General features: G+C 31.0%; 2 protein-coding genes, 1 long non-coding RNA gene and 1 other non-coding gene across 4 annotated transcripts; 3 read left to right on the top strand and 1 right to left on the bottom strand.

Moving 5' to 3' along the window:
- The first annotated feature begins 14,115 nt into the window (after nt 1-14,115).
- On the top strand, nt 14,116-14,903 carry LOC130823763 (uncharacterized). The gene is made up of 2 exons (XM_057688517.1): nt 14,116-14,737; nt 14,827-14,903. The coding sequence occupies exons 1-2, from the start codon at nt 14,122-14,124 to the stop codon at nt 14,841-14,843; spliced, it is 633 nt and encodes a 210-aa protein (XP_057544500.1). The 5' UTR covers nt 14,116-14,121; the 3' UTR covers nt 14,844-14,903.
- Nucleotides 14,904-32,886: 17,983 nt separating this feature from the next.
- LOC130826600 (uncharacterized) lies at nt 32,887-36,176 on the bottom strand. Its single transcript, XR_009047102.1, has 3 exons — nt 35,633-36,176; nt 34,632-34,704; nt 32,887-34,212 (listed from the first exon to the last, which is right to left on the bottom strand). It is a non-coding gene; the product is annotated as an uncharacterized LOC130826600 (long non-coding RNA).
- Nucleotides 36,177-40,991: 4,815 nt separating this feature from the next.
- LOC130801503 (small nucleolar RNA R71) lies at nt 40,992-41,097 on the top strand. Its single transcript, XR_009039630.1, has one exon. It is a non-coding gene; the product is annotated as a small nucleolar RNA R71 (small nucleolar RNA).
- A 6,947-nt stretch (nt 41,098-48,044) lies between these two features.
- Nucleotides 48,045-57,176, top strand: LOC130820390 (4-coumarate--CoA ligase 2). Its single transcript, XM_057685744.1, has 6 exons — nt 48,045-49,268; nt 54,316-54,514; nt 54,964-55,109; nt 56,582-56,649; nt 56,742-56,847; nt 56,951-57,176. The coding sequence occupies exons 1-6, from the start codon at nt 48,210-48,212 to the stop codon at nt 57,077-57,079; spliced, it is 1,707 nt and encodes a 568-aa protein (XP_057541727.1). The 5' UTR covers nt 48,045-48,209; the 3' UTR covers nt 57,080-57,176.
- Nucleotides 57,177-72,089: the final 14,913 nt, after the last annotated feature.

Here is a 72,089-nt window from a genome sequence, read left to right as displayed (position 1 = left end):
CATGCACAATTCTCTTACACCCTCTTCACAACATACATTTTTAGGTCCTCAACTAACTCAACGCCAGTGTGAGTACGTGGGGCATGTCCCTCCTCCTAAACACCAGGTATGAAATTAACTCTACTCTCCTAAACAGATGATGGTCAGGCAACAACATTCGATGACAATCAAACCAACACATTTATCTACTCTTTTTCAAATAAAATGACTTAGAATCTGTACTCCAATAAGGACATGAATTTTGCCTTTAGGGCTTCAAATCCCTTGAAGTATATACAAGAGTAGTGTATCTTTTATTTACATTATGGAAATCATGACAAGGCCATGGGAGTTATTGGGCATCTGGCAACCATGACAAAATATGAGCTCATACGCCCTCCAGGTGATCCTCTCAGATCCTTCCTTTGGGAAATTAACACACTAGGGTACAAATCCAGTGAAGAGGCCACCATGTTGGGGTTTGCAATGACCTCATGGTAGCACCTCGGTCAAGGGGCGGTATCGGCCATCCGGCACCTAATGGTGAAAGTATGCTCATACCCCTCATACAGTGATCCCGTCAGATTTCACCTAGGAGACTACTAAATAACTGCACAAAAATCCATTTGAGTCACGCTAACTAATCATAATCAAGGCTTAGCAAGAGGGGAATCATTTCGACCCCACACACAAACAAAATTCATTCTCTACTACTCGGGAATGTGTTCTCATATTCTACTAATACTTTCATTTCACTTGCCTCTACCACTATCAGAAACTTTCGATGGTGTGTTTTACTTTTTGCACTCTATAATTCTAATAAAATTCATATAATCATAAAATGTTGATAATACTTGAAACAATGCACATAATAGTTAATTACTGCGTGCACGTACCTATAAGCGTCATTGCACGACAAAAATCACAATAATCACCCAACTAAAGTTATACCTTCCTCTTATGAATAGGAAACCTATACAATTTTTAAGTAGAACTAATAAGCCTATTTGTCTCCATTTAAAAGCATCTAGATGCTAAAACAAGCTATCATTCACCCATTCAAAGTAACTTTCAATTATTCTAACGCACACTAAACTAATTCACATTACTCAATATATATTTGTTCATAGGTTATGACATTAACTTAACAATCAAATAAGCTTTGTCATTCACTAAACTAGCAGTCAAGTAGGCTTTCACAACAACAAAGTGTACTTTATGACCATTTCTTTAAACGAATGACACTCAAGTTATAAAACCACATCAACAAGTAATGTCAGAAACTATTAACACCTGTACAACAACATTAATATTAGAAACTTATAATGATGTTGATGTTAGCCATAACCTCAAGTTGTAATATAATTTACTACAATACAAGATTACTCATAATGACACAGTTAGCAAGAAAAGAAATATTTCCTCCAATAATTTGCAATAATAATAGCAACAATTTTCTTTTTACTTCAACAATGACAATGAAAATTAAAATGCCTTACAACACTTCCATATTCAACACAATTAAAAGTTGTCATGTAGTAAAACACCACCTAAAAATAGCGCACAACCTTCACTTTCATTCATACTTCAACCTTGATTCATAATATAATCAATTCATTCATATAATATATATATATATATATATATATATATATATATATATATATATATATATATATATATATATATATATATATATATATATATATATATATATATATATATATATATATATATTTGAGCTGATTTTCCGATTTCAATATGAATGAGAGGAAGAAAAGAGGTGATGTTTGGGTTTTAGTTTCTTTATTCATCTTATTGATTGATTTGTTGCTAAAGACATGTCATTGAATCCTCCTCAATTTATAGTTTTTGTTAGTGCAACAGTGCAGTACACTCTTTGTCATTAGTGAAGTATTCATCAAGGTTTTGCCCTCACATTTACGCTTGTTCTTATTTTTTTCACTACAAGTGATATTATAAACATAATAATTGTTATTGGAGTTTTTGGGGTTTGCATTGTACTTTCAATTTTGATTCGTGTATTTTTTTATCTTCGAATTTATTAATGATTGCTTAAAATTGATTGATTAAGGCTGAATTTGTACGTTATTCGGATATTAGGGTTGATTTTCGCCGCTATCTTTATTTGATAGAACAAGAGGTTGTCTTGTACTCTGTAAATCTCAAATTTTCTCGTATTTCTTATACTTAAAAAGTTTCAATGACATAACTATTATTTGTCACTTTATAACCAAATTTTTTCGTTTTAAACAGTACTCTTTTGTTATTGTAAAATTTCATCAATGTAGTTGTGATGTTGCTATGAGGTTTATATTGGATTTGAATTGTAAGTTGTTTTATGAATTCAAGTTTGTTACTTGGAGTATATATTTTTATAAATGACTCTTGTTTATGCGAATATGAGATAGAAATTGATTTTGAGAGTTTTCGTAGTTAGATAAACTATAATTTAACTTTGCTAAATCAATTTCCTCATTCTGAATTTATCCTATCCAATTCCTCACTTCTCTTTTTTTCGATTTATTGCTCAGATTTTATTCTCATATACAATCAATTTCACCTTGAATTTGTTCATAAGTCATCATTACTATTTTTTTTTTGATTTTTTTCTAATGAGTTTTTTGAGAGGATAGTTCTTACATGGTTATGGGGTTAATTAATAGTATATTTTTGAAACCCTTTTTTATTTTCCCATTTTCCTAAATGTTAGGTGTGCTGAAATTAATCAACTCTTGAATAGGTGCAAATTATGCAAGCAGATACTCTAAACATTGTATAGGGAAGATTACAGTTGAAACCACCGCCATTTATAAGTCTACGTCAGAAACTTTGACCATTTTCTACGCGTTTCACTAAGTTGTAGACATTGTTTATATAAGTGAGTACATTTTAAACTATCAAAATCTTCTTATGACAGAATCTAAAGCGCAAAACAACAATATGTTCCTTTGTTTCTTGTAATTGATTATATATAGTATTATAGGAATTTTGTAATCTCTTACATGAATACGAATTTTTGTTTATGAGGAGAGAAATACATTTTTAATAGTAGATAATTATATCGTAAAATCTTATGAAGTTGCCAAAAATCAAAACCAATAGAAAATGGAGTTGATTCTTATGAAGATGCCGAAAATCACAACCATAACTGAATTGGTATATGCAAGGATGTTAAAAGAGAAGCTAATACACTTGATGTAAAAGCTTACACACTTAAACAATTCTCCGTCATTCTCATCGTTTTTACTTTTCTTCTCCATGTTCGATCATTTTTCACCGCCATTTCCTAAGTAACAATAAGTGATTATTCTTTCATTTTCTTTCTTTAGCTTAGTTTGTAGAAGTGATTTTTTTTCATTTTTTATTTGTTTTGAAATTTTATTTTTGATTTCGATATTTTCTCATTGTCTTGATTTCATAAGCTTTTGCTTAGCTTAGATTTAGGAGTGTTTATTCTTTTGTTCTAAGGATTTTTCTTGACTAAATGTAAAGTTTAATCTCAACTCATAAAGACATGCTAGGTTCTGCATTTGAATAGAGTAAATTTTATCGAAAATAATACTCCCTCCTATTCATAGAGAATGAGACATTTTTTTATTGGGCCAATTTACTGAAAATGTCCCATTTTTATTTTTGTCATTTTTTTTTACTCTTTTACCCTTATTACAACAACACAATAACACATAAATATCAATACCCTTTATAGAAAAAGAGAGTTTTCATCCCATTTTTAAATGATCCGCCACCCTTCTTTGTTTTTGGTGCAAAATCCAAATGTCTCATTCTCTATGAATAGGAGGAAGTATTTGTTCCCAATCCTTAAAGATCGCCATCCTTATGTGAATAAATTTTGAAACTATGTCGGGTTAATAAAGTCAAGGTAGGATGATTGGTGGCGTGAGAATCTTGTCATGCATTGCCAAAGATTTGTCAATGTCTGAAGATCTGGACATGATTGCTGATAGGTTTAAAGGTTCTCCATTGTTGAGAACAAAAGTATTGTTACTTGTTGGAGTTTTTTTCAATCGGTAACAACCGGAGGACTGGCATCATATCAAACAGTACGCTCACACAATGTTGATATTCGCTTTCTTATTGGTTTTGTAAGTCATGTAGTTTTCTTTCAAAAGTGTCTTTTTAGGCCAACGTGTTGTAAAATCTTGTACGCAAGATGATATAATATTGTTTAATATTCTTTAAGGATATATTGTGGGCACATTGGTGATGTAATTGGCTTAAGATCCAATAGACGCAACAAAACTACATTCTGATCTCAAGTCCATTGATCATGTAAGATGAAGACTGCATAATTCCACCGTCTTCTGAATCAATATTTCATGAACATCACAAGAAAATAAAAATCAGAGCTTTTAGAAAATTATCCGTTATATCTTTCTGCAAAATATCTGCAAACTTAATTGAATTTATTTTTTGATCCTACATTCGTACTTGTTAGTTAATTCTTCCTAAAATCTCAGATTTAAAGATTTTCTTACGTCTATTCTTTTGTCTTAAAATTTTTAAACTTGATGGACATATTCAATTATCATCCACATTGATGATTGAGAACAAGAGGCAAAGAAATTTTTTACCTGCAAATTGCAATCAAGGTGGTTCTTGTACACTTGTACGTGCATAATCTCTTGCTTGCAAATTGAACTGAATAGAGTTCAGGTGAATTGAATTGATCATTAATTTTGATGTGATTGATTTTTCAACCATTTTAGAATTTTTACCTTTGTATTATACCTTTGGATTACTCAATCAAAAACCGTAGGCATTATAGCCAATTAATTTTAATATTAAAATTATGTTAACATTTTAGATTTAACATATTCAAATTGCTTTTTTTTTTTTTTTTTTCTAAAGAAGTCGTTTAACCTTACAATAGGTAAAAACAACATGTTGAGATAAGCCGTTAGCCGATAAAAACAATGTTAAAATATTTTGATTTACGTGTCGGTAAATTCTACGTATGAATACTCATTCAATTGAATTATAAACTAGGTGTCGTATAAGAATGATCATGGTGTATGTTTTCGTGAAAAATCTGTTAGCACCATTAAAAACGAAGTTAAAAACATCTATTATATTTGTGTGTCAAAAATATTAGTGTATGAATACTTATATTTTGATAGGATATTTAAACTAGGGAACCTGCAAAAGCAACCATGATGTTCATTTATCTGAAAAACTGTCAGAACAAGCAATAAGGCTTTGGAGATCTATTAGGATTCATGTCGGAAAAGACCGTGTAAAGCTTGTTTGCATATTTGATTTACCCTAGATTGGATATCGGATATGGAATATTATTTTTTCTATCACCATATTTAAATGTTTGTTTGCAAATTCAAAACCTTTAAGCCTAAAATAATTAAATTTTTATTTCATCAGTTTTTTTTGGTTTGAAAAACCAGCCATTTTGGTAGTGGAGTGTTCAGCAAACAACTAATAGCTGGTAGTTGATAACTGATTGGAACAAGTGATTTGACTAGTAAATTTTATTAACTGGTTTGATTAGCTGATTTTATTATCTAATTATTTTAGAGCGTTTGGTAAATTTTAGCTAATAGCTGAAAGCTAATAAATATAAAAAGATAAATAAGAACATTGATAAATTTATTGATAATTATATTTGTTCGTCACTTTTGCAGTAATTGTCATTTTCTTTGTACGTATTCCTTTCCTTCTTGTAATCCCCTCCATTATACAAACCCCATCCCCAATTCCCCTCTCCACTCGTAAATCGCAACTACCCCCACCACTAAACCACAATACTAACACCATCAGCTATTCTTTCTTTCTCTGTTCTAGCCTTCATTTCTGGTTTATTTAGGGTTTAATTTTGAGTGTTTAGTGTGTGCTGCGGGGTGGCCTACATCAGTTATTTGTTGATGGTTGGAGTTACGGTGTCATAATTATTATTGTTATGTGGCTTGTGAAGTTGAGATGATGAGACAAGATGATGAAGATAATGAACTTAGGATAGTGAAAATGGCGGCATTGTTTATGATTGAGGAACCAGCTACTATTGATGGAACGCGCTGCTTACTTTAGGAGGTTTAAGATGAGCTTGTTGGTCCCAATAAGTTGTTTGTATGAGTTGTTTTACCATACAATGTTCTAATAAACTCTTACACTAAATACTCCCAATAAAATTGGATATTTAAAACCCTAAATTAATTAACATTAAACGATAACCTTATAAAATTTACTTCAAAAATTTTACCTTTTAAAGTTTTTTCTTTTAAATCTAAATAAAAATCAAGACTTGATATTATGTTTCACAAAATTTTGATTTGGATTTCAGATTCTCTACATGGTTTAAAAACAATATCCATTTTGAATTATCCAATTTTGGAAATCAAATATATCTGATTGAGTAGAATTATTATGTACACATCTAACTATAACTCATAAGAAACAAACTTCACCCCTAGAATTTTAAAAAGCCTCAAATTTCAAAGTTTTTTAATACTCCCTCCGCTCTTTTTTGATCTTCCACTTTAGGTTTTTCACATATATTAAGGAAGATAGAATCTTTGGGTTGTAGTGGGTATTATATTTTAATCAAATAGTAGTGTGAAGTAATAATTGTATCGGAAGTATAAGGTTGTAGTGGGTATTATTTTAATTAAATAGTAGTGTGAAATAATGATTGTATTGAAAGTATGAGAGAGAAAATAATTATAAATAAAAGAAAAGAGGTACATTAAAAGAAAAGGGGGGGTTTTAAGGGGTAAAAGTGGGATAAAAACTTTCTAAAAATAGAAAGTATTCTAAAGTGGAAGAACTTTTGAAACTACCCGTTATAGTGATGTGGAAGATCAAAAAAGAACGGAGGAAGTATATAATTTAAAAAAAATTGCCCACAATAATCCAATTTTTCGTTGATTTTCCTGCAATAATCAGAACTTTTAATTAATCACGAATAATATCAACTAAATCTAGTGTTTTCCACTAACATTCAAAAATACCTAAAACCTGTTAAATTGGTCATTTAAGATATAAAAGAAAAGAAATAATAAAAAAATTACCTAAAACATGTCAAATAGGTCATTTAACAACCCCCACATAATTTCCCATAAAGTCGAGTCAATTCCCCACCATGGCCATTAAAGAAAAAGGTTAGTAGAATTCATTAAAGGGTTGTGTAGGTAAGATAAAGTGGTGTTGTTATAGTTTAAAAATGAAGAGGATAGAGAAAATAAAGATGAAACCATTAAAGGGTTATGGAGGTTAGATGAAATGATGGGGAATGACTACGGTGGTCATTGACAAGGACATTCGTGGCAGTGGGAAGGGAGTTGGTGTCAGAAGGAAAGGGGAGGAGTGGTGGTTACAGGAAGGAAGGGAAGTGGGCTGGATTTTTTTTTTTTTTTTCAATTTTTTTTTTCAAATAATCTATAATTGTAGGTTACTTTAGCTATTTTAATTTTAGAGGAAAAAGTGACAAAGACAAATAAGATTAACAAATCAATCAAGATAAATCTTGATTAATATATTGATTGCCTTGAGAATATATAGATATTATAATGCAATTATTCAAAGAAAATTTTAATACATGTAATCTTTATTATTAGTATCTCTTTTATTCTATATAATTTGTTACATGTAATCTTCATAATTAATATCAACAATAATTTTCAACACTTTTCTAAACTCTCATAAACTCTCTGCGTGGTATCAAGAGCTTATGATTTTTTCCATGCTTCTCATAATGGTGGGAGACTTCCACTAAACTCCATGGCTACATCATCAAATCGTTGTCATCAAACCTAAATTGATTATTCAATAACTCGATCTCCCTTCTTGATGGAGGTAGTATAAATTATGCTTTTAAAACAACCATTCCTAAAATACTAAAATCACATTTAGTACCTTTTTCCTTAAACTCCTCTTATTTTTCATTCTGATCGATTTAAACTTTATCATATGAAACCCTCAATGCTCAAGTTGAAAGATTATAAAGAAACCAAACAAAAATAGAAGTCATTAACTTTCTTCATAACAACACGAGATTAATAAACTTATTCCTCATTATATATATTTTTTTAAAATTTTGAATAAAACTTTCAAACACTCCAATGTAACCTTCAACTTTCAACTCCTCCATTATTTGTAGCAACTCCGCTCCTTATCACTAAGCCACCAACCACTTACCACTAGACCCTCCATAAGAGTCCATGCGATGACAAACTTTCTCCTCCAACTATGCTCATGTTCGTCATTGGTACTGATGATTCTTCAAGATTGGACTTTCCCTCTTAGTCGTCCAACTTGAGGGGGAATGATAGAGACAAATTAGATCAACAAATCAATCAAGATAAGTCTTGATTGTTACGAACCCAGTCCAAGATCATGAAGAAGATGAATCAAGTGTGGGTCAAAAATTTTAGCGTGCGGGGTGCGGAGATATGCGCAGGGTGCTGAGTATTACGCGAAGCGCGGAGAAGCTTCTGTCTTGGGTATAATGCTGAGCGCATGTCGCAGAGTTCTATGCGGGACGCGGAGCAGTGCATTTTGTGCGGGATTTAGTTTTTCCACGTTCTTTTGACGGTTATTTAGTTTTTTCGCCGGTTTCTTTGTAATTGTTAACCTAATTTCTTTGTTTTATGAGGTATACTATATAAAGGCCCCATTGTCTTAGTATTAGGGATGCATGTAACACAAAGTGAGGAAAACTAAGAGAGAAAAAGCTTGGAGAGCCATTGTTGTGGTTTCTTGTTCATCTTGTAATTTCCCGGTTTATAGTGAAAAGTTTATTCTCAGTGCCGGTGGATTTCTTTATTGTTTGTTTGAATCTTTATTTCCGATATTGTTTTCGATCTTTGCTTCCGCTGTCGTACAACAGTTATATTAATGGTCTCAAGAATATATAGATGATAGGTGATTTAATTTTACCGCAAGCGCACAGTGTACATAGTAGTTCGCTAACGGGTCGAATACGAGGAAGCAAGAATAATTATGGGTTTATCAAACTCTATTAAACCACGATTTGTAACAAAAGATAGGTGATAAGCGAGAACAACTACGACTAAAAAGGATTAAAATTCAAGATCATAAAAGACTAAGACTTCGGGAATTCCCACTACTACACAAGAATTCATAATGGACCTACTCCTCTTGCTTCTCATTTCAAATTGTCCAAGAAATTGTGTCCACAAACGAAGGAGGAAGAAGAGAAAATGGTAAGAATCTCATACACTAGTGCCGTTGGTAGTGTTATGTATGCCATGGTATGTTCTAGACCCGACATAGCTCATGCGGTGAGTTTAGTAAGTAGATATATGTCGGATCCGGGGAAGGGACATTGGGAGGCACTAAAATGGTTATTGAGGTATTTGAAAGATACTTCTAATGTTTGTCTTATGTATGGGAAGAATTCAAGCGAGCTAACTGGGTTTTGTGACTCGGACTATGGTGGTGATCAAGTTAATAGAAAGTCCATAAGTGGGTTCGTCTTTACTTTGGGTGGTTCGGCGATAAGTTGGTAATCATCTTTGCAATATGTGGTTGCTCTCTTAACAACCGAAACGGAGTACATAGTCGTTGCCGAGTCATTCAAGGAGGCAAAATGGCTTAAAGGTCTTGTTGGTGAAATGTGCAATAAGGTGTGTGAGGTAAATGTGCATTATGATAGTCAAAGTGCAATTCACTTGGCTAAGAATCAAAATACGTTTCATAGAAGGTCCAAACACATTGATATTAAGTATAATTTCATCCGGGATGAAGTTGAGCACAAAAGGGTGTTATTGAAAAAGATTGACACTACGAAAAATCCGGCCGACATGATGACAAAGTCATTACCTACAACCAAGTTTGAATTATGTGTTGACTTGGTTGATTTAGCTCCTTGCTTGAGATAATGCCTTTTGGGGCATTTGAGGTGTGTAAGTTTTTTTCTTTTGTTTTTGAAGTGGATTGTTGAATGTTTTGACTTGGGTGAACTCAAGTCAAGGTGGAGATTGTTATGAATGGTATCACATGTGTGACTTGAGTGCACAATTGAAGTGTGTATTCATGTGTGTGACTCTTGAGTTGTGGAAACCAAAAGGGTGTAATTATGTGGGAGTGTATTCATGGGAATTATTGGTGTTAATGAAGATTAATGAAGAAGTAGAAAGAACTTGATATATGTTTGTTCGATTAGAATTCTGACATAGGAATCATAATGGTCGCTCGACCTACCCGCTTGACCGAGCGAGTCTTATTGGTTGGTCGAGCGGTCAGACAGAATGTATCCAGAAGGTATCTGCTGCTCGCTCGACCGAGCGAGCTCTCTATTCCAGTCGAGCGGTTTCTCTGATGTGCATGGGATGCTGATTTTCGACCTTTCAAGTTTTTGGAGTTATTTCATATTATTCATTACTCTATATTAATGTTGTATTCAAGTAAGCAGCCAAACACATAGCCTTTTGTTTTTATCTCTTACTCAATTGTAATTCTTCATTTGTAAGTGTTGTTTATACATTCTTGATATAATATAAACAAAAACTACACACCACGGAGGACGTAGCAATCATTGGGTGAACCTCTTTAAATCTTTGTTTCTCTTTTGCTTAGTTTACATTATCAAACATTGTTTTGTTCATTGTTGTTTTTATTGTTCTTAACATCGTAACGATTTTGGCAAACATTTCAATCCTGCGCCTAACTTCTGAAATAAAAATGCTAACCTAATACAAATCTATCGAAAATGCTTAAATGCATAAAAAATATGGTAACCTCCACTCTACTAAACTAATTAAAAACAAAAATAAAACTGCCTAACTTCATTTAAGAATATCCTAACCTCCACTGACTTAATAATTAAACTATATAAATCGTGGGATTCGAAGAGCAGCCCACAAGAAACGGTTAGTGTAGTGTCGACCGAATTTGCATAAAGCTTTCACCGAAATTTGACGCAGAAGCTTCCACACTTTTTCAACAGTGTAGTTTTGATCGAGTTTTTAGTAATCTCGCCTGAAACTAACAACAGCACAGCCCAGGAGCTATCTTCAATACTCTAGCCAAGAGAGCCTCCACCGAGGCTTGGTACAAAATATAAAAAACAATTGAAAACTCTATCAACGATTATCGAAACCTCTTTATACTCATAAAATATCTTCGTGAGCCACAAAGTGATGTCTATACATGTGATAATGTATTCATGAAACTTGGTAGACATGGTTAATGAAGGAATTCAGATGCATTAAGCGGAATTTTAAGAAACATATTAGTAATTGTATTTATCAAGATATTTGGTAGAGAATAAATATTTGGTAGACATGGTTAATGAAGGAATATGTCCGTAGACATTTCCGACAATTACTAAATATAAATATATAGGATATTTATCAAGATAATAAAGTTAATTATTATTAGTAATTGTATTTACTTGCTAGAGAATATATATAATTGGTGGGTCAACAATAATTTGACCACGACTAATATAATTAATCCTATAAGATCTTACAAAAGAATCAATTGAACGATAAATGACTCAGGCCCATTAGGAGTATGGGTTTGTGATTCAATAGGTTAACAAAAGAATCAGTTTTTTTTTTGACCTAGGTTTTGGTAATGAAAACGTGGGATGATGGGGGAGCATAAAACAATTTTATTTAAACTCCCCCTGTCTATCATTCTCATTGCAAAAACATTGAAAAAAAAGAACCAGTAAAAGCAAGAGATACAATACTCTTCTGTTCTAGCAAACGTTGGTATTCAATTGATTCTGGTAGACCAAATAGAGGAGCAACGTTTGAGGCTCTACAGATTATCTCACTACGTTAATTCTTGTGGATTTCACGCTACAAAGGTAATATAGACTAATCCTTTTGTATGATTCATATGTCTGATTATGTTTATGATCTTGAGATAGATGTTAGGGAAGTGTTTCCTGAAATTTCGCTTTAAGCATCTACGAATCCCAACAGTGGTATCAGTTAAGCCTAATTCATAATATTCATATGATCTATATTTCTCTGGAAAGTTATACAACCGTTTTTTTTTTGCATGAAAATCGGATATCTTATGTTAACTGTCTGGAGAGTTATTCATAATATTCAATTTCAATTGGATTGAAATATAAATGCGAAAAACTTGTTTTTCCTGATATTTGAAGCCATTCATGCCAAATATTCTATATCATTTCGAATTTGTTCGAATTAATCAAAAAAATTAAAAAAAAAAATCAGTTTTTTTTATAAAGACTCGATATTTTGTGTTAATTGTCTTGGGGCTTTGATTATTCACGAAATCCAAACAATGAAATGAAACACAAAATTTGTTCATTGTTATTGTGTTTCTCGTAATGGTATTCAAGTGTTTTGGATCGAAAATGCTTATACCCTAATTTTTCCCCAATTCAATTTTAATTGTTAAAACACAAAATTTGTTCAATTAGATTGAAATTCAAATGCGAAAAACCTTTTTTTCCTGAAATTTGAAGCCATTCATGCACAAAGATTGTATATCAATTCGAATTTGTTCGAATTCATCAAAAAAAAAATTAAAAATGAACAAATACCGAAAAAACCAGGTAGTATGCGTGACCACGGGCTGCTATGGTGGCTATGGTGGCCGGAGGGAGGCGCAGCTGCATGGCGCGGCAGTGGTGAAGGTTGTAGAAAGGCGGGCCGGTGGCGCAGAGCAGAAGCCGCTTCTGTTTTGCCTGAAACGGAACATTTGGGCAGCTTCTGATTCTTTGCTTCCCCACCTGCTGATGATGATGAACCTGCTGGTCCTTCTTCTATACAGCATGATGATGCTGGAAGATGAATTGGTGACCAACCCCTTTTTTTTTGGAATTATTCAATATGTGCAATAATTATTCATTGAGTCTTATTGAATTTATATAGTTTTTTTTTTCTTCTCCTTAATATTGTCTCACTTAAATTAGTTAAATTTGACTAAAATTAAAGGATATTTTATATGCTCTTAAGATAGTCTCAATTAAATTAGTTAAGTTTGACTAAACATAAAGGGTATTTTATATGCTAATTGTTATGACCATTTAGTTTGATATATTGCATTGTTAATGCCGTTTATATTATTTGATATTATTTTGACATGTTATGACTAGTATGGCCCAAAACAAATATTTATATATAATATTAGGATAGTATATACGATCTGCGAATCGTTTGTTTTGGAATGTAATTATATACGATCTGTGTATCGTTAATTTTGTATTTTTTTTATTCAAAGTATGTAATCACAAATGAAAGGAGTTTCAAGGAAGGTGATCAATGGAGATTCATGGAAGCTTCATGAAGATTTTTTTTAGGGGCCATACTAGATCATTTTTTATTCATGCTTTTATTTGCTTTGAGCGCTTAGTTTATTTTGATCTTTGCTTGCATAAGTTTATGAATTGGTTAAGATTCTATGTGTTCACTTAATATTAACCATGTTTATTAACTTGAATCTCCATAAATAATATTGAGTTTCATTGTTTTTCCAAACAACACCTATAAGCCTTTGATAATGAGTAATACATTCTGCCAAAGCGAGGTATTGCTCATAATTCTTTGGATATGGGGTAAATTTTAATTTGAAAATTTACATGTTCATGTTTGGTTTCACTCAACAAAATCATCAAAAAAAAACAAAGTTTTGGGTTTTGAAACTAAGAGATAGGATTGAACAAAGGATTATTAATCTATCTACTAAGAGTTATAATTAGTTATAATTAGTAAAACGTTTACTTACCTTAACTACTATAGTTAAAGGCAGGGCCAAAGTCCGTTTGACTGTAGTGGGAGAGGATCTTAGTTATTATTTATTCAAAAGGGGATTTTAAATTTTGAATAAATTGTTAAACTTGTTTAATTACTGCTTATTGATAGACTATTAATCTTGCTTTATTACATTGTTGTAGAAATCATGTTTGGTTCAACTAACAACAATACTCCTGCTTTTAACTTGCGCTGTGTCTTGAAAAAAGACAAATTGAATGCAAACAACTTCCTTGAATGGGAAATGGCTGTGAGAATTGTTCTCATAGCTGAAGGAAGGGAAAGTGTTCTTGACACTCCACTCCCTGAACCCCTGCCAGAAACTGCAACAGTTGCAGAAAAAAGAGCTAGACAAAATCTCGAGGCCAATTCTGTACAAGTAACATGTCTGATGCTTGCTTGCATGGAACATGATTTTCAAAAACGTTTTAACAATCTTGATGCCTACACAATAATCCAGCAACTTAGAACAATGTTCGAAAAGAATGCTCGATTAGAGAGATTTGAAGCTAATTGTAAACTTTTGGAATGCAAACTGGGCAAGGGAAAACCCGTCGGACCCCATGTGTTCGCCTTGATAGGGCATTTTCAAGTCATGGAAAAGTTGGGTTTTCCTTATCCCAAAGAGCTGGCCACTGATATTGTGATCAGATCCTTGCCAGAAACTTTTGATGCTTTCAGATTAAATTTTTACATGCAAGGAGGGGAAGCAACCTTGCCAGAATTGCACGGTATGCTTGTTCAGGCTGAAAGGAGCTTACCTTCTGAACCCGCACTGAAAGATGTGCTCATGGTCAGAAATAATAAAAAGTTCAAGAAGAAAGGGGCTCCTAAATGGAACGGCAATGGAAAGGTAGTTACCACTAATGCCTCTTCCAAACCAAAGGCTACTCCAAAGGCTAAAGTAGCAGCACTACATGAGTGCTACCACTGCCACAAGATTGGCCATTGGAAGAGGAACTGCCCCGTCTATCTGGAAGAAAAAAAGTCTGGTGCTTTATCTTCAGGTATATATGTTATTGAAATTAATTTGGCAACTTCTGCTTCTTGGGTATTTGATACTGCTTGTGGGTCTCACATTACTAGTAATGTGCAGGGTCTAAAAAGAAGTAGAAACTTGAGCAAAGGTGAGGTGGATCTCCGAGTCAGAAATGGAGCAAGAGTTGCTGCTTTAGCTGTTGAAGTTTATATTTTAACATTACCCTCTGGTTTAATTTTAGAACTAAATAATTTTTATTATGTTCCTGCCATCACCAAAAACATTATTTCAATTCCGGTTTTGGACACGGAAGGTTTTTCATTTACTATTAAGAATAATTGTTGTTCTGCATATTTAAATGATATGTTCTATGTTTCAGCTAAATTATTAAATGGGTTGTATGTACTAGACTTAGAAACTCACATCTATAACATAGACAGCAAGAAACGTAAAACAAATGATTCAAACCCCACTTACCTATGACATTGTCAATTAGGCCACATAAGTTCAAAATGCATAGAGAAACTTCATAAAGATGGAATTCTAAAATCATTTGATTTTGAATCATTTGGTGTTTGCGAGTTTTGTTTGATGGGAAAAATGACAAAGTCACCTTTCACAGGTACAAGTGAAAGGGCCAATGACCTCTTAGCTCTCATACATACTGATGTATGTGGATCTATGAGTACCGTGGCTCGGGGTGGTTACAGCTACTTTATAACCTTTACTGATGATGTAAGCAGATATGGATATGTTTACCTCATGAGACATAAGTCGGAGTCCTTTGAAAAGTTCAAGGAATTTCAAAATGAAGTAGAGAACCAACTTGGGAAGAAAAATAAAAGCATTACGATCTGATCGTGGTGGTGAATACTTGTCTCACGAGTTTGATGATCATTTGAAAAATCGAGGCATACTCTCACAATTGACTGCACCAGGAACACCACAATTAAATGGCGTCTCTGAGAGGAGGAATCGAACTCTATTAGATATGGTTCGATCAGTGATGAGTCTTGCTGATCTTCCTATTTCATTTTGGGGATTTGCATTGGATACAGCTGCATTCACACTTAATAGAGCACCTACCAAAGCAGTGAAAAAGACACCATATGAGATGTGGACGGGAAAAGTTCCGAAGTTGTCTTTTCTAAGAATTTGGGGTTGCGAAGCTTATGTAAAATGTTTAATATCTGATAAACTAGCACCTAAATCTGACAAATGTCTTTTTGTGGGTTACCCAAAAAGGACAAAGGGATACTACTTCTACAACCAAAGCGAAAACAAAGTATTTGTTGCTCGCAATGGTGTTTTTCTAGAACAGGAATTTATTTCTAGAAAAACAAGTGGGAGTAATGTATATCTCGAAGAAGTTCGAGATGAGCAACAAATGGATAAGGTTAACACATCATCAGAGGCGCCCCAACATGATAATGCCCAGGAGGAAATGCATTCAACACACTTACCTCCTACCGCCCCAAGCGGAGAAAATCCACGCGAAGTCACTCTACCTAATGAGGCAGAAACTTCTCTTGTTGTTCCCCTACGTAAGTCTAGTAGGACAATAATTCCGTCAAGAAGATATATTGATTTCCTTTTGACAGAAAACTCTGAAATAACCATGTTAGAATCAGAAGAGCCTACTAGTCACAAAGATGCTTTGGAGAGTCCTGACTCCGAAAAATGGCTTGAAGCCATGAAATCTGAAAAGGATTCCATGTCTGAAAATCAAGTTTGGGACTTGGTTGATCTGCCTGATGGGGTAAAACCCATTGGATGCAAATGGATTTTCAAACTAAAAACAGACAAGGATGGAAACATTAGTGTTTTCAAAGCAAGGTTGGTAGCAAAAGGTTTCAAACAAATTCATGGTATAGACTATGATGAAACTTTTTCTCCAGTAGCCATGCTAAAATCCATTAGGATAATCCTTGCGATAGCTGCCTTTCATGACTTTGAAATATGGCAAATGGACGTCAAAACTGCCTTTTTGAATGGGTTCTTAAAAGAGGATGTGTACATGACACAACCATAAGGTTTTGAAGATCCGAAAAATCCAAGGAAGGTATGCAAGCTTAAGAGATCCATTTATGGATTGAAGCAAGCATCAAGGAGTTGGAACCTTAGATTTGATGAGGCAGTCAAAGAGTTTGGTTTTCTTAGAAATGAAGAGGAATCTTGTGTATACAAGAAGTTAAGTGGGAGTAATATCACTTTTCTGGTCCTGTATGTAGATGACATACTCCTCATTGGGAATGACAAAAACATACTTGAGTCGGTCAAGCAATGGCTTAAAAGTCATTTCTCCATGAAAGACCTGGGAGAGGCTGAGTACATATTGGGAATAAAGATCTATAGGGATAGATCGAGGAGACTTATTGGACTAAATCAAGAGACTTACATAGATAAGATTCTCACAAAGTTCAAAATGGGAAACTTCAAAAGAGGGTTTATTCCTATGCAACATGGCATTAAACTTTGCAAGACTATGTGCCCATCGAGTTCAGAAGAGTTCAAGCGTATGAATAATGTTCCTTATGCTTCTGCAATAGGATCAATCATGTATGCTATGATATGTACTCGACCAGATGTTTCATTTGCTTTGAGTATGTGCAGCAGATACCAGTCCAATCCAGGAGATGCACATTGGATAGCAGCGAAAAATATCCTCAAGTACTTGAGAAGGACAAAGGATAAATTTCTGGTATATGGCGGAGCTAATGAGTTGTTTGTCACTGGATACACTGATGCAAGCTTCCAAACTGACAAAGATGACTTCCGATCCCAATCTGGTTTCACATTTTGTCTGAATGGAGGAGCTGTGAGCTGGAAGAGTTCCAAGCAGAGTTTAGTTGCTGATTCTACAACAGAGGCTGAGTACATAGCAGCAGCTGAAGCAGCAAAAGAGGTTGTTTGGATTAAAAAGTTTGTTAGTGAACTAGGTGTAGTTCCTAGTATTGAGAATGGCATCAAGTTGTATTGTGATAACGAAGGTGCTATTGCTCAATCCAAGGAACCTAGATCTCACCAAAAATCTAAACATGTTGAAAGAAAATTTCATCTTATTCGAGAAATTGTTTGAAGAAAGGATGTAATAATAAATAGAGTTGATACCACGGATAACATAGCAGATCCGTTGACTAAACCACTTCCTCAGCCGAAGCATGAGAGTCATACTAGGTACATGGGGCTTAAGCATATAGGAGAATGTCTTTAGGTTGTTTACTTCATGTTTACAATTATAAAGAATTCTGTTTACCATATGTTTGGAATGTTTATCAATAATATAAATAGTTTGTTTCTTATTTAATTGCTTGGTTTAGTATTAAATAATATGTCTATGTAATTTGTGTTTTCAATAGGATTATCGGAAACGTTTCGATAATGGAACCCTATAAGTGAACTGAAATCACAATTTATCTAATATCCCTAATCTAAATCACTAAATTGGACATAAGTGGTTTATTAAAGATTAGCATATAATTAATTGATAGCTCGGTTCCATGGGCTATGGAAACATAGAGATGTTTAATCGATTATATGGATGCATACCGCATGCATTGAGACTTGACCTAATCTGATTCGAAAGGGCAGAATCAAATCCTTATATTTAGTGGATTCCTTAGACATGAGTATGTCTTAATCACTACGAAATAATTAGTTTAACCTTGACGCGTGTTAAACGTCGTGCTGTAAAAGGAGGCTATAAAGGCAGTGATCAGGTGGGCTAAGAATTGAGTGGGAGTTATGGTCATACAAGAATGAATAAGTCCTCCTATGTGATAGGATTGGTGTGTAGGCCTCTTGATGAGCGAGAATTGAAAATTGCATGGCCATGCGGAATAGGATTAAATGGTTAATCCTTAGTTGAACAATTCGAACTCAGAGATCAAGAAACATAATTTGAGAAATAACATTGTGTTGTCAAATTTCACATTAAGTGGCTTAAGGAATTTATAATTGTGCAATTGTCTTCGGACAAGTGGGAGATTGAAGGAATATGTCCGTAGACATTTCCGACAATTACTAAATATAAATATATAGGAAATTTATCAAGATAATAAAGTTAATTATTATTAGTAATTGTATTTACTTGCTAGAGAATAAATATAATTGGTGGGTCAATAATGATTGGACCACGACTAATATAATTAATCCTATAAGGTCTTACAAAAGAATCAATTGAACGATAAATGACTCAGGCCCATTAGGAGTATGGGTTTGTGATTCAATAGGTTAACAAAAGAATCAGTTTTTTTTTGACCTAGGTTTTGGTAATGAAAACGTGGGATGATGGGGGAGCATAAAACGGTTTTATTTAAACTCCCCCTGTCTATCATTCTCATTGCAAAAACATTGAAAACAAAAGAACCAGTAAAAGCAAGAGATACAATACTCTTCCGTTCTAGCAAACGTTGGTATTCAATTGATTCTGGTAGACCGAATAGAGGAGCAACGTTTGAGGCTCTACAGATTATATTACTACGTTAATTCTTGTGGATTTCACGCTACAAAGGTAATATAGACTAATCCTTTAGTATGATTCATATGTCTGATTATGTTTATGATCTTGAGATAGATGTTAGGGAAGTGTTTCCTGAAATTTCGCTTTAAGCATCTACGAATCCCAACAATAATGTATTCATGAAACTTGGTAGACATGGTTAATGAAGGAATTTAGATGCATTAAGCGGAATTTTAAGAAACATATTTCTTTACATCTAAACAGGATCTCATGCATATATTAATATATAAAAAGTATATATAAGAGTATGTCCTCGATGTGTGAATTCCACGTTGTACGACTGGACCGGGTATGTAATATCACCAAATGAGATTAGAACGTCAAGTCTCGTTCCTATAGTATTGGTCCACAAGCACCAATTGAATCACTACGTGTGCTAGTACGAAATGAGAAATACTAATACTCTTACGGCCCGTTTGGTACATGGTATTAGAGGGCGGTAATGGTAATAAAATTAAGTAATAAAAAATTTGGTTGTTTGAATGCCTTCAATGGTAATGGATGGTAATAAAATAAGGTAATAAAATTACCAAAAATGGTCATTTTTATTACCATCAAACAACCTGGTATTAGGCTGTAATGGTAATGAAGTATTACTATGGTAATAAAATAAGGTAATGTTGTTTCGAGCTGAAGAAAAAAATAATGAAGAAAAAAAAGGTAATGTATGTAATTATCTAAAAAAATATTATTATTAAAAAAAGAATCATTAGATAGAATAATTTAGATACAATAATGCTTTTAGATACAAATATACAATAATGAAACTAGGAGTCATTACCATTTTTTGTTACTAACAACCAAATGCAATCAATGGAATATTATCTTCCACTACCATTCTTTAGTCATGCACACCAAACAAAAGAATCTTCATTACAAATTCTCATATCCATTCCTTCATTACTATTGTCATTACAACATTTCATTCCCATTACTTCATTACCATCAACCAAATGGGCCGTTATTACTTTTAAGGAGGAGATAGGTAGAGAGAAATAACACACAAGCTTATTAAAATGATGAGCAAAGTGCATCTATTTATACACAAATGCAACAAACTTTTCACATACCCATTTGATGGTTACATATAACATTTATATGTAATAATCAAAATGAATTAATTTTGTGTTTTAATTCCTAATTAAAACATATCATCAATTCACACTAATAACTCCTACACTAAATAGTCCAAAGAGCATCTTATGCAATTGGTACTATTTTATTCAATCGGTAACTTATATGTGAGACCTTATAGAATCCGATCATAATAGCAGTATACTAATCTAATTAATATACAGATCAAAGTTGGTTTCTAGCAAAACACTATGACCACGTAATATAATCGAATGTATTAATCTCCATATTATATCCTATTTATATTTTAGAAGTTACACTTGATTATTAGGACATTTATTCCCTTCAATCTCCCACTTGTCCTAAAATAAGTGTGTAACTTTAAATTGCTTAAGTCACTTAATGTCAAAATTTGATAGCATAATGACGACTCACGTCACTTACACTAATGTTGAAATTTTTTATTGAAATCATAGTACGAACTGTCGAAACAAATGATTAACTCTTTATTCCATTTGAGCACGACCATGCATTTTCAGTGTTACTTTTCAAGAGGCCAAAGACCCCAATCCTAATAATAGAGGACTTATCCAATCTTGTATAACCAAAACTCCCACTTAATTTTTAGCAAATCTGAGCAATCCCTTTATTACCTCCTTTAATGGCACGCCGTTTGAGAATGTCAAGAAAATACTAATCATTATATGAGAATAATATCATATTCATGTCAAAGGAATCCAGTAAATATAGCAATAAAATTCTCCAAACAATTTTGAAGAATATCAAGTAGGTCTGTCCAATATGTATCACTACACATATCCATGTAAATGACTAGACATCTCTATGTCCCTGTAGCCCATGAAACCGCACTATTAATCAACTTACAAACTAATCTTTTTGAAAATTATTTATGTCCAAATTAATGATTTAGAGAAAAAAAATATTTCAAATAACTTCAGTTCATTTATAGGGTTTCATTCATCAAATCACGTATATGTTAAACCTATTGAATATTATTAAATACTTTGAATATTTTATTTAACACCAAACCATAATTGAATAAGAACATTCATATTTATGGACAAACATAAACAAACATAACCAAATGTCTTTACATTTGTGACTAATTTTAAGAAAATAGTACACAATTAAAGCCACTCCCCCAAACAATATTGTCATCCTTACGAATTTCACAAATAATCACATATTTTCGATGAACAATTTCGCGAATGATATCAAACTTTCTGAGAACGTGTTTGGATTTTGAATGTGATCTTGGTTCCTTGCTTTGAGCAATGGCACCTTGACTATCACAATGCAAGACAATCCCAATTTCAACACTAGGTACTACTCTAAGATCTGAAATGAATTTCTTTATCCATACTGCCTCCTTTGCTGCATTACTCGCAGCAATATATTTAGCCTCTGTGGTAGAATTAGTTATTGTGCTTTGCTTTGAACTTTTCTAGCTCATAGCCTCTCCATTCAAACAAAAGATGAAACCAGATTGAGATCGAAAGTCATCTTTGTCTGTGTGGAAACTCGCATCAGTATAACCTTTAACCCTTAGTTCACATTCTCCTCCATAGACTAAGAAATGATCCTTAGTTCTTCTCAAGTACTTTAGGATATTCTTAGCTGCATTCCAGTATGTATCACCTGGATTTAATTGGTATCTGCTACACATACTGAAAGTATATGAAACATCCGGCCGAGTGCAAATCATGGCATACATAATGGACCCTATTATTGAAGCATAAGGTACACCACTCATTTGCTTAATCTCATCAATGTCTGAAGGACATTGAGTCTTGCCTAGCGACAAACCATAATGCATGCGGAGGAAACCTCTTTTGGAGTTTTCCATCTTGAACTTTGTAAGAACCATATCAATATAAGCTCTTTGACTAAGTCCAATCAATCATTTTACCTATCTCTATAGATCTTGATCCTCAAAATTTACTCAGCTTCTCCAAGGTCTTTCATAGAAAAAGAATTCTATAGCCATTCTTTAACTGACTCAAGCATGGGAATATCATTTTCTATGAGCAATATGTCATCAACATATAAAACCAGGAAGACAATACTATTCCCACTAAACTTCTTGTAAGCACAAGGTTCATCTTCATTTTTGAGAAAACCAAACATTTTGATTGCCTCATCAAAACGAAGATTTAAACTACGAGATGCTTGCTTTAATCCATAAATGGATTTTTTAAGCTTACATACTTTCTTTGGATTTTCTGGATCATGAAAACCTTCTGGTTGTCCTCTTCCAAGAAACCATTCAAGAAAGCGGTTTTTACATCCATTTGCCAAATCTCATAATCATAAAAGGCGGCAATTGCTAAGAGTATTTGAATGGATTTAAGCATTGCTACTAGTGAAAAGGTTTCATCATAGTCAATACCATGAACTTGTTTGCAACCCTTTACCACTAACCTTGCTTTGAAAACACTAATGTTTTCATCTTTGTCTGTTTTCAATTTGAAAATCAATTTGCACCCAATACGTTTTACCCCATTAGGAAAATCAACCAAGTCCCATACTTCATTTTCAGACATAGATTCCATTTCAGAATTCATGGCTCCAAGCCACTTTTCGGAGTTTTGTCTTGTTAAGGCATCTTTGTAACTAGTAGGTTCTTGTTCTAAAATCACAATTTCAGAACTTTTAGTCAACAAGAAATCCACATACTTCTTAAATGGAATTCTTGGTCTACTAAACGTACGGGGGGCAGCGACAGGAGAAATATTCTTCTCAATAATTTGAGAATTTTCGCACAAACTAAGTTCGAGTGGAGTAGTAAAAGGAAATGTTAGAATCACTTCTTCCAGCACAGAATCATGCATAGGAAGAGTATCATGCATTTTTATGCATTTCCTCAACCATAGGCAATGGCATAAGTAGTTCTGCTTCTAACATAGATTGATCCACATCCATTTGTTGCGCATCTCGAATTTCTTCGAGAAATATATTACTCCCACTTACCTTCTTGAAAAAGAAATCTTTTTCCAAGAATGTACTATCCTTAGCAACAAACGCTTTCTTCTAATGACGCCTGTAAAAGTAATAGCCCCGTGTTTCTTTAGGATAACCTATGAAGAAACATTTTTTTGCTTTGGAAGCGAGTTTCTTTGTTTGTAAACGTTTTACGTAAGCTTCGCAATCCCAAACACGTAGAAAAGAAAGACCAGGAACTTTTCTCTCCATAACTCATATGGAGTCTTATCTACTGCCTTGGACGGAGTCCTGTTTAGTGTAAAAATAGCAGTTTCGAGAGCATATCCCTAGAAGGATACTGGAAGGTTAGCAAGACTCATCATAGATCGTACCATATCTAATAGAGTTCGATTTCTCCTCTCAAACACACCATTCAACTACGGTGTTCCAAGTGGAGTTCGTTGTGAGAGAATCCCACAACTTTTCAAATGATCAATAAAATCTTGGCTCAAATATTCACCATCACGATTTGATCATAATGCTTTTATTATCTTACCAAGTTGGTTCTCAACATCTCTTTGGAACTCTTTGAACATTTCAAATGATTTCGACTTATGTTTCATTAAGTAAATATAACCATATCTGCTTAAATCATCAGTGAAGGTTATGAAGTAATTGTAACCACCTCTAGCTTTTGTACTCATAGGTCTACATACATCTATATGTATTAGGCCTAAGAGTTTGCTTGCTCTTTCACCTTTTTCGGTAAAGGGTGATCTTGTTGTCTTTCCCATCAAACAAGATTCACATACATCAAATGATTCATAATCAAAAGATGGTAGAAGTCCATCTTTATGTAACTTCTGAATGCGATTTGAGTTGATATGGCCTTAATGATAAGTCATTAAATAGGTTTGATTATTATCATTTGTCCCCGTTTCTTGCTTTCTATGTTAAGGATATTATTTTCTTTATTAAGTAAGTATAATTCGTTAGAACTATTAGTACTGACATAAAACATATCATTCAAATAAATAGAGAAACAACCATTCTTTATTGTAAATGAATATCCTTCCTTATCCAACTCATGAATAAAAATGATGTTTTTATTAATACTCAGAACATAATAACATTTATTTAGTACTAATATTAATCCTAAAGATAAGTAATAATAAAAACACATATTTTCATATTAAAATATGCAATAGGCTAAATGATATCACTGTAGGAATTTAGATGCATTAACCGGAATTTCAAGAAACATATTTCTTTACAACTAAAACAGGATCTCATGCAATTATTAATATGTAAAAAGTATATATAAGAATTATACCCTCGATGTGTGAGTTCCACGTCGTACGACCGAACCAGGTATGTAATGTCACCAAATGAGATTAGAACATCATTTATCGTTCCTTTAGTATTGGTCCACAAGCACCAATTGGATCACTACGTATGCTAGTACGAAATAAGAAATACTAATACTCTTATTACTTTATTTTAAGGTGGAGATAGGTAAAGAGAATTAACACATAAGCTTATTAAAATAATGAGCAAAGTGCTTCTATTTATACACAAATGCAACAAACTCTTGACATACCCATTTAATGGTTACACATAACATTTATATGTAATAATCAAAAAGAATTAATTTTGTGTTTTATTTCCCAATTAAAACATATCATTAATGCATACTAATAACTCCTACACTAAATAGTCCAAAGAGCATCTTATGCAATTGGTACTGTTTTATCCAATTGGTAACTTATATGTGAGACCTCATAGAACCCGATCATAATAGCAGCATACTAATCTAATTAATATACAGATCAAAGTTAATTTCTAGCAAAACACTATGACCACCTAATATAATCGAATGTATTAATCTCCATATTATATCCTATTTATGTATTAGCAGTTACACTTGATTATTAGGACACTTATTTCCTTCAGTTGAAGATCGGAATGGCTTGAAACTTGTTTGAATCAACTCGAATATCAAACATAAAGCACAAATAGGCAAATAACAGCAAATTAACTCAAAATAGCGAATCTCAATCACTTTAAACCCTCAAAAAGTAATCAATGCCCTCGATAAACCACAAAGAAGGCGTAGTAAGTGTAAAATAATACACTTATCACTCCCCCATGCCTAACCTTTTGCTAGTCCTTGAGCAAAACAAGCGTAAACCATAAGCACAATAAGCAACATCTCCTTATAACTCTCAACCCAAAAATAAGATCAAGGAAATCTAGAATGAGGCGGGCTACAACACACACGTACTCCTCCCTCATGCCTGCCTCAAGGCTTGCTCCAAGTTTAAACACTCTACCTTATAATCACCATCGGGGATGCCTTGATTTATCTTTCTCTAAACAAGTGCTAATCCGGGATAACACCATCAAGTTGAGCACTTACCTCTGAAACACCAGCGCCCCTTATAGCTCCTAGTAGACACTACAAAAATATATCAATTTGAAGACAAAACCCAAATATAAGGAAAGAGGTATAGCGAAAAAAAGCTTTGTCGCAAGCTGGTGACAAAACCTCTGTTTCACTACTTTTGTCGCTAACATGTACTTTGTCGCTAAACCTGTAGTCAACATCCATAGGAGCCAAAAAAAATGGTTAAATTTCAAATATGTTATTTTGGTCGCCTAATTTGTCGCTATAATGATGATTTTCATTTATAAATACAGATGAATGTTTAGTTCATTTCCAATTAAGCACAAATACTTTCTTTCTTTCTAGTATATTCTGAAAATTTAGTTCTCTGAAGGGAGTATTTATTTGTTAAAGGAGAAAAATTCGTTAACTTAAAAGGTATGTTTCTAATTTTTATGTTATTGTATTCATTTTATTAATTTATTCACGAACGATTGTTCTATATATGTAATATTTGTATGATTATTATTTGTTTTATACGTGTATGATTATTACATTTGATTTATTTTTTTATGTAGTAGTTTTATGATTATTATATGATTGTGTTTTAAAATTTAATATAGCTTTACGCAATGACGGATGATGGTAGTTATTATTTGTATAATAGAAATTGGATGTATGAAAGAGAATTTGACGACGAGGCATTTAATATAGAATTCATAAGGGGTTTAGAAGAATTTTTATTATTTGCAATTTCAAAAAGTGTTCATCAAAAATTAGACGTCCTTGTGCGAAGTGCAAAAATGTTGTTTTCAAAAAACCAAATGATGTGAGGGATCATTTGTTATGGAAAGGATTTGTGGAAGATTATTATGATTGGAGATATCATTACGATATCGCCACTGGTGAAAGTAGCAGCGCCAATTTTGTGTTTGTCACGGAAGAATTGAATATTCCTCGGATCGGTGTTGAGTTGCTTGCGGAGTTTAACATATATGGGATGAAGAAAGTGTATGAGGATGACGCACGCGAATATAAAGACTATTATAGTCAGTGGACTGTAGGGTGGAAAAAGAAAAGTGTGTTTTGGGACTTACCGTACTGGAAAACTAATATGAGCAGACACTGTCTTGATGTGATGCACATTGTAAAGAACTTTTTCGATAATATATTTAATACAGTGATGCGTGCTGAAAAGGGGAACCAAGGATCAAATTGTTACACGTAAAGACTTGCAAGACCTTGGTATTAGAAGTGCGTTGCATCTAGTAGGGAAAGAAACCCCAATGGCATCATATATCCTTGACGATAGACGGATTTATGTTCCGCTTGAGTAGCTCAAGACATTAAGGTTTCCAAATGGTTATGTGTCCGACCTGTCAAGGAACATTGACATGACCAAACATTCAATATTCGGGATGAAAATCCACTATTTCTTCTCGTGACTTGCTCCCTGTACCTATTTGGGAAGCTCTAACTGAGTTAAGTTTGTTTTATCAAAATGTTAACTTCTCCAAAACTCAAAACGGCAACATGAGAAAATTAGAGTCTGAAATACCAGTTATATTGTGCAAACTAGAAAAGATCTTCCCCCCATCCTTCTTTTATTGCATGGAGCACTTACCCACCGTCCACTTACCGTACGAGGTAATAATAGTTGGACCCATTCAATATAGGTGGATGTATCCATTCAAAAGGTATGTCCACATCATCCACTTATTAGTAATGTTTTTATTCATTTGATATCTATTTTCTTATTAATATTTACATGTGGGTACTTACGACATCTGAAACTCAATGTTGCAAACAAAGCCCATGTTGAAGCGTCAATGTGCAATCAATATCTTATTGAAGAAGCTTCACATCTTATATCCCATTGCTTCGAGCCAGAGGTATGTTGTAGATATAGAGACCTCTTCATGCATGATTACGACAGTAACAATAATGGTAGATCATATGTTCTTTCAATTTTCACTTACCCTGTCAGATTTCATGGGAGGGATAAAACTAAATTGTTGGATCCCAACGATCTTAAAATTGCGCATTGGTACGTTTTGATGAATTGTTTAGAAGATGAACCCTATCTAAGAAGGTTCATAAGCCAGCTCCGTTCGAATGTGCCTTCAATGCACGTCAACAATTTGATCCTTTACTCAAAGAGTAATTTCAAATATTCTTCAAAGATATGTAGGTTTAATTTGCTTTAAATAGTCCCATTATTGATTGATTTAATGTAACTCAATTATCTTGTTTTTTATAGGCTTTTGCTGGTCATCTTGATTATTCTCCAAAGGTCAAATACTAAAAGACATGGCTTAAGGACCTTTGAAATATGCTAAAAGTGTTAATATCGGTTATGTCAATGGTTATAATTTCACACTATCAAACATGCTACGAGAAAAGTTGCAGACAATAGCGGGGTGTGTGTCAAAGCAATTTATGAGACTTAAGACGGAGATGACTTCTATAATCGGCTGGAAGAGATTATGAGTATGAATATCTGGCAATGCCAATCAAAAGAGTGACCTTATTCAAATGCCACTGGCATAATCCAACTCGTCATGGATGCGAAAACGACACACGTGTTCACGAGCGCTATTAGATAGTAGACATCCACATTAATTTGTCGTACAGAAAGTATGACCCATTTTTTACTTTCTAGTAAAGCTACTCATTAAATGTCGTATCCAAGTTTAAGACAAGATTTACTAGATTGGCGAGCTGTATGCAAGGTGAAGTGAATGAAATATCAAGTTAGTGTGGCACAAGCCAATGACATTAATGATAGCGCGTTTCAAGAGGAACAACACATACAATTTCAGGTCTCTTATGAAGACAATATTGAGTCATCACTCAACGACCCTTTTGGACAGTTTATTGAGTGCGATGATGAGCCAGAACCATCTACCCAAATTCCCGAGGAAGATGCTGATGTTGATATCGTATTGTCCAGTGATGAGCAAAACAATAACGCCGAATATTTTAGTGATTGGGATCAAGAGGATGTTAACTAATATTAATATGAATTTGTAGTATTATATTGTATTTCTCAATATTTTTATCAATGTTAAAATATTTTCCTAATAATTTTTGTATAATTTTGTACTAAATAATGGTTCATTTTTTTTATCTAAAATTAGTAGTATTTTATAGTATTTAATTATTGTCGCAATTTTTTAATATTCATTATTAGTTTCAATTTTAATATCATTATCAAATAATAATATTTTAAGGAAATCAAATAATAATAATAATAATAATAATAATAATAATAATAATAATAATATCAATACATATAAAATTTACTGACGGGAGACACATCAGAAAATAGTGAAATACGTTTAGGGACAAAGCCTTTGTCGCCATTTTTATCGCTAAAATGGATCGTATACTTTTAAATACTGAGCTAAAAGGACAAGACACTGAAAAGGACACGGAAAAGGACACTAGAAAAACAAAAGTAAGCTGAACACGTCAGGCTTAGTGAAAAAATTAGTGACAAAAATTTTGTTCCTAAACCTAAATTTTTGTGCCACCCTCCTGCAAAGTAAAATAGGTAGCTGACGTAAATAAACGAGCAGGAAAAGTCAAATTGTGCACAATAAAAACGTGTTAGCGACAAATGCTTTGTTGCCTTTGTCGACTCAAACTTTGGAATTTAAGTACACATTATTGTTTTTTGCAATTTTTGAATGTATTGAATATATTGTTTTTTGCAATTTTTGAATGTATTGAATATATTGTTTTTTGAATGCATGTTCAATACCCATCATCAATTTTTCGAATACTTGTCCATCTTCACAGGTATTCTCTTACTTATGTTTTTTTTATTTTCCTATATTTTTTTGTTTTTTTGTTGTTAATTTTCGAATTGCGTTATGATTAGGTTATTTGTTGTTTTTGCTTTTATTTTTCGAATATAATCTTTGTTTCTTCCCTTTTTTATAACTAAGTTCATGTTAACATTAGTAGCATTTTACTTTTTTTTTGTTTTGTTTTTGTCGTCTTTTGATGTAATCGCCTCGAATTATAAAGGTAAACACTAATTGGAATTTAGTATTAATCAAGTGGAAGCTTACTTTTGCCAACACAAATAAGGGGTTACTTAAAGGTCAAACCAATATCCAAGTAAAATACTTGAACCAAACCAAAGCAATATAATGGAAGTCTTAACTATCTAAAATATAGGAAAATTACAACCAAATCGAAATAATTCCAAAGTTCAAATTACATCCTTAAAATAGTCTAAATCTAAACAACTAAACTAATAGTCTCTAAAATAAAATAAAGAGATCTAAACAAAAAGGGGAGTCATACTCCAACTCAGGTTCATCTTCCGCTCGCATATCCATTCTCCGTCAAGGTGCCATAGAGATTTACTCTAAAAGCAAAATCATTGGAAAAATATAAAAAGCATAGAATCAGCAAAAAGGGTGAGTATAAACACACTAGTGTTCGTCAAACAAGTTATTAAAATCTTCTTGATTTGAGTAAATTTATTTTGAAATATGCTTTTTCATTTGATAAATCATATTATCATTCAAACCCAGTTCAATGGCTCTATGGTCATTTCAAATTCTCATTTTTCATCATAAATCATAAGATCTCAATGGATCCAAATCAATTTCAAACTCATATCATAAGTTTACATGGGTACTCTGTGACTCGTTTGGTAGTCGGTCTACCGTCTGCGACATGTCCGGCAAGTGTAAAACAATGGTATTGTGAACAGTACGCGCTCAGCATTAATGAGCCATTTAATCATGCACACAAAATTTGTTGTGGCATATGTACCCGCCATTTAGGCTAAAATATTTTTTCATATAATATATATCTTGTAATTTTAATAACATTTGAAAGTCAAAAATATTAACTTTTTCCATATGATAAACATCTTTTATTTGCAACATAGCAAAACATACTTTATTTGCAACTTAGCAAAATCAAATCATAATATTTCCCACATGGTTAAAAAATGCTTAGAATAATCATATCATCAAACATAACCTTTGTATTATATTAGGGGTATCACTAGCATGTATGGAAATGCATCGTAACAAAAAGTGATTAAAGTTCAATATGATTTTTCAAGGAAACCACTAAAATGTTTCGTTTCAATCCTTCTTAAAGTAAATATAACTTAAAAGAGTTTTGGAATTCATTCAAACATCTAGAATATGATTCATAAGTATATAAAATATATGACAGAAGATTTCATAAAACACTATTTTCTTAAATACGAGATAGTTTAGCCGGTAATAAAATCGATAATTGATTTACAAAATACATATTAATTCTCCAACAAGGCCCAAATTAATCAAGTCATTATAATACCTTATTTAAAATGAATTTAAGGTTGTCCCTTCAGATTATAATTGGTTATGCGAATTTATAACGATCTTACAATTATTTTCGACAATTTAGGTATTTGCCGTTATTTAAATGGTGTCTTAAATCCGTAAAATTTATAAACCATCTAAATCAAACTTATTTTATACTATGAGGCATTGGGTTATTAATATAATTATAAATTTTTGATGTAGGTCTATTTTTACCCAAATTTAATTAACAATATTACACCTTTTAATAAATAAACATTTTCTATTAATTTGATAAATTAGTAAATAATAGAATTCATATAAACATGTTTATTAGGCTATTGGAACTTATAAAACTCATGTATGATGTTTTATTATTTTGTATAGACATGTTATCGATAAATAGAATAAAATAGGATTAAAATTATTTCAGTTCGAATAAAATATTATAAATATTATATGATGTTTTAGACACTATTTTAAGGGGTATAAAATTTTAAATAACCATTAAAAATCATGTGGCGTATTTTTAATAATTAATATCGTTATTTTACCGATAAACCGAATGAAATTTATTTAAGTCCATATATGGTCACGAAAATCCATATAAATTTTTGAACATGTATCTACTATTTATATAAGTTTCTCATAAAAGTTTTATGTCCAAAAGACGTCATTTAATATTTATTTTATATTTTATCGTTTTCAAACTTACCGATTATTCCGAGTAAAATTTATTAAGGTCTTTAAATGTCAACGAAACCTTCCCAAACTTTTAAAAATTTTACTTGCTATCCATATAAGTATGTGATAAAAATTTCAAGTCCATATGTCTTTATTTGGTAATTATTTTATATTTTACCATTTTACAATATACCGTTAAATAATTTAACGATTATTCAAAAATCATGAAAAAATTCCAAACTAAATATATTCTGGCTAAATCTTGTTAAAGACATTATAATATGTTTTTATTAATTATTTTTGATGATAAAGTGTTTATCTAATACCATGTTTAATATAATAAGAGTATTTAACACCTTATAATCCCATTAAAATATCAATTTATTTAACGAATAATTTCAACAAAAAGTATTCAAGAGATTTTCTTAACATATAGTTACTGGAAATTTCTTTTAAATGAATTTCAAATATTTTCAAAGTTCATATAATCATTTCCATCACAATAACTTTCACAAAGTAGTGTTAAACATGCCTTTAAACATACAACAATTTTATAAATCAACATGCATGATGCCCACAATAATAATACATGTAATAAATTATTCCATACTCAAATTTATCATTTTGACATGATTTTTCAAGATTTAAGAACTTCTCTTTGGGAATTTTATTTTTAAAAACAAGTTTATACACAAACTTTCCCAACTTGTTCTTAAATCCTTTAAAAATCACCCTATGTGACATACCTCGACTACAAGCCTATATAATTATTCCGTAAGCTCCCACGTAAGCTCCTACGCGTTCTTAGAAGTGGTTCTAACTTCGGGTCCTTGCCCTTCAAGTCTCAACTCTAACTCTTCAACTAAACATATTGCATTCATCCAAAAATCAATAATAATTTTTGAATTTCTAACATGCACTTAGCTTTCCCTAGTTAGAGTTGTTAGACTAATACTTGTGATGATTTTAACATATTTGGAGTACACTATTATGTTGAGCAACATACTTAGTTAAGTCTCATAATTTTACTTGAATCCTTTAAGTAACAAAATTTATGTTTGTGGAAATACATCTTCTTACTTTCTATTATGGCCGATTTTTATAGATTTATAAGTGATGATTTTCTTAGTTTAGAGATAAAATACTCATTTTATAATGATCTTAGTTTATAAAAAGATTCATGTAAAAAAAACGTTTTACATGAACAAGTTTTAATAAAAACTAGTGGAATAAAAAAATGAACATAACTTACTTTATACTTGGTGGATTTCTTCAAGTTTGATGTCCATAGAAAGTCCTTAAGATAAAGATTATTTTTATGGGAGATTTGATTTTATCATAAATTTTCAGAAGTTTTAGATGGGTTTTTGAAGAAGATTTGATTAGAAAAGAAGGTGTTATAGTAGTTGAAACTTTGAAGGATTCTAGTGTTTGTTCTTGGTGAATTTGGGAGCAATTTGTTGGGGATTATGGCTGAATAAAATGGTCTGAAAATGAAGTGTTTTTGCTTCTTATATTTGCCTCTTGCATGCTTATAATGGCGCACAAGCTTTGGGTAGAACAAAGGGGGTTTTGAATAGAACAATTTGCTTGAGTGTATAAGTATAGAAAGAGCTAAAAGGGGTACGTGATAGCCATATGGGGCTGCTGTTTGGGGCTGATTTGAGGTGGTGTTTGTCCTCAATTTGGTTTATTATGGTGTAAGAAAGGTTTATCTAAGATAGTTTAAGATTTGGATAAAAATTGTTGTACATGTAACAAGTTATCTAACATGTAATTCATGTTTAAAAATCAATTGTATATGTTTATGAAATATTTAATTTATTCTCAACATGGGTAAATAAAGTTTTCAAGTAAGTATTATAATTATCCCGAAACGTTATGGGTAGTTGCTCAACTTTAAGTTTTACCTTCAAAGTTTACGTTACTTGTTACACTTCATAACTACGTTACGAGTTGATAAGTTTTTAGTCGTCGTAGATATTTTTCAAATTACTACCATCACTAATTAAATTTTAATTAGTAATGACCAATTATTAAAAAAAAATAGATGTTAGAAACGACTAATGAAATTTCAATAATAATACGACTATTTCATTTGAATTTATGTAATTTTTTTTGCTGTTTTTTGGTTTTTACTTGTTCTTATGTTTGGTCATGTATAAAATTCTTCATGCTTGTTCATGTTTACTTTTTCGAAATATGAAGATTTTTTTTGTTCTTTTGTTGACATATCGTGTAACAACCCGACTTACCGTTGACTAGGTAAACAGGGTCATCACGGGGTCTGTTTCCCAAAAACCTCGAATCTCAATCCCAAAACTTGCGCAAAGAGTCTTTAGTTCTAAATCATAACTAAACCAACTAATTCTCAATCCAAACATCTATCTCATACATACAGTGATCATAAAAGTCTCTATAAACGTCCAACATAACCAATACAGGCTAGACTAATACATTTCCAAAGCTTAGTACAAAACTACAAAACTCTAACATGCTCAGCTCATATACATCCTTGGAATGCTATTCAACACCGCTAACCCATCGTTCCCGACCAGTTCCGATCTGTAGACAAACTAAAAGATGGAAACAACATGGAATCAGATTAAACTGAGTGAGAAGCAACAATCCAAAACAACAAAACACAGTAATTCAAATCATAGGTTTAAAAGCAACATCAGTTTCCTAGATCTATGTGCGCACAAGGAGTCTAGTTTGAGAGGTGCCCCATAGCTCTAAGGCTATGTCGCTCTCGGGTGAAGCTAGTCAATATCTCAATGACAATTCGCTTCAAAACAGGGAGTAAGGAACAATGTTCCTCAACTCCGCCAATGACCAGCTCGCAAGCCCGATCCATTGACTATATCATGATATCAGCATAAGCATTCACAACAACATTTGTCTCAACAAATTCCAATTCAAAAGAGTTTTAGTAAAAAGTTTATTTTCAAGAATGTAGTCTGATCAGACCCTTTAAGGGACTGCTACTACTCACAGATAACGCTGCTTCAAGAAGCTAAGTCTGGTACACCACGATCACTTGAAGGGTTCATCGAAGTAGTCGTATCCTGAAGCATGAGAATAACATAACGTCACAAGCGCGCGCTCGATGCTACTATACTAACATATAACTTATTACATCTCCTCCTAAGACCGTAGCTTAGACCAAGATTCCACCCTAGCGTTTCTATTATTTCTAATTACAGAGATTACGCAAATTCTAACTCCAAATCTCAAATTCTTGTTTAAGACTAGCTTATACTCTTATAAAGATCATACATCTCCACCATTCCCTTTGTATTGCAGTTCAACCACTTCCATGCTCATCTTAAACACAAAACCAAGAACTAAACCAAAGTTAACAAACTATCCAAGAGAAAGATTCAGCTAGTCTATCCAAGAATACTGAACTAACCAACTATATCATTCAAATACTCTACTACCAAAATCATAATCCACACTTGAATTCTCATCATCACATAACTAACTAATACACATTTCCCATAAATTTCTCAATTAAACACCAACATATATAAACATTCAAACTCAACATTCAAGATCCTCCAAGAATCACATAATACCTTCAAGAATATCAAATTATTCAATATTTTACCCATAACAAATTCTCAAGTTGACAGACATCTAGTATTTCATCTAAGAGCATAATTTACTCAATTACTTATCATTATCATCGTCAAAACCTCCATGAACAGCTAGTATTTACATGAGAAGTTCATTAACCCAATGAAGATCAAGACATCATCATCATCATCATTATTTACCATAAATTCCTAATTCCTAACAATAATTCGATAACCCAATATCTCATATCCAGCTAATAATCCCAACCAACAAACTCATCCAATTAGTTAATATAAATTTCAAGATTCATTAAAATTTAAGGTTTAACACATGATTAACAAATTATACAATTGAAAGCATATGAATAAGAGTATAATTATCAAGGAAAAACAAAAGGATTCAAGAAGGATTTACCTTCTGTTTGACAGCAGTAAGGAATAAACAGAGAATCAGATTCAAAACAATTGATTTTCGGCTTGAAATTTCGATGCCTAATCAACAAGACCAAGCTTCACTCGATTTCCCCCTATTTCCGCAGAATTCAGAGGCAAGGGAGGAAAGTTTCGATTGCTATATCACTTCTTAAATGAAATCACGAAAGAAGGAAAATCAATTGGTCTTTCGCAGCCCAAATCCTTCGAAGATTCAAGGAAGAAGGAGGATAATGGTTCTTGAGATTTTAAGGTGTTTAATAGAGTGTGATGTTTCTTGAGATTTGGGTTTATGCGAATGGAAGGAAAAAGAAGAAAGGAGAAGGGAGGAGAAGGGGAAGGGAAGGGAAAAGGGGAAAGAGAAAGTGGGTTTCTGATTTTTGAGTTTGGGTATTTAATTTCTTTTTTTTTTATATATATATATATTATTATTATTATTATTACCTACTTAACTCAATTAATTCATGGTAATTTTCTAATTAGTTTAAAGCCCAAAAATTATTTTATTTATTTTAAATTTCCGAATGTCACATATCGCATGGAATTTTTTGTGTTTTTGCTGTTTTTTGAGATGTGTATCATGCTTTTTTTTTTTTGCCTTTTCCAATATTTTAGCTTATATTTTTGTTTTTTATTTTCCTGTTTTTCAAAACGTCATTTTTTTTTGGTTTCTTTTTGCTGTTTTTTCGACATATATTGCTTACATTTGTTTTGTTTCTTTTCGAAAATAGGCTGTGTTTTTGTTTATATACTCTTTTTGCTGTTTATTTTTTGTATTTTTCCGAATTTGTTGTTTTTTCTTGTTTTTTGTTGAATTTGTTCCTATTTTGGTGTTTTTTGGTTCAAATGTTGTTGTTTTTAGGATTTATGTTCATATTTTATGGCTCTACTTAGTTTTGTAATTCATGTTGTCTTTCTTTTGTTTAGTGTAAATCTCATATAATCAACAATGGAAAATAACCCAAACGACCAAAATAATGACCAAACAAACAACTTATTTGATTTTTTTGGATTTTGACTTAAATGATGTATCTCCTAGTGACTATGGTGATCAACAACCTGGTTACTATAGGAATGTCAACCCACCACCATACCAACAAACATACCAACAATCTTTCTCAAGTCTCTTAAATCAACATACTAATCTTTCACTAAATACTTCCAACAATCTAAATGCTACAACACCGTCAATACGAGATTATCAAAATTTTCAACAACATCCCTACCAGCCTTATTTCCCCTTTTAGATGAACCATTGAAGGCCATCTAAGGTGCCTTCCTATTTTCCCATCCATCATGATATGTATCCCCAAACGACACCCCTCCAGCCCCGATATGTTGTTGAGGAAGTTGACAATGATGGAGGGGATGGCGATGAAGAAGAAGAAGAGGGGATTGCCTATGAGTCGGATCCTCATTGTCAGGGTGTTTACAAGCTCTTGAAGAAACTTTCCAACAATTACGGACCGCATTACGCGGAGAAAGCAGTAATGCATGTCGTGGATCAGGAGTAGGTGGTCGCCAAGGTTGGGATGGTGATATGGGAAGTAGCCCAGGTGGATATGGTGGTTCTCGAAAATCACATAATACCCATGGTGGTGGTGGTCACTCTAGTCGTGGTGACTACTTTTAAGCTTTGTACATTAATGTTTTTTTATTGCATCGTATGTATATTAATTAATGTAAAAGTTTGTAATATATATTTACTTTTTAATTTAATATCTATTTATTCATTAAATTTCTTTTAAATTACTTTGTTGTTTATATATAGTATTTAATTATTATTTATAGAAAAAATTGAATATTTGCTATTATGTTAAATATTAATAGTAATAGTTATTATTTAACAATGATAACAAGTATTTAATTTTTTTTATGACCTGAAATAACATTAGCGACAATTTATGGGACAACAAAAGGGCTTTTTTGCTAAGCTCAGTGACAAAATGGGCAACAAAATTTCGTTTTAGCGATAAAGCATTTTGTCTCCATTTTTGTCGCCAAACACCTTTTGTGACAAAATAGGCGACTTGAATGTTTTGTCACTAAAGGCTTTTCTATTTGCTGTGAGAGGTTTTCTATTCTAACTCCTGTTCTTAACTTCAAACAGCGAATGAGTGATCTACCCAAATAAGCTTCTAAACTCCCTTCATATGATGTCACGCCAAGGAAAATGAAAGCTTAACCTAAGCCTCTCCTTTTGCCTACACCACCGTTGCGGGTTTTTGATATAGCCAAACATTATTTTTCTTCTTTTCATCATTTTTGTTTTATGGAGCTTTTTTCTCTTGATTTTGAAACCTTACTTTTGCCATGTCTTAATGCCAAGCCGGGTTCTTCCATTTCAATTCTTTCTTTTTGTTTCTTTTAAACTTTTTTTTATAACAAGGAAAAAGAGAATGAAAAATGCAAATAATCAAACAAAAGGATTATTGGAAATATATTGCAATTACAAATAAAACAAACCAAATTGTGTTTCCCTTGTATGGATGGCAATGGAACTCCTTACTTTATAGATCACCAAAAAGGACACCATGAAGATAAGGTTGCAACAATGAAATAGTGTCGCTCAAAAACTCGATATTTGTAGGAGGCGTTTATACACTTTCCTATTGTGATATTTCTCCACAAAGGTGTTTAGGATGATGTTGAAATTCACAATGAGGTACAACCTACACAATAATGTACTAGCACAAAGCAAAATAGAAGCATGAATAATGTATGTTCATAGATAAATTCAAAAAAGGTATTTAAGAATGATGGGTGGGATGTCCTTTGCACATTCCCTCTATTTATAGCGTAAATTGTCAACCAATGCCTTCTTATGAAACAAGTGTGTTTCATCAAAAGTCTATGAATTAAAAGGTTGATTCACCAAAACTTATCAATGAATCAATATAATAATTCATCATTATTAACCACTAGTAGTAGTTAATTATACATTAGTGATGATTGATAACAAACAGCTGTAACGAAATAAACTAACAAAACCGCAAAAATAAGACAGGGGACAAGCGACGAGTCGCCGCAGCCTGGCAACGAGTAGTTGTCAATAATGTCGACTCAACTTTCACAGAAACACCGAATGGGCTTTGGGTTCTGTCTCATTTTAAGACCCTACTTTCAACAAGCGATGACTCGTTGCTTACAGGCGACGAGTCGCTGCTTTCCCACTGTATTCCAATTTGCATTTTTATTTATTAGGCATATTTTGGACTTTCTATATATTGCATATTATCCCACTACTATACTTATTGTATCTTATATATAATCTAGATTTTTATATACTTTAACTGTCCAACAAGGATGCACATAGAAATGGTGACATTTCCCTCCTCCATGCCTAAGATGAACATTGTCCTCAATGTATGAAAGGACTAAGGATGATAGGGGGCACAAAAGATCTCCAACTCCTCTAGGTAGCAAAGGGTGATATGAAGTCAGCTAAAAAGGTTTCACTTCTTAGATTAACTCAATCTCCCTCAAATACCCCCATGCCTAAGAAAAGCAAAGGGTACAAAGAAAAAATATAATGCTAGCAATAAACAAATAACACTCACACCTCCCCCAATCATCCTCAAGTAAGCATCAAACACAACATACAGGCTAACAACCCAAAATATTCAAATATAACACTGGTACTCATCAACGCAAACCCTCCAACACAAAATAGCCCAAAGCTTTCAAATCTCGCAGTTTGAAGGCAACAAAAGAAATAGGAATAAAGGGGTTTACGTTTGTGTAGTTGATGGAGTATGCAGTTGAGTTTCATGTCGCTAGTAAAGAATCAGTGCAGGCACTTTCCATCGGCTTTCGGAGCTCAAAGACCGCCTTTTCCACACCAACGTCTAAAGTTAGTTTGCCTCTCTTCACATCAATAATTGCTCTAGTAGTGGCAAAACAAGGTCTACCCAATATGATAGGAGCGTGGGTATCTTCGGGCATGTCCATGACAACAAAATCACATAGGAATACTAGATTACCTATAAAACTAGAACATCCTTTGCAATAGCCTTAGGATGCCTAAGATCGGATAATTGTAGGGTTATGCTAGTTTGGATTAGGCTTCCTATATTTGATAGTCTTTTGTATAAATAGAGAGGCATAAGGCCAATACAAGCCCCCAAGTCACATAAAGCATTATTAACAGCTAAAGTACTAATAGAGATAGGGATAAAGAAGCTATATGGATCATCAAGCTTAAGAGGAAGTTTCTTTAAGAGCACCACACCGCATTGTTTAGACAAGTTCACAACTCCTTCAACTTTGTTGCAATTAGTGGTGAGATCCTTTAAGAATCGATCTGTCACTGCTTGAAGAAAGGGGATCTTCAACTGTATATCTCTCACCAACTGTAGGAAGTTCCCATACCTCTTTTCCAACCTTTCCTTAAGCTAACCTTTGGGAAAAGGTACGATTGAAACGTAAGGCAAAGGGGTTGGTGTAATTGGATCATCAGTAGGTTGGGGTAGGGTCTTTTCATCCTCAGTTTCTTATGGAACTTGAACCGTGCTTAAAGGAGCATCCTCTAACACCTTATCATTCGTAGTAACAACCGTATTCACTTGTTTCGGTAGATTCGTAGATTGGAGTTCACTAGAAAACTGATCGGGTTGTCACGTGACAGGCTATTGTGAAATTTAATTCGTCTGAGTTTCTAAAATCTTGTTGTGAGATTCAAGCCTAGAGATATAACCCCTCAAATCTGCATTAACTTGAGATTATGTGGCATTGAATGTTTCCATCAATAGCTCCAAGGAAGATTTCTGAGGAGGAGTTTCATGTTGCGGTTGTTGCATTGGGGCCCGATACGCATATCGTGGGTATTGGGGTGGTAATTTTCGGAAGCCAAGTGGATTTTGGTATTGTGGTTTTGGTACGATTTGCGGGTTTAATACATTGGTGTTCCTAAATGAGAGTTTAGGATGTCTGGAGTTCGGATTAGATGAATTATTGTAAATAGCATTACTCTCTTCAGGATTTGGAGCCACCATTGAACATGTTGCAGACACATGCCCATTACACCTACACATCTCACAAACTTGGATCATGTTGGAGGGAGGAGCAGAAGTAGAAGAGTTGGCAGAAAGCTTCTCAATCTTAGAAGTAAGCACAGTGATCTATTGAGTAAGTTCACCAATATTGTTGCCGTTGGCACGTGATTTGGATGGTGTTGCTCTATCATCACCCATAAAGCTACATTTTAAGCTATTGTCTTAAACAACTTGAGCAGTTTCTCATCGGTGTTTGAACTCATATCTCCACCACAAGCTGCGTTTATGGAGGATTTGTTCTCATCAAAAATACTGCTATAGAAGGATTGCACTAGAAGCCAGCCAGGTATCCCATGATGAGGAGATTGACGTTGGAGATCCTTGAACCTTTCCCACGCCTCGTAATATGATTCAAATGATTGTTGCTTGAATGTTTGAATTTCATTCCGAAGATATGATGTCTTACGAGGTAACTTTGTTAAGAAACTAGTAGCTAGAGCTTCCCATCATACATACTTGTTTGGCAGTTCTGAATTAAACCAAAATTTAGTTATATCCCTTAGACTGAAAGGGAACAATATCATCCAGATCGCATCAGGTGTCACTGAGTCAATAGAGACGGTATCACCTTTTCCAAAAATCAAAGAGATGGTCGTGGGGGCTTTAGATGTGCCTCCTCCAAACTGATTGCGTTCAATAAGCTGGATTAATTGTGTCTTTAGCTCAAAATTATCAGCTTTTATAGTAGGCTTGACGATATAAGATGCTGAACAGCTGAAGAGTGTGTTAGAGAGGGTCTCCCCATGTCACCAAACCGTTGAGCCATTGGAGGTGGCTCAGGTTGTTGTCTAATACGCTCTTCTTGTTCTCTCCTCCTCCTTTTCGTGTTTAGTCTATGCGCGGTTGCTTCTATCTCAGGGTTACACTTAAGGAAATCAAGAGGCCCGAGTGTAAAGGACCTCCTGTGCATCTACAAAAAGAGCAAACCAAGCATAAGCCAAGAAACGAGGTGGGGGAAATAAAGACTTAATTAAAAGAATGTAATAAAATTTAACCACGTCTCCCCGGCAACGGCTCCAAAAACTTGATAGGTGATGTTATTTTACTGCAACTGCACGGTGTACATGGTAGTTAAGGGGTCAAACACGAGGAAGCATAATTAATTATAGGAATATCAAACTCTATTAATCATGATTGGTAACAAAAGATAGGTGATAAGTGAGAACAAATACGATTAAAAAGAATTAAAATTCAAGATAATAAAAAGACTAAAGCTTCGGGAATTTCCACTACTGCACAAGAATTCATGATGGACGTTCAATTAAAGAATAATTTAGATTCATAAACAATTGATTAACTATTAAGGCCAGATTAATTATAATCACAACTCCCGCATCTTGATTTATAATTGACAAGGTTTTTACTTAATTCATTAAATGAATGTTGAACCTCAATCACAACTCCCGCTTCTTGATAAAAGATCAATAAAGAATTTAACTTAATGGGTCAATCAACCAATTAATCTAATCAATCTAATAAATAAAAAACAATACTTTAATCCATCAATCCAATTATATGTTTCGTAGGATTCATCCCTCTAACTTAGTAAGAAGACTACTCACTAATGGAATGCATAGAGAGAAGTAAATTAAACAAATAAACAAAACTAACAACAATAAACATAATTAAAGAGATTTGAAAGCAATAATACCTTAACAATGGAAGATGATGAAGAATAGAACCATAAACTACTCCCTATGTTTTCTAATGTTCTTCCCCTTTAGAATATTTTATTTTGAATAGAAAATTTTGATTAATATTTTTAAGATACATATTGACGATAAAATATATTTATATGGATTCTCGTTAAATTTGTCTTAATGTATACTTTTTTATTATATATTTTTTATAATTTTTTATGATATGTTTTTAGAGATATTAAGACTTAAACTTTACATTGGAAACTATGCAAAAAGTAAATGTGAAGAAAAAAAGAACGAAAGGAGTATTTATGAATAAATTGAGCTTATTTTTAGTAGTTAGATTTAAACTAATTTATTCGGTTTTAATTTTGAACTAACTCAAACAACATTTAATAACTTAATTAAATATATTTTTTTAAATAATTTTTCTTACTTATGTATAAAATATTATTTTTGAAACTATTAATTTCTGAATGATTTTTATTAGTTTTGGTATAAAAGATTAATGTAATGAAATCTTTTAATACTTATCTTATTTTTGATTTAAATTTATTGAGGAAAATAAATTTCCATGCAATCAATTATGACCTTACTACAAAAACTTACCTAATTTAATTTTAAATTTATTTAGAAAAATAAATTTCCATGAAATCAATTATAATTCTATTAAATTAATACATTTGCAAAACTCTAAGAAGTCGTCATGTGTTATTTTCCAGTTTTTTTATTAGTATTTATGATTGTAATGGTATGATTAATATCAACAATCATTTTAAACATTTCTCTAAACTCTCATAAACTCTCTACAAAAACAACTCTTTTAGTTGATAGTAATCATGATTAATCAAAATCTGAAATTATTATCGAAAAATTAAAAAATATTATATTATTCTGGAACATTTTTTCAATAAATTGTATATAAATACTAGTAGTCCCCCTTTTCAAACCATTTATACATGCTTGACTTTTGACAATGTTTATCAATTACTCTTTACTTATATTTTAATCTTAATATATAAGTTATAATATAATCAAGTGAGATTATATCTAATTCATTTTATTGTAAAGGTTATTAATATCAACTTTTTATGATTTTTAATTACATACAATTAAAATTATTAATAGAATTATTACGTTAACAAATATTTATAAAATTATTACATTGACAAATCTCCTCAATCAAATAGAACTATGAGGGGGAATGGGAGGGAATACTTCATTAGGTCAAAGTTGTGTGCCGGGAATTTGAACTAATCAAGAAAGAGAATAGAGGATAGTGGGGACAAAGGGGGTAGGTAAGGGAGTAAGAGGGTCACAAAATACAACTAATTAAAAGCAAATGGCCACGTACGTTGACAATGGAGTTCCCATCTCCCGGTTAAAATAATTATCTACATGCACAAAAAATTTTAGGCCCCTATGCAACATTATCTTTATTACATCTTATTTATAGTAAATATATTTATTTTATTAATAATTTAATATATTTAATTTTTTAATTAACTTTTTTCATACACAGGAGAAAAAAAAAGAACTTGTACGGTCATCACCTCGCACACCCTCAAAAACCCCTCAGCACATACCCTACTGATTTTTTATGTCCTTAGAGCTGTTCAAAACTGACTCGACCTGAAAACCCAAACCGAAACCGAAAGTAAACCAACCCGAAAATGTGTTCCTTTTTTAGGTTTATCGAATCGACATTGCCCGACTCGAAGTTATACCTGAACAAGTTGACAACCGAAAATGGGAAAACTGAACCCAAGCTGTAACCGATTTTTGTAACCGACACATAACCGTTAACCGAGGTTACCCAAACCTAGTAATGACCGACCTGAGTCATATCCGACCCGAATCATGCTCGAAACCAAACTCGATCCGGCTAAAACCAACTTAACCCGAACGAAGTTTAGATCGAACTGTTGTAAACCTGAACCAAATTTTTACATAGAAATATGATCGACTCATATTCGATCATCTTATTACTTATTCTAATAAAGTGATAAATATTTTAATAAAATAAATTTTATAAATACATGGCTTCATATTTTTAGAATTAATAATCAATGATCAATGTTTATTTAACTACTTTTGATCGAATTAGATGAAAATTAATAGAACTTCATAATTTTAATTTCTTTCGGTCAAACAATTAAAGGTAACAATGTAATAATGATTACTAATTGATTTGCATTTTAACTATTTTGCTTTAAGTAAAGAGAACCTTATCATCGATTAAAAAATGACTAACAACTTAATTTGATACTGACTCGATCGATAATAATTAGTAATTCGTAGCCGAATTCTACTTGAAAAATACCCGAACCCAATCTGTACACGGTAAAACCGAACCAACTATTAACCGATGACAACCCGAGACCGATTGAAACTCGATACGAACTTCAATCGACACCGAATTGATACTAACCCGATAGCTCGAATAACCGACCTTCAACCGAACCGTGACTAACCGACCCGACCCCAGTATGACATGTCGTAACACGCATCCAAAATATAACCGATACGAAATACAATCAAACCGAATGAAACCCGTTTGAAATCGACCCGATCACCCGAATGGTCTTAAGCCCACTATTTTACAACTTTGTACTGCGTCAGTGTCACACTTGCTTAAATTGGCAAATTAATTATTGGGAAATTTGCAAAGAAACACCTTTTAAAACCCCTTTTTTGTAAAGAAACACCTTTTATAATTTTTTTTGTAAAAAAACACATTTTAAGAGACTTTTTTTAAAAAAAAACACCTTAAATCAGTTTCCGGTGACTTTTGTCAACTTTCCGGCGTTGACTATGCCAGTCAACGCCGGAAAGTTGACAAAAGTCACCGGCATCTGATTTAAGGTGTTTTTTTTTTAAAAAGTCTCTTAAAAGGTGTTTTTTTACAAAAAAAAAATTATAAAAGGTGTTTCTTTACAAAAAAAAAATTTTAAAAATTATTATTATTTTTATTTTGTTTTTATTATTATTATTATTATTACTATTATTATTATTATTATTATTATTATTATTATTATTATTCTTAATTTTTTTTTAATTTTTTTTAAAATTTTATTTTTATTAATAATAAAAATAAAATTTTTTTTAAAAAAATAATATTAATAATAAAAATAAAAATAAAAATAAAAATAAAAATAAAAATAAAAATTTTAAAAATAGTTAAAAAAATTAAAAAAATTAATAATAATAAAAAAATAAAAAGTATAAAAAAATATAAAATATCAATAATAATAATTAAAAATAATAATAATAATAATAAAATTAAAAATAAATATAAAATTTTAAAAATATTTTTTTTAAAAAAAAAGAATAATAATATTTATTATTATTATTATTATTATTATTATTATTATTATTATTATTATTATTATTATTATTATTATTATTATTATTATTATTATTCTTTTTTTTAAAAAAAAATTTTTTAATTTTATTTTTGTTTTTAATTTTATTATTATTATTATTTTTTTTTATTATTATTATTGTTATTTTATATTTTTTTATACTTTTTATTTTTTTTTATTATTATTAATTTTTTTAAAATTTTTTTAACTTTTTTTAAAATTTTTGTTTTTATTTTTATTTTTATTTTTATTATTAATATGTTTTTTTGAAAAAAATTTTTATTTTTATTATTATATAAAAAAAAATTTTTTAAAAAAATTTAATAATAATAATAGTAATAATAATAATAATAATAATAATAATAATAATAATAATAATAATAATAAAAACAAAAATAAAAAAAAATAATAATTTTTTAAATTTTTTTTTTTATTATTTCAAAGAAGTACCTTTTAAAACCTCTTTTTTGTAAAGAAACACCTTTTATAATTTTTTTTGTAAAAAAACATCTTTTAAGAGACTTTTTTTTAAAAAAAACACCTTAAATCAGTTTCCGGTGACTTTTGTCAACTTTCCGGCGTTGACTGGCATAGTCAACGCCGGAAAGTTGACAAAAGTCACCGAAAACTGATTTAAGGTGTTTTTTTAAAAAAAAGTCTCTTAAAAGGTGTTTTTTTACAAAAAAAATTATAAAAGGTGTTTCTTTACAAAAAAGGAGTTTTAAAAGGTGTTTCTTTGCAAATTTAATTAATTATTTTGTCTTCTCATTACAATTTTACGACTTTCGTACTGCGTCAGTGTCACATCTTAACACGGCTTGTCAGAACTCGGATCGACACCATGTTTATGTCTTTCATACACCAACACCAAAAATATACACGGAGTAAATAATTATGTTAGATAACTTAGATAATATGTTAAACTATTTGAGATTTTATGTTTTTTGGTTAGAATTAAATTCAAATATTATTTTAAATTGAGATCGTTTTAAATCATATTGTGTTGACAGTATTGAATTAAGTTCAATTTTTGTCTCATATATTATTTTAGTAAGTAGTGTTAAATTTAATCCATTATTAATTTTTAACATGACTTCACTTATAATATATCACTAAAATCTAATACTTATATTTCTCTTACTACATTAAAACGTACTATATTATCATATTAAAAAACATGGCCACATCTACTATACCACCCTAAAATAAAAAAAGTATTTTCTACTATCTTCTATTAATTTTAAGTATCTCCTTTATATTATGCACTATGTTTAATGTACTAATTTAATTCTTAATATATTTAATTATGTATAACTAAAAATTATAAAACATTGACATTAATAAACTTTACATTAAAATAAATTAAATAAGATCCCACATGACTATATTTTAACTTATAAATTAATAAAAGTGATAGATAAATAGTGTTTCAAACGTGAAAAGAACACTTATGATAAATAAGAGAGAATAATAAATTAAAACGAGGTGGATAAAACTGAAATCATATTCAATTCATTAAAATTAAACTCAATGCATAAAATTTATTAAAGGGAACAAACAAAAATAATAAATAACACTATACCACAACATAAAAGAGTTAAAAGTGAATTATGAAACATTAATAAAACGTATCTATTTCCAAATATTTTACCGATCACAAAAAACAATCTCTTACTTGCATTCTGAAATACTCGCTATATTACTTTTATTGACACTGTTTCTCGGTCAAGTTTATTTTATATATTGCAGCTAATGTGTAAGAAAAAAATATAGTCAAATGAGATCTTGTTTAAATCGTCAAATCGCATACTTTCATAATATTAACTTTTTATAATTTAGATGTGTATATTTCAATATAAAAATGATAGAATTGTAAGTTGATAGAATCTTACAATGCTAATTAAAATAAAATTTGTAGTTTCCTACGATTTAATGATTCGATTCTACAAATTTATTCGTAATTTTCAAAAATTATTTTCTTCATCGGTATGAAGATTTAGACTAATGATTATACATTTTTCTATTTCATTCTTAAACATGAAGTGAATGAAACTTTAATTATTAAAGTTAAACTTTTGAGGTGAATAATTGTGACTAGATAGCAAATTTAAGTATATCTTAGAATCTTACGATTCTACGATTCGATTCTACCGATTTGATTCTATAAGTCTGAACGATTTTAAATAGAATATTAATTTTAACAATTTTTCATTAGATTGCATAAAAAGTCGAATATGGCAAATATAGTAGAACAAAAGTAAATCATTTTGTAATAAAACACCAACAACAAAGCACTACCATTTTGTAACCTCAAAATTTCAATTGTCCACCTAACACTTTCTCTTTCACAATTTCTCCTTGTATTTATTAGTCCAATCACACTCTCTTCCCTCCTTCATTCAGCTACCTCTACCATCCTCATCCTCCTCCCTTTCTAAATTAACACAAAAAAAAAATAAAAAAATAAAAACCATCTTTGTATTCATTTTCCTAATCAAAAAATGAGCATGGCAGCTGTTGAAGCTCAGCCCCTTGACTCAGAAATCCCATCTCTAAAATCATCTCCAACCAAATCTAAACCAGACCACATCTTCAAATCAAGACTTCCTGATATACCCATCACAGATCATCTTCCTCTTCATTCCTATTTGTTTGAAAAACTTGCACAATTCTCTGAGAAACCATGCTTAATCTCAGGCCCCACAGGCAAAATCTACTCTTATGCAGAAACCCACCTTCTTTGCCAAAAAACTGCTGTTGGGTTATCCAAATTAGGAATCCAAAAGGGAGATTGTATCATGATTCTCCTCCAAAACTGTCCTGAATTTGTTTTTACCTTTTTTGGAGCTTCCATGATTGGAGCTATTTCAACTCCTGCTAATCCTTATTACACTCCTTCTGAGATCTTCAAACAACTCAAAACATCTTCTGCTAAATTGATCATTACCCAATCCCAATTTGTTGATAAACTTAGAAATCATGATGAATACAAATTAGGGGAAGATTTCAATGTCATCACTGTTGATAACCCACCTGAGAATTGCATCAATTTCTCAGTCCTTTCTGAATCAAATGAAGCTGAATTAAACCAACCCGAAATTGACCCGAATGACCCGGTTGTGCTACCATTCTCATCAGGCACAACAGGGTTACCAAAAGGAGTGATTTTAACACATAAAAGCTTATCAACAAGTGTAGGTCAACAAGTAGATGGAGAAAATCCAAATATGTATTTAACAACAGATGATGTTATGCTTTGTGTGCTTCCATTGTTTCATATATTTTCATTAAACTCTGTTCTTATGATTGCATTAAGAGCAGGAAGTGGGATTTTATTAATGCCTAAATTTGAAATCAATTCATTATTGGAATTGATTCAGAAATATAAAGTATCAGTAGCAATGGTGGTTCCTCCATTAGTACTCGCATTAGCTAAACATCCAAATATTGAAAAATATGATTTGAGCTCTGTTAGGATTGTTATGTCTGGTGCTGCACCTCTTGGAAAGGAGCTTGAAGATGCTCTTAGAGAAAGGATTCCACAGGCAATTCTTGGTCAGGTAACGTTTTATTTTATTTTATCTTTTTATTTATTTAACTTACTGGTTGCATTTATTATTATAATCTATAGGAAATACTGTTTTGTTTCATTTATTCTCTATAACTAGAAGTATATCATGAAAATTGACAAAAAGTGCAATTTATTTGCCAATTGTCATCACACTTTGGGGTTAACAGAAATTCATGCACTTATAGAAATTGGTTTTAAAATTTGATGGATCATAGAATTCACCAATAACATATACTTCTATTACTTCTATTGTCCCACTGTACTTGTTATATGTAACTTTTTACGTAATCTAATGTGCTATTTTAATCATTTATTTATTAAATTATACACATTTAAAAATTATAAAAGTTAATATTATGAAAATAAGTGATTAGATGATTCAAACAAGATTTCACTTGATTATAATTTTTTCACATTAGTCGCTATATATGAAATAAGTTTGAATGATAAATAGTGTAAACAATCGTTCTGTTTGAATGATAAATAGTGTAAAAAACCGTTATGCAGCGAATATTTCAGAATGGAGAAATTGTATAAGTTAAAAAAAAAAAATTCTCATTTATGTACCAGGTATATAGATTTATATAATAAAATAAATAATTTTTAATTTTAATTTAGAATATTTTTTAAAATATTATTATATTTGTCTATTTTAAAACATATACTCTATTAAATTCAAAATAATTACCAAATTTATTTTCTAAATTTATATGCTATACCTATATGCATGTATAGGTTAGAAAATTAATTTTTAAATACATCTTTAGACAACTAAAATAGGTAGTTTTCCTCCAACTTTTTTGTTTTGACCTGTTTTGTTGGCAAACTGAATGATTGGATAAAGTTTATTTTTCTAGTGGTGAAAATAAGAGCTAAAGGATTTTAAAATATATTAAATAAAATTATTTAAAACATTTTTTGGAGACATAAATTTTTGCCACCCCATCTTGTGTTTTATCTATCGACATAATTAAAAGAATTAAAAGAAAAATGTATCATTTTTAGGAGACATAAAATAAAAGATTAGTAGAATTTGCAATATAAAAGTCAAGATAGAGGAAAAATTTGCAATTTAAAATAAATATATATTTTAGATTGTCCTATTAACTTTGTAATATCTAATATTTTGGCAATGGTCTCATAATATTTTTTGAAATTTTAATTATAAATTTATTTTCTTTTAATTTTAATCACTTGCTTTTTACCACGTTTATTAGATGTCTTATACACATACAACATTTTATTATTATTATTATTATTATTATTATTATTATTATTATTATAAAATGGTGAAAATCTATAAAAAATTTCTCAAATGTTTCTAAAAAATACTTAGGTGGGACATTTTTAAAAAACATCTTTGTTTACCCAACATATAAGAACTTGACACATGTCCAAACAACTTTTATTATTTTTTAAAAAGGTTTTTTTTTTTATTTATACATATATTAAAAAATATATATAAATATACTATTGGTTATAAAATTTTATGTTTTTTCATTGATGATATATATTTTATGTTAGAAATTTTCAAATGAAAAATTAATTTGGATGAGAGAAAAAGTAGAGAGAGAGATTTAGGAGAAAAAAAATGTTAACAGCAATGAGAGTGCTCTAATTATAGAGTTGCAAATCAAATGCAACCAAGTGAGTATATTGAATGAGAAGGTGATGGTTGACTGTCTCTTGTGGTAACCTTGAGAATACGTCAAAATTTTCATTATTCTTAGTAATAAATGGTTATTACTTAATACCATGTGGGCCGTTATTGGATCTATCATGCTCCAATGTCAGAATTTATTACACCCCCCAAAAATTTGTACCGACCAGACCTTTGTCTAAAATTATAGAAAATTTTAAATCTTTTTAGTTAAAAAATCAATGAAATAAATAATACTGACTTTTAAACTTATTTTAAAAGTAAGCGTAAAATTTTTAAACCTGAGATTTGAGGCTGTTTGCAGTTAGTAACTACGCATATGTCAAAAATGATAAAATAGTTGTTCGCAGTTAGTAACTGCGAACAGCTATTTGACCTGTTTTTGTGGAGCATGCTGTTCGCAGTTACTAACTGCGAACAGGTCAAAATAGGTCAAATAGCTGTTCGCAGTTACTAACTGCGAACAGCTATTTTGTCTTTTTTGACCTGTTCGCAGTTACTAACTGCGAGCAGCTCCAAACCTCAGGTTTGGAAATTTCACGCTTACTTTTGGAATAAGTTTGAAAGTTGGATTATTTGGTTCATTTTTTTGATTTTTTGACTTAAAGATTTCAAATTTTCAAAATTATAGTAGTACTGGTAAATATATAGCAAAATTTAGGTATTTGAATTCTCTCCATTACTATTCTCTATTACACATATTAAGATTTTGACACTTATTTTAAAATAAAAAGTAAAAATCTTAAAATTTTTCCTATTTTTCTTCGTCAAACAATTCTAACCATTAGATTAAGTAATGGACTCTCCATTACATTTTAAGTATTAAAGAGAATCCTAACTTTTTAGGCTAAATTTAGCTATACTCTATTAAACCCATACAATTTTACTACATATACAATTACCTTGTGGCTCACTTGTGTGGATACACACGAAGCATTCACGCATGGGTTTGAATCCAAAATCAACACGTAATGAATGTTGACTTACATATACGTATATTTGATAAGATTTATTATGTTTAAAAATCGTATAATAGTAGGAGGATTACCCACCAAACATTATATACAAGTCCGTAACCCACTATGTTATTGATGCGTTATCTTACTCGCATGTGAAATATTTTCAAACATACTTCTCTATTCCACTCAATTTGTATAATTTACTTATTTGAGTGTTCCTCCTCATTTTATATTACTCTCTCCGAACTAATTTAGCTGTCTTATTTCCTTATTTGGCAATGTCTTTTTAGTTGTCCCATTCCTATTTTTGTCAATCTTTTTTTACCTAAATATCCGTAGTTCACACACGTAATTACGAATATACCCCCATATACCTTACTTACCTAACTACCCTTCACTATTTACCCTTCACTACTTACCCTTCACTATTTACCCTTTTTAATGGACCCCACACCATTCTTAATAACCATGCCCAAATAAATGGGACATCTAAATTGGTTCGGAGGGAGTATTATTTATATATTTTAGAAAAGATATGTAACTCTCTTTTAATTTTATTGATTTATTATAATTCTGTTTTAATTTATACATTCAATCTTTCTATTCATTTATTGCCAAGCCTTATACACATAATTCAAGGGAAAAGAGCAATTTGTTTTTTTTTTTCAAAATAATTTTGTGTAAAACCTTATAAGATTTACATCTCTTATTTAATTTCAATTTATGTGGGACCAATGTTCTTCAGATCGGTTTTGCAAATTTGATGGTAGTTGGATGTCGTTTTTGGTCGGAACGCATATCACGTCAATACTTTTTAGGTTGTTTATCATGTTGTGACCTTGTCCAAATACAAGTGATTGAATGAGGCAGTATATATAAATAATCTTAATGTCAAAAGTTTGAAATTTAGTTTTCCATATCTAGCTTAATGAGGTGATTTCATGAAACGCTGAACGTCACAAAAGTTTTAACACGCGTTTAGCCGGTGGTATTAAAATAAAGTAATTAAGTGATTTATACTGTAAATTTCATCAAAAATTTTATATTATCCAATGGTGATAAAACTTTGATCATAAAAAATGTTTCTGATTACAAATCCGTTACCACTCAATACCACCTCTCCCAATGTTAATGCATTGTAATGAAATTTATGAAGAAAATAAGATGATTGAAGTTTGACAAGCATGCCCATTAAGGTAGCCAGCCAAGATATTATTGAATTAAAATTGCTCTAGTTTTCATTTCAATTACCACAGTTTAATACCACTTAAAAATAGGTTGTGTTTGTTTAAAAAGGCTCGGGGAAGGATTTAAATATCTATTAACAGAAAGCCCTCCACTCTTTGGCTGCATCATCCTTTATGGGTATGGGTAGTCGCCATTCTTCTTTTCTCATACTCTAATCATAGTTTTCTATGAACGAATACACTAGATATAATGATGATAAAAGTCCTCGATTTTGTTAATTATTACATGGATGGGAAACAGAAAAGATCGTATCTAGTTAAAATCTCTAAGAAAAATCTTTAGGGAAGCAGATAAATTATAAGATTGTGACTTTATTTACATTATCATTTTTTGTTCTATCATTTTTCAATAGCCTATATTTTCGAGGACACTAACATATTATAAAAACTATCTAAGTAAGATTTTTAATTGAATTGAATTTGTTTATATAACGTACAAATTAAATTCACATGTTCAAATCGCATTCTAATGGAAAATTCTTATGTGGAAATAATAATTTAAATTCCAATTTTAAAACCTTGAATTATATATCTACATTACTTTGAATACTACATGCATCTTATTCGGGGGCGAAGCTACCTGGTTGAATTATGTAGATTACTTAGCTCACAAATTTAGATGTAGGATCATAACACGATCTTACAATTCAATGATCTGATCGTACAATGATAATTTCAATCGTAAAATATTTTCTTATAATCTAGATTTCTGAATTTTCTTATAATGATAATTTCAAAAATATTTCAACTTCTCAAGTTTCTGATTTTTCCTCAACCTCTTATGCCACGTCATGCAAGGCTAACAACTTTTTGCTACGACTCTTTATACAACTTCCTTTTTGTATAAATGTTGTTTCTAGACTTGTCATTTTCAATTTATATAATATGGCAATGTAATGCATTTCTCTTTTTATGAATATTTGAAATCCAATCTTCATTCCAAATTTTATCTGTTTGAAATAGTCAACAATCAAATTAATAACTCATGTACTAGCGTTGATATTATTGTGTATAAGAATATTTTTCTTATAAATATATTTGGTTAGTTTCCTTAACTTCTTATAAATAATCATGCATTTAATTTTTTTATTTAAGTTACGTACACATTAGTGTTAGTAATTAAATTGGATGTTAAGAAATGGTGAATATAATGTTTAAAAATGCATGCAGGGATATGGAATGACAGAAGCTGGGCCAGTGTTGTCAATGTGCCCAGCATTTGCAAAGGAACCCATCCAAACCAAACCGGGTTCATGTGGTGTTGTTGTTAGGAATGCTGAGATCAAGATCGTTGACCCTGACACCAATGTTTCCCTTGGCCGCAATCAACCTGGAGAAATCTGCATTCGCGGGAATCAAATTATGAAAGGTTTCTACTCTATATCCTAATAATTCCTCGTATTTATTGGGTGTTACATTTGACTTTTCATTATTTATAAGATAATTAAATGGAATCATATATGACAGATAAAGTGTAATATTTTTTAAATTTTGATAGGGTAATATGGGATTGGTAAGTGTATGGGTAAAAACGTAATTAAGTTTAATAAGAATAAATTGATAAAATTAACATATCTTAAATAGAAATGAGACATATAAAATGACTTGACCTAATAAAAAAATGAAACATATAGAGAGTCTTATATTTATTGGTGTGGATATAATAGCTAGATGTGCTCCTTAAATATATCATTTATTTGATAGAATAAATTTGATTTCAACTACACATTTTGACTTGGCTTGGCTCGGCTTCTAATATGTACTTTTAAGTTCATATTAAGTACTTAACATATGTTATATACTTTATTATGAAAACAGGGTACTTGAACGACCCAGTGTCGACGGCAGCGACTATTGACGTTGAAGGTTGGCTTCACACAGGAGATATTGGGTATGTGGATGATGATAATGAAGTTTACATTGTTGATCGTGTTAAGGAGATCATCAAATACAAAGGCTTTCAGGTAAGTTCACCCTACTATAATACTACCTTGCATATATACAAGCTAAGAAGGGGTGTAAAAAAAAACCCGATCCGAAATATCCGATCCGGATTACCAGGTATTCGATTTTTTAAAACCGGATAATTTTCCTAGTTTTTGCAAATCGGATAATCCGGATCGGGTATCCGGTTTTTAAATCGAATACCGGATCTGGGTCACATATTTTTGGAAATCAGGTATCCGGTCTCTTTATTTTTTTTAATTACTTTTTCATAAATAAAATAGTAATGGTATTTATTAAGTTAACCTTGGGTTGAATCATAATATAATTTTCTCCTGCAGATATAATTTTTTTATAATGTTCTTACTTAAACTAATGTGTAATAATATTATTCTTTAATTTTTTTAATTTGTCGTTTATGACTAATTTAGCTAAATATTTTTAAAGAGTTAGTATTTGAATTTTATATAAAAAAATATTTTAAATAAAAATAGAGATAAAAACGCAAGATTGAACGAAAAAAAGACAAAAAAATATAAAAAAAAACATTCTAAGAAAACTGGATATCCAGAATCTGAGCTGGTTTAAACCGGATACCCGGATTCCAGGTATCTGGTTTAAACCGGGTCGGAACCGGATCACAATTTTAGGTATCCGAAAAAGCAAGTACCCAGATTTCCGAATCCGGGTCGACCCAGTATTCAGTTTTGAACACCCCTAAAGTTAAGTATCATTTTAAATACAACTACTTGTTCAACGCATTTGTAATAGGTATATATGCAAAAGCATTAGAAATAATGTCTCTCTAGTCTCTTGAGAGACATATATAAGTCCAATCCATTAAAGATTAATACCTACTTATTGTATTTTTAATGTCTATTTACATTATCCTTAATGCTTACTACTATATCCTTAATACCTACTACTATATCCTTAATGCCTATTTTCAATATTTTAAATGTTACTTACATCAATCTTAATGCCTACTTACAATTATTTTAAAAAAATATATAATGAGCCAGTTTAAAGATAATCTCTCAAAAAGACCGTCTTTCACCGGAACAATCACCAAAATTTAGTCATCTAAAAAAATGTTTTGAAAATATGGTAGTTCAGCTGATGACTGATGACCAAGGAAGATAACAAGTATGCGGAATCAAACAAGCGACAACTTGCCACACCACCACTAATAATAAAACTTATGTAAAATTGTCAAATAAAACCACATCTTTAGTTTAATTTCTATAAAAAGCACACCTATTCTTACTAATTGCTTATGTTACGAAAATGGTTGGTTAAAAAACAAGGTTAGAGCAAAAAAATTTAGAAGCCCTATATATTTTCATAATGGTTTTTAAATGGAGCCTTTTATCATATCAATATAAGTCATACCAAACCAATTAGGTTTTTTTTTTTTAAAAAAAAAATAAACTGATCTGATATGGTTTAATAAACTTTAAAGTAAGAAAAGAATGTTGGGTGCATGGTGCAGGTTCCACCAGCAGAATTAGAAGCACTTCTTGTTAACCATTCCTCAATTGCTGATGCCGCAGTCGTCCCGTAACATACTCTCTCAACATTTAAGCTTATATAAATTTTTATTATGAATTATCATTAATAAACTTCAACTTTGTTCCAATCATCAATTACAGCCAAAAAGATGAAGCTGCCGGGGAAGTTCCTGTCGCTTTCGTCGTGAGATCTACTAATGCTCTCGATCTTACTGAACAGACAGTCAAAGATTATGTAGCAAAACAGGTTTTTTTTATTTTTTTTTTTATTAATAACCTCTAATTATTGATGATACTATTCCACCAACCCGGCTTTTTAAGTAGTTAATAATTAATAATTGATAATACAGGTTGTATTTTACAAGAAGCTTCACAAAGTATACTTCGTAGATGCAATTCCTAAATCTGCATCTGGGAAAATTCTTAGAAAGGAACTTCGTGCTCGTCTTGCCGCTCCAAACAACACCAGCAGTGTTTAGAATCTTTATTAAAAATTCTCAAAAATACCATTATTCTGCACCAGCACGTGCCGACTATCAACAACCAATAACAATTTTTATATATATATATATATATATATATATATATATATATATATATATATATATATATGCATCATTTTTTAATATCATTATTATTATAGCTTAAATCCTGTTTTTATCAACTCCATTTTTTATTTTTTACTTTTTTGGTCTTCTGTTTGCTACTTAATTAGGTTGTTAGATTTTGGGATGTATCACACCAACTTGTTTAGCACAATACCATTTGTAACTTGATGAACTTCTATACCCAAGAAGTAATGTAATTTGCCCAAATCCTTTATGCTAAACTTTGTCAAGATGTTGCTTCAGTTATTCCATACGTTCAAAGTAATTTCAGCAACCAAAGTGATGAATTCCCGTGTAATTTAATAAAAAAGGAATGATCATTCTTTTATTATTTGAACCCTTGACAAACTAACTTCGTTGATAATCGAGCGAACCATCTTCTAGAAGCTTGCTTGAGACCGTAAATAGATTTTTTTTTGTTTTTGCATATCAAGCTAGTTTGGTGAAGACTTCAAATCTTCAGGAACATACATATATAGTTTCTGAAGTGTTGTCATTTAGAGCGTATAATGGTTATCGGAAATAATAAATTAATTAAATCAAATAAATTAATTAAATTAATAATTAATTGGAAATATCCCAAGATTGCAAAAGTTTTTGTTTTTCTATAAGCACAGGTCGCGGCTCACGACTTTTATTGCGGCCCGTGACTTTTGCGATGGTTTTTGCAATGTTCTTTTTATTCGGTTTTGTTAGTTATGCAATAACTACCTATGGTTAATAAGGTTATATTAACCGAATAATTGGGATGAATTGATTTAATATCGACATTGATTCGTGAATCGATGTTGCGGTTCATGAAGTGAGATATCACTTCATGAATGGTTGTATGCTTTTCTATAAATTTAGAAGGCATGTGTAAGTTATTTCTTACATGAGATGTACATGGAATATACATGTGATTTCTGAATTTCTTATCTTCTCTAGCACTTTACATAGAGAACTTGCAATCCTCAATTGTAAATTTCAATTTTCCTCTTCCACTTAAGTTTTCTCATGTCGTTCTAATTTCCTTGTGCTAGAAATTTAGTGTAATTCTTTGTATCTCTAAACATATTTCCGGTTTATATTCCCAAGTACTGTAGTAGGGAGGAAATTATGTTTTAGGAAAGAACATCTCTATAACAGACCATTTTTCTTAATCTTAAATATTTTGACAAATTCAATCATTATTTGGTTTTATTATTTCTAATTCGGTTCTGAATTTTATTCCAATTTTTCTTAAATTATAAGTTTTATTTTAATTTAATTATATTTGGTAATTTAAAATTTTTATTTTCTTCTCTCTCGGTTTAATAATTATATTGTATTTTAAATATTAAGTCTAGCTAAATTACCTATAATACCTTAATCTTTTTATTTTCTATATTATTTTATGATAAAAAAAATTTAAAAAAATAATAAAATAAATAATAAAAAAAAAAAAAGAATATAAAGAAAATATCTCAAAACCCTTTTGAGTTGGCATAAAATAGAACTAGGTGGTATCATGATAAGGATTTTCATTTTTTTTGCCTTATCTCTATTCTTTTTGCTTCTACATCAAGAAAAAAAAAATAATGATTAAATTCTATGTATATGCATTAGAGCAACTGTAGGAAAAAAAAGGAAGAAATCAAAAATTAAAAACTAATTCCATAAAAATCTCTAAAAAAAACCCTTAAAAAAGTTCCTAAAAATCCTTAAAAATTTCCTAATAATAGTATTTAGTATTATTTATAGAAATTCAAGGGGAGGAAGCTAATTTTGTGGCTAGAAATTTTGCAAATAAGAAAACCGATTAATAGTGCAATTATTCAGGTATAAATTCTTACATATATTTACTTACATAAAATTATGCCCATAAATTTTATGTGTTTATAATATATAATTTAAATTTATTTTGTGATTTAATTCATTGTAAATTAATTTATATGACTTATTCATTTTAATTTCCTAAAATCGCATCATCTGAAATAATTTTAATTAAAATAGTAAATATTAATATTTTTAAACAAAATTTTTTCAGTACATAAATATATATGAGATATATTTTTGTATTAACTTCGTGAATTATATTTGAGTATAAATATTATTATAAAGTTTTGCTAAAAAACCGCATATAATAAGGAAATTCATATTTTGGGTTAAAAATATATAATTCTGAAAAAATAATTTATTTTACTGTTACTGCACATTTAATTTTTATTTAAATAATTTTTATGAAATTTTGTGATATTTAAATTCTAAATAAATTAATTAATAATATAAATTATTATAATAGGCGAAAAGAAAGAAAAGTGAAAAAAATAATTAAAATTATTTTATTTAGACGCTTGGAAAAACGTTTAAAAACATACCGTCACAATTTTTTTTAGACGCGATTTTGTGTCTAAATAGTGTTGCTTTATCGACACCTAAAGGTGTCTAAATTGTATTTTGCGCCTTATGAATACAACATTTAAGCTTTTTGTGTTTAGACGCATAAAAACGTCTAAAAGGTTTTTAGACGCTTTTATGTGTTGATATAGTGTGGAAGATTTAGTCACCTTTATTCATCTAAAAGGATCTTAGACGGTTTTTGCTTTGGAGAACAATAAGTTTTTAGACGCATTTATTCGTCTTTTTGGGTTTTTAAACGGTCTAGTTTACTAATATAAAATAAGGGTTTTTTGAAGCTTTAATACGTCTATATTCCATTAAAAGTTATTACATTGATACATTCCAAATACTGCAATTGCTCCAAGCCATAAAATTCAAGATCGTTACATATGCATTTCTATAAACTGCAACCAAGAGTTCCATATGCTCAAATTACTGCAATTGCTACACTATTTGCATAAGCATGAATACTTTTGACTAAGTATTGAAGCATTATTTCCTTAAACTCAAGCGGCTAACAAGCTAATATGCATTTATAGAGCTATTCCACAACTTATGTAGATTGTAGACAACTTTTTGAATTATTTCCAAAAAGAAATCCAATCCTATGACAGAAACCAGTAAACCACCCAACTCCATAGGATCTCATCCACTTCAATTCAACTCATTTGAAGCACATATCTTATGTTATAACTGCAAACCATGAACATTACGGAACATAAGCTTCAACTTAGCATTCAACATCATATAAATCTTAAGTGCCATTGAGTCAATATCAAATAACTAAATTATTCTAAGTAAAAGATAATTGACGGCCAACTCAATAAAACTTAAGAATTAAATATCAAAAGATCCCAAACACAGCCAAGGTTACACCAACAACTAACCTAGAGACCAATAAAAAACAACATAAACAAAAGACGGAACACTTGTGTTTTGATCAAAATTTCATACCTTGAATAGAAAAATCAAAGTACCTTGTCAGTAAATTCTGTGTCCATTTCATCGAGCTACGCGCATGCAAAACATAATGGAGAAACTAAGCAGTAGAAATCAATGAAAGAAAAATTCAATGGAAAATAGAAAATGACAAAATTGTCTTACTTGTCTCTCGATTTTGATCAAATTTGTCTAAGAATGAAGAAAAACGATTAAGTTGAGCAAGAATTTTACCATTTTGTTTTTCAAGCTCCTCATTCCTCTTTTGAAGTTGGGATATAACTTCTTCATGTTTTTTCTCAATGGACACTATATAAGATTTAAGGCCCATTACATCACTTGAAGTGGCACCACAACTACCCATATTTAGGGGGAAAAAACCGCTTAATTTTTAGGCATTTTTAGACGCTTTTTTTGTTGTTTTTCTCGACGGTTTCAGTTGTCTAAAAACACCGCGTTTTTTAGAGAGTTACTTAAGCGTCTAAAAATAAGTGTCTAAAAACTCCATATTTTATTGTAGTGTTTTCTAATTGATTTCTGGTTTGATGCACTTGATTTGCGTATGTCATTTTGTTGAATACTCCTGCCGCCTATGTTTGTTATGTTATGCTTCTCATGAATTGTGTGTGTTTTGTTCTGGTATATTTACTTATTTCAGACACGTAAATATGCATTTTTTGTAATTAAATTTATTTCAATTTTTTAATATAATGATAATATCATATATTTGATATTTGTTTAGATAAATTTATATATTTTGTTATATATTTATTTATTAATCTCATTGTCTTTTTATATTGATCTTAGTTTGTTGTCAAAAGAATTTGAAGTTGTTGCGAAAAATGGTCCAAGTAGTTTGCAACGTTTCTTATCGTTGAAAAAAATAGCAAAATCAATTATCGCCTTTGGCTTTTCTAATGATAAAGTCATTGCAAAAAAATGTTCTCTTGTAATGCAACATGTAAAGTTGTAGCGAAAATGGATTTTCAACAAGATGAATATTGTTGCCAAAAACTACAAAAGTTTTGGCAACAATTTTTTCTCTTTGTTTTAAAGGCTAATAGAATTGCAACGACAAGGTTTTTGCAACTACAAAAGTTGTTGCGAAAAACATCAGAGTTTTGGCTATAATTAAAGTCGTTTCTAAAACTTTTAACTACAGTTGTACCCACAACAACTAAAGTCGTTGCAAATAATATGTTTAGCAATGAAAAGCTATTTTTTGCAACGACTTTAGCTGTTGTTAAAAATAGTTTTTCTTGTACTAGATTCAACCTCTTTTATTAATTAGAACCTAAAGTCCACCTCTCTCTTTTCTTTTCTCAGCTGCAATCAATCTGCTAGTTGCCAAATGACAACATCATCACACATTCCAAAGAATAGAAAACCAGCACAAGTCAAAGACTTCATACAATGTATTATATAGATAAGTACCAAGCAATGAGTTCATCTTCGCATATAAAGGCTGTAACAATTTTATGTCATATTCAACTTTCAATTCCCCAACTCATGTCGGTTTGGGTTACTAGAGTGTTATCCAAGTTTGGAGGAATATACATGGGAGACCTAATCCTAAGGCAACCTCCAACCTAAGACCTTGCTCGTCTGGTTCGGGTCATCGTAGGTAAAGTATATGTAACACCCTGTTAAAATATCGATTAAATTAATTATTTAATAAATAATTAGTCGATTAAATATATATTAGTACATACGTTTTAGTTACATTTTATTGTCATCATTGTTTCTATTTTGTTGTACGCACGTTTCATCGCGTAACAAATTTATCGCGTAACGATTTTTTTAAAAATCTTAATGTGATCACATAAGGCTTAATGTAATCGCTTATAAGCTTATAGTGTATACTTACATTTTTAGATTGTAACTGGTCACTTTTAAATTGAATTTAATAAGCTTATATGTGATCACTTATAAGTTATAACCTTATAAATTTAAAGTGATCACTTATAAACTTATCAAAATGATCTCTTACATTTTTATAGTGATCACTTAACCATATAATGGTCACTTATAGTTTTATATAGACCATTTAATACCCACATCATATCAATGATACAAACCATACATATAATCATCATCAACATTCAACACCATACTTCTCTATACAACAAAATTCTGTTAAATATATTTTCTGATTTTTTAGTTGATGTATTGGTTAAAATTAATTTGTTGCATTATTTATTTAATAACTTAATTGGCAAAATATTTTTATAACCACCTTAAAAATAACCGTACACTTTCTAAGAGTGGAAAAAATCTTTTCTTATTTTTCTCCACAAAAATAGGCTTGTATTTTGGATCTAATTAAATGAAAAACTACTTCGCCTATTTCTAGAAGAAATAAACCGTGGCTTTTTACTTGAACATCAAGCTTCCACTTATTTTTCCTTATCATAAGAATAAGGATATTAACCATGGGTTTTTCTTAAGGATCAAAATTCACTTAATTCTCCTTAAATAAAAAGGCCTATAAATAAAAATAAGTAGACCCACCTACTAAATAAAATAAAAGGGGACAAAAACACTAAAAAGAAACGAGAGGAGCAGGATGGCAAGAACACAAAGAGGTAATCTACGAGGACATCAGTAGTCTAAAACATGGATATGATGCCTCCAACTACCCCTATCCCTAGTTAGGCCCTTGGAGAGGTTTAACTCACGCAAGTCAACTTTTATCTGCTCATCCCAAGTTCTCCTGGGTCTTCCTCGACTCCTCTTACCCTCTGCTATAATGCTTTCTACTCTCCTCACAGGGGCGGCGAGATTCTTCCTCTGCACATGTCCAAACCATCTCAATCTATTTTCGCACATTTTTCCATAAATAAGGGCTACTCCTAGTTGGTCTCTAAAATCTTGGTTCCTAATACGATCCAACAATGTGTGCCCACACATCCATCTCAACATACGCATTTCTGTAACTTCCATCTTATGTTCAAAAATCTTCTTAATAGGCGAACATTCGGTCCCATATAGCAGAGCAGGTCTGATTGCCATCCGGTAGAATTTTCTTTTTAACCTGCTTGGAAATTTCCTATCACATAGCACCACGGCGGCTGCATGCCACTTGATCCAACCCGCCTGTATGCGATGGTTTATATCTCCGTCAATCTCTCCATCTCTTTGAATGATCGATCCCAAATACTTGTACGTGGTCGTACATTTAACAACTGCTTCTCTAATGGACACCTCTGGTTCACTTATGGTGCTGTCCCACTAAAGTCACATTGCAAATACTCAGTCTTCGTACGACTAATGCGCAACCCTTTACTTTCTAAAGCTTCCCTCCACTCATCCAATTTATTATTAACCTCCTCTCTAGTTTCTGCTACTAGCACTATGTCATCCGCGAAAAGCATGCACCACGGTACCGTCTCCCAAATAGATTGAGAAATCTCTTCCATAATGACAGTAAAAATGAAAGGGCTTAGAGTCGATCCCTGATGTTGCTCAACTTTAACCGGGAAAGGCTCTATTATCCCCACCGGTGTTTGAATGTTAGTCGACACTTTGTCATACATATCCCGTATAGCCTCAATGTACACTGAAGAAATACCTCTAGCCTTGAGGCTATCCCAGATGACGCCTCGTGGTATACTATCATATACTTTCTCCAAGTCAATGAACACCATTTGTAAATCCTTCTTTCGCTCCCTATATTTCTCAATGAATCTCCTCAAAACATGAATTGCCTCAATGGTTGACCTTCCTGGCATAGAACCGAATTGGTTCTCTCTAATCACCGTTTCATGTCTAACTCTCCTCTTTATCACTCTTTCCCACAATTTCATTGTGTGGCTTAAAAGTTTGATACCTTTATAGTTCCCACATACTTGCGCATCACCTTTGTTTTTAAACAGAGGTATTAGTGTGTTGTTCCTCCATTCTTTTGGCGTCCTATGTGTCCTCAAAATCGTATGAAAGAGGTTTGTGAGCCAACGAATGCCCTATTCTCCGAAACCCCTCCACACCTCAATCGGTATGTTATTTGGCCCGATTGCCTTCGTTCGCCCAATCTTTTTGAGAGCTTTTCCACTTCTTTTGTGGTAATAGCACTCGCTGACCCATCTTCTAGTGGTCTTTGGACGTCAGAAAATTGCTTGTCCTCCTCCTTTGGCCTAGACTCATTGAGTAGCTGAGAGAAATACTGGAGCCATCTTATTTTGATGTCCTCTTGTCTCAAGATGACTCGTCCTCTCTCATCCTTGATGTATTTCACTGCCTCTAAGTCTTGTCCCTGCCTGGACCTAGTCCTTGCCAACTTAAAAATCTGTTTTCCCCCTCTTTATTATCAGGCTTCCGATAAAAATCCTCATAAGCATGGTGTTTTTCTCCGTTACCGCTTTCTTTGCCGCCCGCTTTGCCTCTTTATAGCTCACTCTCTTTTTTATCCTATCCTCCTCTTCCGTGCATGCCATCAGTTCTTTAAATCTCTTGTTTTTATCATTTATCTTCTTTTGCACCTCCTCATTCCACCAACACGAATCTTTAGAAACTTTTAGTTTACCCAATGACACCCCCAAGTTCTCTTTTGCCACTTTTCTAATGGTTTCTGCTAATAAGTTCGTCCACATTTCATTTGCATCCTCTGACTGTCTTGGGAAGCCCAATAAACTTATCTTGCTTGACATGGTTGTGGCCATATCCCCTTTGAGTCTCCCCCACATGATCTGTCCCCTGGACTCGACCTTCTACTCTACGATTTTCTTCCTCATCCTGAAAACTAGTACTACAAGCTTGTGTTGGGTGCACATCTCTTTACCCAACACTACCTTACAGTCCAAGCATGATGCCCGATCTCCCTTGGACAATAGGAAATAGTCAACTTGGATTGCATCCCCGCCACTCTTATATTAGTCAAATGCTCATCTTTCTTTCTAAAGATCGAGTTTGCTATAACCAATTCTTTTGTTAGCAGAAAATCCAACAAATTCTCCCCATTCTCATTCCTTGCCCCCAAACCAAATCCACCGTGTATCGAGTTATAGTTGCCTGTATCTCTTCCTATATGTCCGTTAAAGTCTCTTCCTAAGAAAACTTTCTCGCCTTCCGGTATAGTTCTCATGAGGTCTCCTAAGTTATCCTAGAACTCGCACTTCACCTGCTCGTCGAGACCAACTTGGGGCCCGTACTCACTGACAATTGATATGATCTCTTCCCCCACTACTATCCTAATTAGCATGATCCTGTCATTACACCTCCTTACTTCAACTAATTGCTTTAGGATATCATTAGACACTCAAAAGGTTACAATCAGGTCACCAATAGAGATCAACTCAAAAAAGATACACTAAAACAACTAGGTAAAAAGAATTCTAGGGAGCACTCCAAGATAGGATAACAGATCAAAGGGTATGAGGGCACTCCTATTTGGGACCCTAACCCTTAATTTTTCAAAACGGCAAATCACAGATCCTTGAAACAAAACACACTCAAAGCAAAAACACAAGGTAAAACAAGCGAGAAAAAAAGGACAAAAGATAAGAACCGGGAAAATAACAAGATCAGAGAAAAAACCAAACCTTTCACCTCGGAAAATTGGATTCAGAAGCAACAAGAGAATGAAGATCTTACCGGAAATTTTGAAGAGTGGAACAGAAACGAAAAGCAACAAGAAACGATAGGGTAGTGTCGATTTTTTCTAAGATTCACCAAAACCCAGTTCAAAAGCTTCTAGTGGATGACTATATGTACGCCTGAAGAAACTATCAAAGACCTTCCGAAACACAAACAGAAGACTGTCTAAACCTTTCAAATACCCTTCAAACTCAGAGAAATGGAAGTCACGAACAAACTAAAAGGATATGCAAAACGCCCTTCGGAAAATTCCCGAACCTAGAGAAAACGAACAGGGAATTGAAAATACCCAGTGAAGTCGACAGTGCTTGGAAAATTCCAAGAACCCAGACGAGAAACCCTAATCATACTGGCCGCTTGAGGAAGGAAGTCGCTGCTACTTACCGCCGAAAGAAGACTGACGCTGCTACAGGCCGTCGAAGAGGAGGAAGAACTGACATGGTGAATTTGGAATTTTGGATCATCTATGTAAATTGTTGACAATATTTTTTGGCGAATACAATCAGTATATTTTTGTATAGTAATTTAAAACATATATTTCTATGATATTGGAAAAATTGTTTAGCCATTTTTTATTTTAGTATAAGTTACCTTTTCAACGCTTATAAGCGTTGGGAAAATTGTTAAGCTTTTTAGACACTTATAAGCGTTGGAAAAACTATTATTGTTTTTCAACGCTTAAAAGCATTGACATTATCAATATTTTCAACGCTTTTATGTGTCACAGAGGAACTAAGAGTACATCAAACATGATAGCGCAAAAATGTTTCCAATGAGTAAAAGCGTGGAAAAACAGCATGTTTCTCTACTCAACAAACCGTCGAAAAAAAGCGTCGAAGATTTGTAATACCCTTTTTTCAACTCTTTCTGAAGCATTGAAAGAAAAAATTTTTACGCTTTAAAACGTTGAAAAGCTCCGTGCTTTTCTGTCGAATATCCTCATGTTTTTTTTGTAGTGTAAATTTAAATATAATATATTGATGGAAAATCTATAATATTTCAATGATAGAAAATTATGAAAAAAAATAATTTTTTAATAATAAATATAGAGTGTTCTATTGCACGTTAAAATTGTAATCAATAATCAATCAATAATAAATAATAAATAAAATATACTAATGATAAAACGACATGAGACACATGTCACACTCTCATTAAAATTTTTCCGCCTATTTTCTATCATTAACATGGAAATTTTCGATACTTGACTTCACATTTAAGGAAAAAATTAACACATTAAAACATGTAATAATTATTGATTGGCTATAAATATATGTGATCTATTGATACCTTATATTTCATTATGTATAACCTATAATTTTTTTTATCCCTTGTCATAAAGAAAGTTAAAACTTGGTTCATTATACCATTATTAAAAATAAAGTGATCCAACCAAAATAAGACAAAAATAAAATAAAATATACTAATGAAAAAACGACTTGGGACACATATATGACACTCTCATTAAAAATTTTCCCTCCTATTTCATATTGTAGACATGGAAATTTTTAATTCTTGACTTCATATTTAAGGAAGCAATTAACATTGTAATATTTATTGATTGACTATAAATATATGTGGTCTATTAATACACTATATTTCCTTATGTAAACCTATAAATTTTTTATCCCAACTCATAAAGAAAATTAAAACTTTATTCAATAAACCGTTAATAAAAATGAAATGATCCAATCAAAAAAAAAGACAAAAATAAAATATTAATTTTTTATTTTCATATACACAATCTTAAGTCTCAATCTCAAAAATTACATTATAGTAGTATGTTATATTCAGTGTATATTTTTTGATTTATTTAAAAAATTTTAATAATTAATCATTCATGATAAAAACCTACAAATTAAATTTAAATATAATATATTGATGAAAAATTTATAATTTTTCAATGATGGAATCATGAAAAAAAAGAATAATTTTTCTAATAATAAATTGAGTATTTTATTGCACGTTAAAATTGTTGTAATTAAAATTTAATAAAAACTATTGACGGACATTTCTTGGCGTGCTTGGATTTTATGATTTCATCAATATAGTTGAATGATAATCAATTTGATAAATTTTTATTGATTGATGGTATTTTTATGTCTACTTTTTCACATATATGTTTTAATATAATTGTATAACAAATTATTTCTTCATTTTAAAAATTATATTATCATAACAAATACAAATATTTAATTATAAAGTTTATATTCTACATGATTTAATATGATAAAATAATATTAATATAAATCTGTAAATATTTATTGTATATGTGCTTTACACGGGAATCTATCCAGTATAGTTACTAATAGTTGAAAATCTTAAAACCTTCAATATTTTGACATTTGGACCACTACTTTATTAAAAGAATGTAATATGAAATTTGGCAACTCTTCAATATATTGTTTGATTGAAAACTTAACTAAATAAGAATACTTTATTCTATAATTCTTGAATAATTAATAATTAATATTTTTGGGTATATGATAAATTTTTTTCCTACAACATCCATGGTCCTTTCTATAATAAGGGAAATTTGCAAAAAAACATCTTTTAAAACCTCTTTTTTGTAAAGAAACACTTTTTATAATTTTTTTTGTAAAAAAACAACTTTTAAGAGACTTTTTTAAAATAGACACCTTAATTCAATTTCCGGTGGCTTTTGTGTAATTTCCGGCGTTGACTATGCCTGTTGACCTCCAAAAATTTAAAAAGATTAATTTTTTTTTATATTTTTATATTTTTATTATTATTATTTTTATTATTATTATTCTTATTTTTATTTTTTATTTTTTTTATTTTTTTAAATTTTTTTTTATTATTATAGTTATTAATTTTTTAAAATTTTATTATTATTATTATTATTATTATTTTATTATTATTATTGTTATTTTATATTTTTTTTACTTTTTATTTTTATTATTATTATTATTATATTTTTTTAAATTTTTTTTAAATAATAATAAAAATAAAAATTAAAAAAATATATTAATAATAAAATTAAAAATTAAAAAAATATATTAATAATAAAAATAAAAATAAAAATAAAAATAAAAATAAAAACAAAAACAAAAATAAAAAAAATTTAAAAAATTTTAGAAAAAAAATTAATAATAATAATAATAATAATAATAATAATAATAATAATAATAATAATAATAATAATAAGTAAAAAAAATATAAAAGAACAATAATAATAATTAAAATAATAATAATAATAATAATAATAATAATAATAATAATAATAATAATAATAATAATAATAATAATAATAAAATTAAAATTAAAAATAAAAATTAAAAATAAAAAATAACTATAATAATAAAAAAAATTTAAAAAAATAAAAATAATAATAATAATTATAATAATAATAATAATAATAATAATAATAATAATAATAATAATAATAATAATAATAATAATAATAATAACAATAATAATAATAATAATAATAATAATAATAATAATAATAATAATAATAAATAAATAAATAATAATAATAATAATAATAATATAAAAAATATAAAAAATAAATTAATCTTTTTAAATTTTTGGAGTAGTCAACGCCGGAAATTACACAAAAGCCACCGGAAATTGAATTAAGGTGTCTATTTTAAAAAAAAGTCTCTTAAAAGGTGTTTTTTTACAAAAAAATTATAAAAGGTGTTTCTTTACAAAAACGGGGTTTTAAAAAGTGTTTCTTTGCAAATTTCCCCTATAATAATAACAATTATTAATAGTTGAATATCTTATCTTAAAACCTCTAATATTTTGCTAGTTGGACAACCTTATTAAAAGAGTGCCATGTAGAATTTGGCTAGGGGTGAAAGTTCGATGTTTGATTTGAATTATATACAAATTCAAATCAAACCAAATAAAATTCGGTGTTGATTTTTTCGGTGAAAATCCAAATTATATTTTTTATAAACCACATTAAACCAAACTGAATTTTTGAAAAACAATCCAAATTGCACCGAAATCACCGAATAGCACCGAATTATCAAAATTTGTTCCATTTGAAAATACAAAAAAATATAAAAAACGAAGGGAATGATAATGTAAATCTAACAAAAATCATGAAAAATTATGAAAATACAAATAAAATCTAACAATGAAAATACAAAAAACAAAATCTTACAAAAAAATCTAACAAAAACAAAAAAAAAAAAAAACAAAAAACAAAACAAAATAAGAAAACAATAGGAAAAATCTATTATGAACAAACATCTCACAAAAAACGAACAAACATCTCACAAAAAAAGAAATAAAAAAAAATTACATCTATCAAATGTAAATCTGACAATAAACATAGAAAAAACAGCAAAATAAAATAAAAGAGAGAAAAGATTAGAGATTTAGCTTAGGCCTTCCATTAAATGTTGTAAAAGAACTAGAAGTGACAATGGAATGAAAAAGATAACTTGAAGAAAGGGAATGAAAGAAAAACGAGCAGAAGAGGGCAAGAGGAACGCTGCTGCATGAAGAAATCAAGAAAGAAAGGGAGGAAGAAAGGTTTAGAAAGGAAGAAGAGGCGCGTGAAAATCAGTGAACTGATGAAGGAAGACGCCTCACATGATGAAGGAAGAAGCCAGTTAGGGTGTTTTTTAATAGGCATAGGCCGCCTAAAATTCACATATAATATTAATAGTTCGGTTTTTTGGTTTTTCGATTATGTAGGGTCCAAAACCAAAATCGAACTGGACAACAAGTTACTTTAAAATTTCTCAAAATCAAATTGCTTATTCGGTTTGGTTTGGTTTGATGTTTGGTTTTTTCACCAAATTAGTTACACCCCTAAATTTGGCAACTCTTTAATAAGTTGTATGATTTGGACAACCTTATTAAAAGAGTGTCATATGAATTTGGTGACTTTTTTAATACTCCCTCCATTCTTTTATGTTTTTCCACCTTACTATAACGAGTAGTTTCATATGTTTGTCCACTTTAGAATACTTTCCATTTTTGAAAATCTTTTTTTTCATTTTTACCCCTTAAAAACCCCCCTTTCCCCTTATGTACACCAGTTTTTGCCTCTTTGGATTCTTAAATTTGTTTTGGGCGTTGTGTCTCTCATTATTACCTGATTATATCCCCCTTCTCCCTCCCATTTTACACATTTCTCTCTCTTTCTCCTCAAAAAATACAAATCGGTTTATTCTCAACATTTTGAGGTTCTTTTTGTAATTTTTGGCAAAGTTTGGAATTTGCATGCCCTCTATTTTGAGGTTTCTTCATCCGCCATTACCTTCTTTTTGAAGCTTTAATTTTTTGAGATGGAAAACAACGAATCTAAGAGTGATTCTTTAATTCCTTCGTTTCTTTATGATGGTCTCTGTGAGTATGGCGAATTTTGTTCTTGTTCCTTTCATGGTCGCTCACATTCATATTCAAATGAAATTTTAAGGTGATCCAAAAATGATCTTGAGGCATATCACATGTCCCTTGAAGATGATGCTACATCCACTTATCATGAATCTCTACCTTTTTCTCCTTCTGTTGAAAAGGAACCATCACCAACAATTGTTGAATGGTTCTCTGACTCTCCATCTAAATTAAATCCTTCAAGTTCACCAAATGTGAAAGAAGATCAACTCGATTTGGTTGTCCCTGACATTCCTGAAGATGTTATTGCTTCTAGGGCTAAAACAAACCCTAAAAAATGTATCTGATGTTTGTAAGGCTGTTCTGATTTTTTGGATGGATTAGAATTACACTTGACATTTTGGTGCTGGTTTTTGTGTTCATGTTTGCTGTTGGTTTATGTTGATCTTTTATTTATGTTTTCTGAAATGTGTTGATGTTTTATTCTTCTGGTTTATGTTTTCTGAAATTTCTTGATGTTTATGTTCATATATGCCCCTGTGATGTAAATTTCTTTAGGATTATTGACCTCTAAATTCTGAAAAAATAACTTTGAATACTTGGTTGAGTAGTATTTGTTAAACCTAAACATATCAATTGATTTTCTATTCATGTTTAGTTGCTTTAT

This window comes from Amaranthus tricolor, chromosome 1, assembly GCF_026212465.1.
Source record: "Amaranthus tricolor cultivar Red isolate AtriRed21 chromosome 1, ASM2621246v1, whole genome shotgun sequence".
Classification (NCBI taxonomy): domain Eukaryota; kingdom Viridiplantae; phylum Streptophyta; class Magnoliopsida; order Caryophyllales; family Amaranthaceae; genus Amaranthus; species Amaranthus tricolor.
The sequence above is the reverse complement of the archived record's forward strand: the minus strand, read 5'-3'. Positions and strand labels throughout refer to the sequence as shown.

Bases quoted from the DNA above. Each gene is read 5' to 3' on its own strand.
- LOC130823763 (XM_057688517.1), top strand. From the start codon at position 14,122: ATGCTTGCTTGCATGGAACATGATTTTCAAAAACGTTTTAACAATCTT.
- LOC130820390 (XM_057685744.1), top strand. From the start codon at position 48,210: ATGAGCATGGCAGCTGTTGAAGCTCAGCCCCTTGACTCAGAAATCCCA. The intron at 54,515-54,963 runs GTTTCTACTCTA...TTATGAAAACAG, and splicing joins CGGGAATCAAATTATGAAAG to GGTACTTGAACGACCCAGTG. The intron at 56,848-56,950 runs GTTTTTTTTATT...TTGATAATACAG, and splicing joins AAGATTATGTAGCAAAACAG to GTTGTATTTTACAAGAAGCT.